The sequence below is a fragment of the Watersipora subatra genome, chromosome 1 (genome assembly GCF_963576615.1).
Source record: "Watersipora subatra chromosome 1, tzWatSuba1.1, whole genome shotgun sequence".
NCBI lineage: Eukaryota > Metazoa > Bryozoa > Gymnolaemata > Cheilostomatida > Watersiporidae > Watersipora > Watersipora subatra.
The window spans coordinates 20338430-20410518 of NC_088708.1; the positions used below are offsets into that span (position 1 = coordinate 20338430).

Consider the following 72089-nt stretch of genomic DNA (forward strand, 5'->3'; position numbering starts at 1 on the left):
TGTGGCTCGAGAGTTACAGGTTTCCTACCCCTGACTCTATATCAATGAACTTTCTTGCTAAGTTATGACAATGAACAGTCCACTTACATGTACGTATGTTGTAGACTGCTGACAATTTCGGCTGACTGCACAAGGCCACTTTTAATAATGAAGTAAAACCTGCTGCTCCAAAAAAAACTTTAAACTCATGGTTCAAAGATTGTAAATTTCATATTATTCCGACATTTTACAAACGTCTTTTCTGTGATTGGATAAATAAGATGAAGGTCAGCTAAACTGAAAACATAACTTGAATGTAAATCCATCAAGTCAATTTGAGCTGATGAAGAGTGACATGATTTGCTTCATGCTAGATAACAGCTCTATGGAAATAGACAAGATTCATTCTGATGCAATGAATATATCTCTGAAAAGAGATATATTTATCTCTTTTCAGAGATATTAATGCACAAAACTGATTTCTATTTAACATATACAACACTTACTATTTTAACTTTTAAACTTCATACCATGAAAAAAGTGGTTTTGTGCAGTTCAAATAAATTAAGAAAAAAGATAAACAATGAGTACATGAAATTATGTGTGTAACAAAGTTTACTGCTGCAGCAGAAACTCATATTCAAAGTTTTGATGAAGGATACTGATACCTCTAGAAATAGACAAGATTCATTCTGATGCCATGAATACCTCTCTGAAAAAGAGAAGTGGAGAGGAATTTAATACTATTAGCTGCAAGCCTGATAGCAGCCATAGAGACAGGCCTGTCATTGACCCTTGTGGCAAAGTTGATGTGCTGCCTACCATTGTGATTATTGATGACACGGAATGCATAGTTACAACAGCAGCTAATATTGAAGGCAGCAACCACACTGACAGCCACAGGACTGTTGAGAGCTCAGTCAATAAGCAGCTGATGATGAACAGAGACCAGGCAGCCCTGCATGTGAACAGCTCTGCTTTTGCTGCTCATCAGGAGTCTCTGCCTAACATGCTAGACCTCCCGTCACCTCTATATAAGACTCACACATTAATAGGCTCAGCTCTACAACCTTCAGAAACAGCAAGAAACAATTGGGTAAAAACTTTTACTGCAAATAGGGAGGATATTGCCGACAACCATAGAAAAAGAAAACGATCAAAAGCTAAAAAGATGAACCACTTTTAATGAAGATCACATTCACACCCACAGCAGTTGAATCTAACGTCTGAATAAGAGAAATTGAACTCCTGGAGAAATTTTGAAACATGGGGCACACCCAACCCGACACTGCTTTCTAAACACAGCCTGCCGCATGACAACCTCCACTTTAGTAACAAATGTAGTCTTTCTACCGAATAGTAAACTAAGTTTTGTGCTGACGCTGATTTGAACAAAGATGATCCGACTGGAACAGACAGCAAATTTGCAGATCCACTGAGTGACGCAGAAAATGATGAAGAAAAGAACCTGTGGAATAGACCATCCGAGTTTAAACTTCGGGGCCAGAACTTCGCCAAGCCATGCTAAAAGCGATAGAAAAAAAAGATTTCACTGCATAGGAATCGAAATTGGGTATCAAATTAAAAGGCAAGCGCACTACACTTTAGGGGATGGTTTTTCATATATGTACTGTACTGTCTCATGAAGATATCTCACGGTACACAGGCCTGGCAAGTGTACTAGTTACTATACTAGTTACTATAATCTTTACTATAATAAGAGCCACGTCTGTTTGTCCAAAGCCCTGCTCAGAGTGTTAGAGAACAAAATGCTTCGCACGGGTATTTAATTCAAGTATCAGAGTTTTGCAGTCAAGTGCACGATCAACTGCGGATCTCTCACTGGGGGTTGGACTCCCAGCGTACTAGTGTACTATTATACTAGAAATTCACTTGTCATACAGCCCGCGACCAAAGCGATATTGGAAAAAAGAAAGGGTGCTGCTGGTTGAGAAATGTAATATTATCAGTCAAATGGCACTGCAGTGCAATGGGAGAACTGCAATGGTAGCTGCAATGGTTTTTGTAATGTACAGAGTGTTATTATGAACAACAAAAAGCATTATTAAAAGGACAATATTATATGTCTCTATCTCTCCCCTGCAATAGGAGAAGTGCAATATTAGATGTAAAATGGCAAGCTGCTGTGTAATATACACAGTTTGAAAGTTGGTTGTGTTGAATGTAGAATGGTTTTGACAGCGATCTGTAACAGAAAGCAAAAATTAGCATTCATGTGTGTCTGGAGGTTTTTGCAAACTGGAGCAAAATGAAAAAATTGGTCATGATCACAGAAACCATGGTTAAGTCGGATGTGTGAGATTATGAGTTATCTACACTGGCAGAAGGAGAAAATTCTCAGTTATTTTGTGAAAAAAGTAATTGATTCCAGATTAGTTACAGCAGATTTTATGGTCAATAAACAGAATGCATGTTTACCATTATTGCAAAAACATAGTTCTGAGAAAACTGGTGTTAAAGTTTGAGCAACGAAAACCAATGAAATGTAAACAATTTTGTTTACATTTCAAAACGTCATAGCAACCAATATCAAGAAGTTGTGATATTTATTTAGATTTCTGAATTTAAATCCAAAGACTTATGCTGAATTTAACAATTTAAACATATTTTAGTTGGTTGTCATAGAAATAGCTGTATATTTATAAGAAAATGTAAGCCTATTACTTTATTTTGCAGATATTAAAAATGGCTTGTCAGTACCGCGATATTGGGCACAGCCGTAATATCATCAACAAAATCTTTAGAGAAATAATAACAGTAACATATTGCACACCATTGGTCACTATTTATTTTGGTCTTGTAAATTTGAATGATTATTCTTATAATTAAATCTTATAATATTCTTATAAAATCGAATGATGAAATCGAATAATAAAATCGGCAAAAAAGAAATGATTACCTTTCAGTACTTCTACGTTAATTACAGAAACCTTCGGCAATTGGACAATGTCATAGATTGGTGAAATGTGCACCCATTTTTCGTGAAATGCGCACGACTTAATGGCTCTACTCTCTGTCACACGGCTTTATTGGTGTTTCGTTGGCCGGTCTTAATTTTGATTACAAAAGGCTTGTCAAGTTTTAACGGCACTTTTAGGCCAAATTAATCTGTCTATTTATGTATAATCCAGTCAGATGGGTTAGTTTTAGGATATTGTCTACAAATTTCAAAGACTTGGCACCATATTTAAATAGGTTTATATGTGTTTTGTATCGTTATTATACTTAAACGACTCCATAGAAAAATGGTTAAATTTGTTGGTGAGATTTGGGCACAACGGTTTGGGACGGCCATTCATGAATAATTTTTGTGAGTTGTGTGCACATATGCAGTTATCATAAAGCTCCCAAACACTCGTTTCACTCGTGTTTGGTCGTGGGATAATGTACTATCATATTATTATATACATGTAATATCATAAAAACATAATATCATAGGTACAAAACATCTCTTAGCCAATAGTATGCCACAAAATACTCCGCAGGTAAATCACATATGTTTGTGTTACAGGTCTTTTAGACCCGGAGTCACATAGTCATGTCATCCTTGACCCCAAAGCCAATCACACTTTGATATGTAAAGACATTGGTTGTGGTCGACTTTATTAGTATTCTTCCACTAGACTATGTATTTCTCGGTTTGGACGACCAATCGTACTAAGCTGGGAGAGCCCTCAGAATTCTTCGACCTGCAAAGCTTCTACAACTCCTTTGGCTGCTATGCATTTCAAGGCTTGTACGCTATGTGAGACTCTGGAAGGAGATAAGAAGTGAATAACATTCGAAACCTAGTCCCATAATGAGGATCCTATTCAGAAGAGAGTTGTCTATTTTACCTGCAACATATTTTATATTGAGGAGTGTGTGTCGTGAATCACTTCACCAACTGTGGGATACAATTAAGTCTGTGGCTAGATCTGTGAGGAAGGAAAACTCCAATGTTACTGGTTGTGTTTGTTCTATTAATTCTGAGTTGTATTAATTGTATTGTATTAATTTTGTTCTACCAATCTTAATTAATTAAGAGTCTGTTCAGTAGGAGTAAACATATACCTTACAACATCAGTTTAATCTAATATAGCAGTAGAATTACCACATTTGTCAATAAGACTTATAAACTTGCTGTTACGGATGAAGGGGTCATTAGCAACGCCAAATCGACTTCTTCCAATATTCATTCCTATCTGGTGGGCCCATGAAATTTTGCCGGAAGATCAAAATGGCTTCATAAATAAGGCATTATGTAAAAGCTTGAAACTTGTCCAACAGTATGTATGAAGAAAAGTACACATTGCGCCTAGACGTACCTGCACGTACCTACACAGCCAATTAAATGTGTAGCAGCTTATGTAACTGTGTCTATGTATATGCCAACAGCAGACATGTAAAACCTTGTCAAGCCTATGACGTCTATAATAGATAATACATGCACCTAAGCATTTAAGCTTGTTTGTACAAGTTTAACTTTCAAATAAGTTTGTGTTGATTTGTATGAGGCTTAGCACACTTACACACGTGTTCTGCATATATTTATAACGGTTTATAGTTGTACATTCAACATATATATATCTATACATACATATATATATATATATAAATATATATATATATATATATATATATATATATATATATATATATATATATATATGTATGTATATCATGCTGAGCGTGTTGATACGTTGTGTTAAAGATTTAACACTGTTGCTTCGCTGTTACTCAAAGATCATAAAACTGTCTATTGTGACACCAAAGACTTTTGATTCGTGTGTATTCATGGTAAGGGGAGTGATTGTACCATTGAAGACCACAATTTCTGTTTTTGTATATATGATTTAATTTCCATTTCTCCAACCATCTGTAACTGATGGCAGTTTTTCAGCATTTTTACTGTAGCTCTTGGTCATTTTCTGCTAGTACAGTACAGTCATTCGCATATTGGACACCCATATTCCTTGATGCCAGAGAAATTCAAAATTCAACAGTATCCCCAATATGCTTATTTCTTGAAACTGTAGGAATCCAAAATACCTTCTAAATGTGGATCCTATGACATTTTTTTATAGCACTGCAAATTCTGTTGCTCATTCCCCATGACTTAGTATGCCCCGACATGTATTCCAGATTAAACATTAAACAGAATCAAAACCTAATCAATCGGCCTCTCTGCCCCACCCTCCAGCTTTAACTATTAAACAAGAAGCAAATGCTAAGCATAGCGGCTGTGCGCTTGATGTCACTCACCTTTCAAAGCAAGTTCAACATTCTGATAGTCTAATTCTAAAGCTCCCCTTCATACATACTTGTAAGTGCTTGTCATGTGATAATCAGTTAGTAGAATATTTATGAGGTTACTTTCTTATAGTCTAGTATATTTATATGAACTAAAAGTTCATCTGCTCATTAAATCAACTTTTACTTACAGATCAAGACTCTTTTTGCCACTAATCAGTGACTAGCAAACCTACTCTGGATTGCTGAGACAGCCATCACATGATGTAGCATGCGGAGAATCAAAGCCAATATTACCAGCAACTTTATGCAGTGGATTAAGGCTTTGCGAAGGTCTCCGATTTTAGTATTTTTATCTGATTTATATTTTCTTTACAATGTACATGTAGTTGCATTATATATTATACACAAGGTAATTCTTTTAGCGAACAAATTCTGAATTTTTCTCCAAGACCTAAGTTTGTTCTTTACCTTTGATTTAAGATGCAGGCGCTGTCTGAGTAAGGTTTACAGACTGTAGGATGTATGTATTGGTCTACAAGTAGCAGAAGGAAACGTACAGAAAAAGACAGCACACCGAATAGCAACAAGATGAAAATATGAATGTTTAACCACAGTTTTAGGTAATGTCATGATAATATTTTTTTAGCATATCATTACTGAGTAAGAAAGTTGATGTGTCAACATGACATTGAGGTACAAAGTTGTTAAGGGATACTGTGGAATCAGTTAAATGTCATATATTAAGTATGATGCAGATATGGCTTGTCTCATAGGAGAGCCTCTACTGTTATCAGTTCTTAAGAGTGGCTGACGGTAGACACACGACGGCCAAAGATGTCGAGGCCATTGCTGTTCCAATCGTTGATCTGAGCACCTCGCCGTCCAATAGAGGACATCAGGTCATCACCCATTGATGCTCTGTGTATGTTTGTATTGAACGGCTCAACCGGTTTGATTGTCGCTGGTTCAGAGATAGCTGTTGGCACTTTTCTTCTCCTTAGTAATACTACAACCGTGTCAAGTCCATCTTAATCATATATTGTAGAACAGCCAAAATTAGCTGTGCCAAAGCAGGCATCAGATAGTTTTTATATAAGCAAAAAGGAGAGCATGTCTTTTCACTGTCTTAAAGAGGGAAACTTTGACAGCATTGCCGTGAATGCAAATGAAATTAAAATAGTAATCGTTGTCCTTACAAACGCTTGACAAGCAAATCAACCAGAAAATAATAATATTTGTTGTATTAATTCTCTAAATTGTTACAAAAAGTAGCAAATTAAATAAAAAAAGCAAAAATTTATTTTTATTTTAAAGATGTGTTGTCTTCATGCACCAAGTTAATTTGGTATTAAATGATGTTATGGTTTTCACAGATGTTTTGTTAGATGATTAGCCAATATTTAGCCCAATTTAAATTAGTCATCATCCATTCTTTTCTTTTTTTCATAAACAAAAGTGAATACGCAATACACCAAATATTAAAAGCATAAAAGCACGGTAAGTCTTAAAAACCTGCTGGCAGAGCTTTTGAACACACCAATCATAACTTACATCCAGCACCAGCCAATGAAAGAACGCTAAGTGCTGCCAGAGCTGCTCCAAGACCTGCGGCTAATGTGGTGTATTTTTCATCATTTGGTGGTGGACAAGTAGGCTGCAAAGAATAGAAAGGTACTTACTGAAGCACTCTGACAAATGTGAGCATGTGTCTGTCTGGGAGGCCATGTTTTATGTATAAATAGTATATTTTATCTTTATATTTTTATGAATATGATATATATTATACTTTGTATTTAATGTATTAATAATATACACCGTAAAATCTCACTTGGAGCCCCATGGCACTGCATTTTTCAACCTGTACCCATAGTGTCATTCTATTGGAGGTGACATTCAAAGAGAGGGTGCGGTTTATTATCCGACTAGCTGATCCCAATTTTGATAAGAGAAATTTAACCCTTTTTACAGGCGAAGCGTTGTTAATGTTGTTTACATTTTGCACTTTCATTCGGGCAGAGCGTCATTACTACTGTCGACCACAGCACTTTTGCAAAACTGTAATTTATATAAGTGGAAGTATCCGACCGAGTTAAACAAAGGGCTACCTTGAGTAAAACTTAGTTGACGAATACAATTACAATGTTACTTATTTTGATAGTGTTGCTTTTAAAGTTTCAAGAAAAAACTGAAAAGCTTTGGAGTTAGAAATTAGACTTTGATACGCCGCAACAATGTCATACGATGCTTTAGAAGAATATTCTCATTTTTCATAAAAATTATTCAAGTTTTCAGATCAGGTTGTAAACCACCTTACGAACGAATATGAAGACATTGAACCAGTTCTAGATGTTTGTGATTTTGAACCAGAGTGTGGTTCTGATGATAGCGATGATCAATCTGCTCAGGCACACCGCCACTAAAACTATGGCAGCCACTACAGCAACAACAAAAAGTTAGTTGTTACTGATGTATCTGAGCCATTAATACTACCATTTACTGAACACTTTTTTACAGATCACTTTTTATTATGGGCTCATGAACACAAATAATGTCAAAGTGGTGGTATAATAGAGGTGACACTCAAATAAAGAGTGGCGCTGTATTTTTCAACCCTTCCTCTATTGTTGCTTCCTATTAGAGGAGGAATCCGTACAAAGGTGGCAGTCAAATAGAGGTTTTATAGTAATTAGTAAATTTTATCGACTTTCTGAAGATATTCTCAACAAATCAAGAGAAGAAATAGATGGGAGCCTTTTCAAGGCACCAAATTCTTCAAAAATAAGCAAACATGAGCCGAGAAAGCTGCCTTTAGAGTACATTTATATGATAACTTACTTGGGTAATGCAATGCATGTCACAGAATGTCTTAGATGAAATTGGACAATAGGAAGAAGGAGGCTGGTTGCTAAACACTCGAATACTGTAGGTCTGATTTCCAATAGGGCAGCTCTAAAACATAACTTATCAATAAACATATGACCAAGATTTTTCATCATTTAATGTTACAAAACAAAAACAAATACTGCTGGATGATTCTGGGTGGCTCACCGCCTGGGTGGTGGTTGTAGAAAGAGTGGTTGTAGTAATAGGAGAAGGGCAAGACTTAAGACATGTTCCTCCTTGAAATAAGTTACACCATTGGCACCCCCCTCCATTTGAAAGGCATGAACTCTGGTTAAGTCTGGAAATAGCGCATAGCCATACAATAAGATTGACAATGTGATGTCAAAAAAAAATTGACAGGATGCAATAGCGGCCCGAAAAACTAAAAAAATTATTTTAGTTGAGTTTATTCTTCATCCCAAAGCTGACTGGAATAATACAAAAACTGAACATGAACCGTTATTAAAAAAGGATCATTTTAAATTATCAAATCTTTAACTTTTTCATAAGCTCAGCAGTATAGCACTTACTTTTATTTATGACAAGAAGTAAAAACTTTATAACAACTAATTGAACTGTGCTGAAGTCTGGTCATAAATTTAACAAACAATCTATGAAAACTACAGTCATTTAATACCAAACTAACTCGGTGCATGAAAACTAAACATATATGTAAAAGAGTACTAAACTTTTGTTTTTACTTTTAGTTTTATTTGCTACATTTTGTGATAATTTAAACAGCTAATACAACAAATGTTATCTTTTTTCAGTAGTTTGCTTCTGAGGCTTTTGTATGGGTAGACAATTACTATCTAGGTTTTACCTGGATTTTTGGCGATGCTGTCCAAGTTGCCCTTCTTAAGGCAGTAAAGAGATATACTATGTTTCTTTCTAAAACTCTTCCACCAAGCATTTATATGATGAAAGAGCTCAAAGGATGCAAAGCGTTTTTCGATGCAATATTTGCAAATTCAAAAGTTTTTCAGAGAACTTTTCAGTAGATTTCAAACATTCTAGTTTTAATGTCAATACAACCTGTTTTATATTGGCAAAACTACCGCACAGCAAGTACTCTAATGTACCACTATACCTGATAGATTAGCCTCTCTGTCATCTCTACTCTGACATACTCTATTGTACCCCTATACCTGATAGATTAGCCTCCCTGTCATCTCTACCCTGACATACTCTAATGTACCACTACACCTGATAGATTAGCTTCCTTGTCATCTCTACCCTGACATACTCTAATGTACCACTACACCTGATAGGTTAGCCTCCTTCTCATCTCTACTCTGACATACTTTGATATACCTACACCTGATAGAATACTATCCCTGTTAACTCCACCCTAACATATACTTGAAGTAGGATATAGTTTTCCCCCGAGCACTTTATACACTGTATATACTAGTGTCATGGCAGTCTATTGTAACGGTACAAATTTTCAGGTTTGCAGATAAGGCACAGAGAATGACTATAAAATATTATTCTAAGTTGTTGGCAGATCGGTGCAGGTAGAGTATTGGTCTACAAAGGTGAATGTTACAAGCTCTAATGCAATTTATAGCAATCCTTGATATCAACCTTCAATCATTGCTGTGTACAGATGAAAGAATTGCCGGACACCGCTTTTCTATAGCAAAGATTTAAGAAAACAAAAAAAGGTTTTCCTGTTTGCTGAGCTCAAGAAATGGTACATTTTGGAATGTCTACATACAGAAGAGAAACAATCTTAGCACAGTTTGTTTAAATAATTCTCAATACACAAGGAGAGAAGTAAAATGCACTGAACTATATGGTCGTTTAATTTAGTCTCTTCGCTTTAAAAATTGGTTATCAGTTTCTATAAATATAAAAACTTAGGAAATAATCTAATAAACAATATACATCAATCAACAATAATAAATTGACCATTTTCTCCATGAGAACCTACCAAACCAAATTCTGACACTATCCTACTTTTTTAACCTTTAGAATGGAAACTATGATTTTTATTTTTAAGCATAAAAGGTTTTTGAATTTCTTTGTAAAATTCTAGGTCAACAATGATGTAGCAATATGTTTGGGTAGATTTTAGTATTCAGCATATTAAAACTCCAAAGTTTCTACTGGCTGTCCAGGAATTTCAAATTATTTCTATAGATAAGTGTTCTTGTCTATGTGTGCATTACTTTTTATAGATGTGTATGTCTATGTGTAGAAACATATGTTTATAAGTAACTATATAGATGCGTATGTCGATCGATATGAAGTTATTTCATAAATACATGCATACATACAAAAGTATGATGCAGATATATTGATATTTCTGTATATAAGACTGCATTGCTGTTGATGATTTGTTATCATATCTGTAATAAAAACCTTCTGAGAATGTGAAACTTAATAAGGTGTAAACTAGTACCTGTGATGACAGTCGAGTGGGCAAGGTGTCAATGTCATGTTCAATTTTGGTGACTTGGTTGGTTCCCATGGAGCTGAAATACATAATGATTAAAGTACAGATCAGAACGAGCTTAACCTTTTATTAGAGAGAGGAGGAAAGAGATGGAGAAAGAGAGAGAACTGGAGAGAGGGATGAGAGCGATGATGAGAAGGAGTAAGAGATGAAGAAGGATGGAGTTGGAGAAAGGGAGAAAACTAGGGATATGGAGGGAAACAGAGATGGAGAAAGAAATAGGAAAAGATAGGTAGGAAAAGATAACTAGGGATAGAGGTGGGGAAGGAGAGAGCTAGGGAGACAGAGGTGGAGAAAGAGAGATAGAGAGGGAGAGAGATGGGTAGAAAGAGAGAGATGGGTAGAAAGAGAGAGATGGGGTAAAGAGAGAGATGGGGTAAAGAGAGAGATGGAGTAAAGAGACATGGGTAAAAGAAAGAGAGAGAGAGAGAGGTGGGTAGGGGAAGAGGTAAAGAGAAAAAGGTGGGAAGAGAAAGGTAGGGGAAAGAGAGAGGTAGGGGAAAGAGGGAGGTAGGGGAAAGAGAAAGGTAGGTGGGAGGTAAAGAGAGAAAGGTAAAGGAAGGGAGAGGGAGAGAAAGGGAGAAGAAGAGGAAAGGAGAAGAAGTGGAAGGAAGAAAAAGGGAGAGAGAGGGAGAGGAAGGGAGAGAGAGAGGAAAGGCAAGGAGAGAAAGGGAGAAAGAAAGAAAGGGAAAGAGAGGTAGAGATAGGTAGAGAGGAAAGAGAGCGAGGAGGAGAGAGGAGGAGAGAGGGAGAAAGAGATGGAGGACAGGAGGCGGAAAGAGAGATGGAGAAAAAGGAGGGAAAGAGAGAAGAGCATAAATGATAACAATTTCAATTATCTTAAAGGTTGACTTGCAACAAAATTCATATTACAGTTATTTGGTATCAAAAGGTTCACTATGTCTTACTCTGCTGTGTTGCAAGTGCAAAGTATGTGGAAATGTGATTACAAGCTCTTAAAAACAAACAGTTAATTGCAGCCATCATAAAAATGCCATAGGTTGGAACCCCTTTATTTTGATGACGCACGCAACGCGACGTGGTTATTGTTTTGACACGTGATGTTATCGCACGAATTGAAAGGCCAATAAAAAGCTCGAAATAAAATGTCTCGTAGCACTAGTTTATGACAAACACTTCGGGTTCTACCGGAAAGCCTTTATCAAAAATAGATGCTCGCTCTTTTACAGTTTTATTTCAGCCTGGTCTAATCATCTAATGTGACCCATATTTTCTGCCAAATGGCGTGAACAATTTCTGCAGTATCTTTTGACTATCACAAGTGACCAACAGGCTCTTCATGTTTATCAGATGATGATATGCACTCCTTCGAGCTAAGGTTTTAAAATTAAACTTATTTTTAGGCTAGCTTTTGAGATAGCAGTGCTAAAAGTGACAGCATTACAATGATGATGAAATAGACGCATAAGGACAATAGACATGGTTTTATTGAACGTGTGAAGTATGTTTGTGAAAGTATTTCAACGAATGAGGTTGCATGAAAGTGTAAACAGAAGTACATCGTGTTCAACTATGTCACATTTGAGCCATTTTAGAAAGGGTTTCCAACCTACTGTGTTTTCGTGATGGCTGCGATTAACTGTTTGTCTTTTAACTTTTAAGAGCTTGTAATCACATTCCCACATATTTCACATTTACAACACAACAGAGTAAGACATGGTGAACCTTTTAATAACAAATAACTTTAATTTAAATTTTGTTGCAAGTCAACTTGTAAAATTCTGTAAAAACATTTAAGTCATTACTATCATAAAACTTGCTGAAATGCGTACAACATAACAATTTAAAAAAATAAACAATTGCAAATTAAGTTAAATACATTTCCAGCAAAGTGATGCAAAAAAGCCTTTTTTCTCTATAAAGGAATTTTGAGAAAGTGGTTTAAACTTTTTTCATGCTTTAAGATTGGTATGATTTTAGTAATACATTAAGTTATCAAGTAGATAGTAAGGTTACCATGGTAATTCTACAAGTTCTCAAAGTTTCTGCCTCCTACATCTCATAGATTGTTTGATCCTATTACTGGTGGATTGTCTGAACTAGGGCTGGGCACGGGTAATAAAACTCATTGAACTGGCGGGTTTATTCTCTCTCGAGTTTCAGGTAATAGAGATTTTGATCATTTCAGTCTTGCGGTTTCAGGTTTTAAATTGCGTGTTCGGATTTTGGTACACGTGCCCGTCGCTTAGAGTGGACGAAAACTCGGTCTATTGCGCCCTGCGATCTAAACTCTGTTTAACATCCCATCTGTTAACCCTTTGAACCCTGGCCGTTTTTGTCAATGTGTGTCAGTAATCCTGGGCAATCTGTCCAACAATCCAAAGTTTTAAAATTTATTATATACAGTATATCTAAACATGCTTATAATACAATGATATTTGATAAAACACTAGTAAAAAGGTCGGGCAACCAACAGCAAAAGTCATCAAACAGAAAAAAACAGCACCTTACCATTATTCGGGCTAAAACTATAAAAGTTTGTACGATTTAAAAAAAACTCGTAAAAACATTTACAATAGCATCATATCTATTATCATCATATCTAGCACATGTTCATCATTATTTTCTGACTCAAAATATACTGAAAAATTGTAATTAGTATTATAAAGTTCTTTATTTGCATCACAATCATTCATGACCTACCAACAGACGAGTTGTATCAATTTTTTCGCAATATCGTTCAAATAAAATTTGTTATTAAAACAAATAAGTAGGTAAAGATATTTTGAAACTGTTACAAATGAAAGTAAAGTTTCTGGTTTAATATCTGTGCAAGAATTAATTTGATCGGTGTACACTGTTACTTAGAAACAGCTTTTATAAACAAAGCCATGCGAATGCCGAAAAACTGACCGTTAGAGTTCAAACTTCAATGGGTTAAGGCTGCGAGCACGAATATCAGTCAATAGAAAATAGTAAAAAATAATAAATAAATTGAATAGAATTATAATTGCATTGTAAATTTTAAAATATGTATGATGTTTGGAAATTTTAGACATAAAACCCATATCAACAAACCCAATACCCGAAAAAACCATTGGCCAAGAAGTACTCGTGCCCAGCATTAGTCTGAACCTAAATCTGAGAATTGTTTGGACCTACATCAGGTGAACTGTCTGAGCTATATGGCAGGAAGGTATATAAAATGGTAAGTTATCTAAAGACACTTCTTCTGAATGATAATGCAAAACCTTAATACGGAATAATCTAGTGGTCTCTTGCAAGTATGAACCTACAGTGACAAATAAGTTTTATAAAGTCTAGAACAAGAAAGATTACAAATCACACCATGCAATGAATAAATGTTTCTCACCTGGGCAACTTATTGGTGGAAACTGTTTGCTATATCTGTTTGTACATGGGTCAACCCCAACCATACACTCACATGGGCACTAAAACATATATGGCTTGTTGACAATTCAGTGCTTTGAGTTGCTCTTCTGAAATAATACCATAAATGCACAGCTAGAGCTGGATCTCGAGAATAGTCTATGGATAAATCTATGATTATTGTTACACTGAATATTCATCACAGCTAAAGCTGATCGGCGGCTGCGTCTATGAGACCTTAGAGCTTATGCTCAAATGAGAAAGAAAATGATGTTATTTTCTAGTTTTTAGTAAGTCATTTCACGATGCAAATTTCCAGATTGTATTGCTCTTACCTGACACGTTACATTCACGTTAACACAGCTGGCACAGGTTTGGCTACACACACAGGAAGGGGTATTGGTGTTCTTATTGCAGCTTGAGATGTTACTGGCTGCAAGGCAGTGAAGGTTGGTGCCATTGATAGGGTGTAGTGTATAGTTGACGCAGCTAGAAGGGAGGCTAACAAGGGGAGTGTATGTTAGGCTGAAGTCGTAGAACATCTGTGACTGCTTTTTTGTGCCAGGCTGGAGGCACCACTTGGCCTGAAAACGCATGGATATCGTATAGTCGCACTATGTTATACATGTACATGTTACTCCACTTACACCCCACTTGCCATTTCTACTCAAATAGAATAAATTTAAACCATTTGGGTAGGAAGTTTTGGCTTTGGTTCTTTCTGTAATTCTGATAATTGATAGATAGTTGATGTTATAAAAGTCTTCCTGTATGACTTTTCACACTGATATGAACTTTGTTTTAAAACTTTCTTCGTGTGCATATTTTTTGTGTGACTCTTTCCTACTTTTATTTGCTTGAAATAAAATATTGTAACTAATTGCATTATAAACAATTCCATAATTCTTTTTATTCTTTGCAATTATTCATACAGTAACCTTAATTTGAATTTTGGTAATTATTCATTTGCTAGCTGTGTCAAAACATCTGGAGTTGTATCTTCTGGAGGTGCATCTTCGACAGCAAATATACATAGATACAATCAAAAAGTTCAAATCAAACTTATCTTCTGTCTGCATGCCTACTGACCTGCATTTCTACATACCAGCTGACCTACATACTAACTGGCCTACCTGTCTACATATCAACTAGTCCAAATATTTCAATGTCTGTGAGGTTAGCATAGGTTTTTCATTTAATTGGCTGTGTAGCCAATTAAAGGAATTACAGTCTTTTTAAGAGAATAAGCACATGATGGTTTTAACATACAAAGCTGATCTCAGAATGAACTAACCAATCGCATTTGGTGACCACATATATTGACCAATCGCATTTGGTGACTACACTTACTGACCAATAGCATTTGGTGACCAGACTTACTGACCAATCACATTAGATGACTACACTTACTGACCAATCGCATTTGGTGACCACATATACTGACCAATCGCATTTGGTGACTACGCATACTGATCAATTGCATTTGGTGACTACTCATACTGACCAATCGTATTTCTTAACGCGTCTCAAATGGTGGTTCAGCGAATGCATTGTGTCTGAATGAACAGCCTGGTGTACATCAGCAAGAAGTAACTGACGCATCTATGACTGCTCAATGATTGTGATTCCAATTCTATTTTAAACATTTTCAGTATAAACTGACCTTATTTGAGATTCTCTTTCAAAAGACTATGAAAGGGCTTCACACAAACAATTATTTATACATACACGTACACTTTGTATATGAAAAAAATAGTTTAACCTGAAATAGATGCAAAGGCCACTAGTGTCATTTGTTACTGCTCATGAAACTCAGGATAACTTTATGGCTGATGTTTGTTAAACAACTCAAACTCTTCTATTTGTAGTAGGCCTAATTCTCATCGTTGATGTGAGATTTCCTTTTGATCTAATTGCTGAAAAAAGCCATTGTCATTCCAAAGTGTTGATGATATATCATAGATAATTACCTTACAACACTTGATCAATCAGAATGGAAAATCCTACAAGGATGTCATGGCCTTCACATGACTGAGACCCATTCTCATTGGTTAATCTACTTGTTAATTTAATGAGCCTTTTACTGGTTTCAGCGGATGTAGATGCAGGAGATATTTACACACTGCTCTAAGGTTACAGCTGTGTTTACTTGAAGTACAAAACACAAGCATCATAATACAAGCAGTGGTTATAATGCAAGGCCAAGGAAGGTATGGGGGAGGCAATCAAAACAAAATGCGCATGAACAGAACCGAAGTTAACTGTGACGCTGGATTGCTCTGTTAAGATGTCAGGAAGTTACCTGCTCACAGCGAGCAAACTGAACAAACATTCCCTTTTTATATGCTAAAATCTTTTTAGGACTACTATGCATTAACTCCTAATCTAAAAACATATGCTGAGCCAAAATTCAAATACTGTGCTATGGTTGCAAACATCATTTTCAATCCAATTTGAAATGGAAACAAAATTAATCTGGATGCAGAGAGTGCCTACCTGGACGGCTGTGTGCCAGTTTTGAATATCAGCCATGATTTCTGGTTCTAACTCAGCTATGTGCTTGTGATATAACCGAGTTCCTGAACCAATGGGAGTTCCATACTCGGTTACCAAATACCTGAACAATAGAAGGAATATTTACCAACAGACACGATCTATAGTCACACTAGTCATCTCCTGATGATATTGACATGAGGAACAAAAGTGCTGACTCACCCACTGTGGTCCAGCAAGTAACACTTCATGTCTGGTAAAGTACAGGCAGGAATGGTTGTTTCTACTAGTGTTCTAAGATAAGTGACGGGTACATCGCCACCTACAGCACCAATCATTGCTCCTCTGCAAAAATGAGAGTGTTAAGCCGCTATTATAAACACTAGGTTAGCATAACAGTTGGAAAATTGAGCTCATGCTCGTTGGAGAGCACTAGATTAATATTACAATTGGACACGTGAGCTTATGCTCATTGGAGAGGAGAAAACAGACAGCCGGTTTGACATTGAAACCAAATGGGAAGCGCCCAGCTTTTTGTAATCCTTGGTTACACAACCCATCAAGACCATGCCATTTTTAGACAAAGGAACCCATAATGTTATTCCACTTTTATATTAATATATATGAATCCTGTCATAGAAGTATTATACGCCTCTTGCGGAACCATTCATACCCTTTTATTTAACCATTTTTGATATAATTAGAACACAGAACTCTGGACTCTTGGTAGCCTGACACACCGGTTTGTTATTCTAATTTTCTAGCACCTGCTAGTTCACTGCATAGCGTAAATGTTATTTGCTTATTTTTACTTAATCGCTTACTGTCTAAGAAGTTTTGCAGTGCCCAATCGCCTGAGATCTACGAATATGGCGATTGGCTGACATATGTCATAATGACTAGGCAAACATATATAAGCATGCGTAAATCAGAAACCATTTGAATTCCATATTTTACTCACGCTTTAGGTATTACTCCGCTCTTGTATCACTTCTTATATTTTTAGACTTGAGCAACTAGCATCAGCCATTCACTTAACTAGCTTTTATATGTTTTATGTTTTCTGCTATTGAAAGTTTGCATTTTTAATAAATATTATATGTTTTAAAGTCTACCAGCTAAAACAAACCTATGTAGTTTTCAACATTAAATCTACACCTAAAATGCAGTCCACCAATTCAGCATTTATAGTTAGTAGTCCTTAATCAGAGGACCATTACACAAATAAAGCTGCCATTTAGAACCATTTTTTACATTTTTAAACTATCATTTGGTTACAAATATGATGTAGCATAGGTGGATATGGGGGGCATATGGTTTGAATATACATAAATCAGAAATCATCTACTTGCATACATTAGTTCCAAACGTGAATTTTGGTTTGTGGTATTTCCCAGAAGCCCTCTTAAAATGATGAAGTTGCACCAAACTTTAGTAGATTTTATCTGAAAGTATTGATCCTTTTTTAGTGTTTACGATTGTTTTTGATGTTTGAAATGATCTGACATCGAGGTTATAATGCTCTGATCAAGCAAAAGTGCGATTATATTATAGTTTCAAACAGACCAACAGCATAGAGACGCATAACGCTGTAACTTGAACGCAATAGCTGATATCAACTAGGCCAACGATAGACGTTATTGTTTTCTGAGAATTTTAACGCCGGTCAAGTTTTGTCGATTTAATCTTGAAACATCCTGACAGTGAGTTCACCTCAAACATAAAAACAATCACAAATGTTACAAGATAGAAAAGAGTTTTTTATGTATGAGCCCTCTTTATAAAGCCTGAGCATATGAATCTTATATTGTTATATCACAAGGTATCGCAATAAGATGAAATTGCCAAGATAGACTGAGCATACGCCTTGCACTCAAGAACAAATAAATGCAAATTCTAAATTTAACCTATCCCTGTATATTAGGATGATCTGTTAGGACTATTAATTACTATGCTATGGATAAAATATGTGCCAACAACAAGCATAGACTAACTCTTAGCTAGGCATTTGGAAGACAATATACAATGTAGTTGACCTAGCATGAATTATAACATGAGGCGTGATGACCTAGGTAAAGTGTGCAGGTATAGTGCTTACTGAGGAGTGTGCAAAGCCTGACTAATGGAGGCCAATGTTTGATCTCCAGTAGGACTGTATCCCGGTCTCGTGATGACACACTTATCCTGGTAGAGAGAACTCTGACGAAACCACGGCTGATCTGTAGCGTCATAGCCTTGACCTAGCACCATTCCTGGAGTGATTCTAAACACACCGCCATTGGTAGCGAGGTATCGTGAAGTTAACACATTACTGCTTGGTAGCTGTTCAAACCCTTTTGTATATTTGATCTCTTCCATAGCTTCCGGCAGTAGAGCTGCAATAGGATCATCATAATAAGAATGAGGCTAAAGAACTAGAGATATTTTATCGTTAAATTTCATAGAGCGTCTAAAGTCAAGCCTTGACATACAGATGTAACTGCGGTAAAATAAAACAAATCAATGTATCTTGTTCAATTAGTTCCATGTCTCCCAAAACTTGAGAACTCATATTTCAGAAAACTTTATGTATTATTAAAACAAATGCCTTATATAAAAATATCATAAAGCTAAACTTCTCAAATGTACATAAAAACTATACTATTAGTAAAGAAACTTAGCTATATAAGTAATGATAAACAGAGGTGACATCTTTACTTTATTTTTACAGTAAATAAATGTGAACAGAGGCGGAGCCTTGGCAACATAGAAAACAGAGATATGAAGCTAGTCTACATGTATCTAACTTAGACTGCTTCAACATTATATTGATAAAACTTATACGTCTATTATTTGCATATTGATGCACTTTATTTTAAACTATTAACCTGACAGTTCTGTGCGCCGTGAAAAATCTTTAGGTGTAATAAATATATGCGCAATAATTCCAAACTGATCAGTGCAGGTGGTAGAGTTTGGTGTACCAAGCTGAAAGGCCTGAGTTCGAAACTCATTGAAACCATTTTTTTCCAGCCTCTACGTGTGGCTTCGGACATATGGGTCATGTCAAACCAATTCCATTCGTCTCAGGCTTGCTTTTCTTTGAACCACTTTCACATTATCCATTATGGTAATTGATACATATTAGCATGTATCTTTGTGTATTTATATATTCATGTTGTGAGTGATAGTTTATTAGCTGTGCAGTCATGCTTTCTTCTAGTAGTGTTTTAATTGCATAATTGTCAGAATACTTTACAGAATACTGTTACCTGTGTTGTTGTTCACTCCAGTCAGAATATTATTCAGGTCCTTTACATATTGAACAGTTTCCTTTTTGTTCAGGTAGTTATCTGGATCAATGAAAGCATTCGGAGAGAGCTGCAAGAAAAGCGATGTGTTGCTTTTGTGCCAGTATTTTTTAGCACATGTGCAGCATTATTTGTCGGATGCATGCTGGGTAAAAACAATGGTATCTGTATAAAAGTAAGGCGAGTTAAAAAGGAACTCTCCGTCTGTAGGGATGCCAACTAGAGACAAACTATTGGTTAGAATACATTAAAAAAACTGGTTGCAAAGTGTGCTGAGAGTAAACATTGTAATTTGTCTGTAGGATTGACAAAGTCCGACAAGTTATCTGGCAAATATTGTGCTAAAAGAAAAGAATGCTATACGCTAGCCACAATGTGGTTTGGCAACAGTTCTACATGGAAAAAGTATGCTGAATAGAGAATGTGTTATCTGTCAACAAGAATGCTGAGTAGAGAAAGTGTTATCTGTCAACAAGAATGATGAGTAGATAAAGTGTTATCTGTCAATAAGACTGCTGAGTAGAGAAAGTGTTATATGTCAACAAGTATGCTGAGTAGAGAAAGTGTTATCTGTCAACAAGAATGCTGAGTAGAGAAAGTGTTATCTGTCCACAAGAATGCTGAGTAGAAAAAGTGTTATCTGTCAACAAGAATGCTCAGTAAAGAAAGTGTTATCTGTCCACAAGAATGCTGAGTAGAAAAAGTGTTATCTGTCAACAAGAACGCTGAGTAGAGAAAGTTTTATCTGCTAACGAAAATGCTGAATAGAGAAAGTGTTATCTGTCAACAAGTATGCTGAGTAGAGAAAGTGTTATCTGTCAACAAGAATGCTGAGTAGAGAAAGTGTTATCTGTCCACAAGAATGCTGAGTAGAGAAAGTGTAATCTGTCAACAAGAATGCTGAATAGAGAAAGGGTTATCTGTCAACAAGTATGCTGAGTATCACAAAATATATTGAATAAAAATAAAGCTGCCGCTCTGTAAAAATGCAAAGCAAAAACAATACTGTCTACGCGGGGTAAAAAAAGTATTATATGACAGTAGAAATGGCAAACAAGGAGACTAATTTTAAACAATTCAAGAAGTTGTCATATGTTTAATATCACATCATAAAGACGCAAACTACAAATTATATACCTTGATAGTGGAGATAACTGAACTGGTGGCCTTGACAACGGAAAAAGGTGTTACACAAACTGACGGGTTGCTGGAGCTTGCTTGCGGTGGTAACAAGTCCAGTCTGTGGTAAATTGCAGAGTTACCTTGCGTGGCATTCTAGAAAATACATAGACATATAAGCTCATGTGTTGAAGTTTTAGAGAAAGCTGACACGCGTTGAATGGTGTCTGTACCTTCGAACATACTTTTAAAAAACTTGTCTACCTTGTGATTGTCGAGGTATTGCGTTTTGAGGTACTGACGGTCCTCATCAAAAATCACAACTACGACACTGTATTGGTCCTCAAATAACCTCACAGGCCTGTAGTAGTACGTGGCATTGAGCATCAGTTTGTAGCTACCATCCAATTGGCTGAGACCTCGCGATATAGATAAGGGCACCTGCAACCCAAAACAGTAAGAGTTACTCAATGTTTCCATGATGAGTTTAACCTGCAAGTTTGTGTCGTCTACAAGATGGAAACGGTTAAAACCAACGAGTCAAGCGAGTTCCATTGCTCGCCAATTTTTATCAAACGTTTTATGTTTGGGAAAAATGGAAACGCACCTGGGAAATGATGTGAGAAAAAATGCTGCACAAGCTTTACCGTTTTAAATATTTTTCACACTTCAAGAAATCATGCTTCTAAGCAAGACAGGAATGTCCCACTCTGACCTTTGGCGTAGAAGTCCTTATCGTTTATAACAAACCATTCATTTATTCATTTTTAACAAACCGGCCGAGTTAATTCGCAACATGCGAATGTCCAATTCAAAATCAGTATCACTTTCGCAATGGAAACATAGTCACTATGATATGGCGGTTTCTGTATTTTATGCATTTGTTTGTTTACTGCTGTAAAAATTCAAAAAAACATACTTGTGCTTTAAATGATCCTGTGCCTGCATTCTCTGTAATGTCCTTGATAGTGGCATTGTCCAGCACTGGCTCCGCCAAGTCCAACTCAACAAAGTTAATATCAGGGTGCTGTCGGCTTGGCTTGACAAAGTTACGATGGGACAATACTTTACCTAAACAAACCAGAGTAGTCATGTCTACGGCACCAAAAACTGGCTACACCAAATGACTTCTGCAGCAGTTGTTGCATAACAATAGTGTGTGCAAAAGAAATATATGCACTTCATTGACTTTTCTAATGGTGAGCAAACGCAGATTTTAATATTTCTAGAGGGCTGTATGCCGATATGTAAGAACTATATTACAAAATATCATTAATATTTTATGCAGCTAATAATTACCAAATAACATTCATTATACCATACTATACATATTATACCATACTATACATATTATACCATACTATACATATTATACCATACTATACATATTATACCATATTATACATATTATACCATACTATACATATTATACCATACTATACATATTATACCATACTATACATATTATACCATACTATACATATTATACCATACTATACATATTATACCATACTATACATATTATACCATACTATACATATTATACCATACTATACATATTATACCATACTATACATATTACACCATACTATACATATTATACCATACTATACATATTATACCATACTATACATATTATACCATACTATACATATTATACCATACTATACATATTATACCATACTATACATATTATACCATACAGTCCTGCGACATTATACTATACTATACACATTATACCATACAGTCATGCGACATTATACCATACTATACATATTATACCATACAGTCATACTATACATATTATACCATACAGTCATACTATACATATTATACCATACAGTCATACTATACATATTATACCATACTATACATATTATACCATACAGTCCTGCGACATACTATACATATTATACCATACAGTCCTGCGACATACTTTACATATTATACCATACAGTCCTGCGACATACTATACATATTATACCATACAATCCTGCGACATACTATACATATTATACCATACAGTCCTGCGACATACTATACATATTATACCATACAGTCCTGCGACATACTATACATATTATACCATACAGTCCTGCGACATACTATACATATTATACCATACAGTCCTGCGACAAATAAACTGGACTCCTTTGGCGAAGAGCTGAAATTTTCATTTACAACTTTTATATATATATATATATATATATATATATATATATATATATATATATATGTACTATATACTAGAAATTCTCCTGTCATACAGCCCACGACCAAAGTGATGTTGGAAAAAAGAAAGGGTACTGCTGGTTGAGGAATGCAATATTAGCAGTCAAATGGCACTGCGGTGCAATAGGAGAATTGCAATGGTAGCTGCAATGGCAGCTGTAATTTACTGGGTGTTATTATGTACAACAAACAGCAATAATGAAAGGAAAAGATCATGTTTTATATCTCTCCCTGCAATAGGAGAAATGCAATATTAGAAGTAAAATGGCAAGCTGCTGTGTAATATACACAGTTTGAAAGTTGGTTGTGTTGAATGTAGAATGGTTTTGACAGCGATCTGTAACCAAAGTGAAGAAATTGGTCATGATCACAGAAACTATGGCTAAGTCGGGTGTGGGAGATTTAGAGTTATCTACACTAGCAGAATGAGAATACTCTCAGTTATTTTGCAAAAAAAGTTGATTCCAGCAGATTTAATGGTCAATAAACTGATGCATGTTTACCATTAGTGCAAAAACACAGTTCTGCAAAAACAGGTGTTAAAGTTTAAGAAATGAGAACTAATGCACAATTTTTCTACATTTCAAAACATCATAGCAACCAATATTAAGTTGTGATACTTATCTAGATTTTTGTATTTATATGCAAAAGATTATGCAGAATTTAAAAATTTAAACAGATTTTAGTTGGTTGTCATAGAAATACCTGTATATCTATAAGAAAATGTAGGCCTATAACTTAATTTTGCAGATATTAGAAACGACTTGGCAGTTCCGCGATATTGGGCACAGTCGTAGTATCATCAACAAAATCTTTAGAAAAATAATAACAGTAACATATCGCACACCATCGGTCACTATATACTTTGATCTTATAAATTCGAATGATTATTCTGATAATTAAATCTTATAATAATCTTATAAAATCAAAGAGTTATTCTTATAATTAAATATTGTAATAATCTTATAAGAATCGTTAAAAAAATATCCTCGTCGTTTCCTTTACTTTCACTGCTTTGGACATCAGTTTGAATACCAAATTACTCATTATAAGTGTACAAAATGTCAGTTATCTTTAAAATCAGCAAAAAAAACTATTACTTTTCAGTACTTCTACGTTAATTACAGAAACCTTCGGCATTTGGACAGTGCCATAGACTGATGAAATCTGCACATTTTTCTCCTGAAATGTGCACGACTTAATGGTTCTACACTCTGTCGCATGGCTTTATCAGCGTTTCGTTGGCCGGTCTTAATTTGATTAAAAGAGGTTTGTCAAGTTTTAATGGCAATTTTAGGCCACATTAATTTGTCTATTTATGTATTATCCGATCAGATGGGTAAGTTTTAAGATATTGTCGAGAATTTTCAAAGATTTGGTAACATATTTAAATAGGTTTATATGTGTTTTGTATCGTAGTAATACTTAAACGACTCCATACAAAAATGGTTAAATTTTTTGATGAGATTTCGGTACAAGGGTTTGAGATGGCCGCTGATGAATAATTTTCGTGAGTTGTGTGCAAATATGCATTTATCATAAAGCTCCCGAACACGTGCTTCGCTCGTGTTTGGTCGTGGGACTAGATGAATGCTTAGCATTGCATAAGTATTAAACAACAGCTTATAAACATTACATTACCTACTACATTACCTTTACACTACATTAAATGCAACTGTTTGTAAGCCATTTTATTACGTGTGCAACGCTGGACATTCACCTAGTAAGGCCAGCCGGTAATAGTTACGTGTGAGGCAACATCGTTATACATATTTTAACTGATGTAATGAATAGCTTTACTGTAGTTGTGATCAATAATTGATGACAATGCTTCATTGAATGCCATAGTCTACTGGATACGCTAGATGCTTCCGGAACTGGAGGTTTCGAGATCAAATCCTCCGCAAAGTGAATATTTCACTGCTAGGTTTTAATCGCTATAAGTGGACAGATGAATAGTGAGATTTATGTTTATAACCAAATGAAAACCCAGGGTTGCCCGGGTAATAAAAAAGTCTTTGCACAGAAAATTTATTTTCATTTAACATATACAGTTTTTTTCCTATTTTAACTTTTAAACTTCATATCATGAAAAAAATGTTTTTGTGCAGTTCAAATAATTTAAGGGAAAACATAAACAGTGAGTACATAAATGTGTATGTATGAAAAAAGTTACTGCTGCAGCAGTATTTTGTTTTTCAACATCGTGTTTCATAGAATTAATAGAATTCATTGAGTTTCAGATAATACATAATTTAGCATTTGCATACGCTATACGCTATATGGTACATAATAATGTCTTTTATCATATGCCTTGTATAGCTCAGTGATAGAGCGTGTGGATTTAGAACTTGTGATTTCAAGATTTTAATAGTTATAGCCGGACACCGGGCAGACACACAAACTTTGAGAAATATATATATATAGACATGTTTATAATAGCTTTGCGCATTAGCTTACAAATTTCTCCTTCTAACCCAACAAATTAGTAATTCGTGATTTCACATTTTAGGACAAACATATAGTTACAGTTTTTAAGTTTAAACATGGTTAATTTTCCTATCACTGCTATCACTGTTATCACTGTTATTATCAATTAGTTGTTTCCAATGTTCTTTTATTATTAATTTATCTTATAAACATTTGTTTCACACAATGTTTTAATAAAATTTCAATTACAAAATACTTTCATACTCAGTTATAGCTTTTATTTTAATTTAGTTTATTAAATACATGTACTCTGAAAAGTTACACATAATCTAATGCCACCAAAGAAAAGAACCTGCAATCATTCACCTCTTAGGTGATGTGGTAATGACATATGTCTACAAATATTCAAATCTATAAATAAACAGTTTCATATAAAAATTAAAGTGCTAAATGTTGTAACTGTTAAATAAATTTATTTTTCTGTTAAAAAACCTTTTTATTACGGGGTATGGGTTTTATTATGGGTATGGGTTTTATTACGGGTATTATGGGTATTCACTTTGTAATAATATATATGTATCAACTTACTCTGTGGTTTAAATCTACTTTCTGGTAATATCCTTAATACAAATGGTTTTGGTAAACTTTTGGAGGTTCTCTATTGATTTTAAAGCATTTTATATTATTCTTTGTTAGTTTAGTTTCAAGTTTCATTTGTAATTTGAACTTTTTTATGTTATGTTGAAAGCATTGCGCATTCTGCATTGTCTCCAAAATGATGGGTTCAATGCAAAAACTAATCTCTAATTTTCAATTGTTCATTAGAGCTGTAAACCATTTAAGCAAAACTTAAATATGAGATTATCACCATACATGTATATTGTAATATTTGCATTCTTATGTAGTGCTGCTCAGTGATCCCATGTTTAAATACTGTTTGTTCTATACGCTGTATTCCTCTTGATCATGAGAAGTATTTTGGTCTATTTTAAAATTTAAGTTAGCCACAGTCAGGTTAACATAGCTCCGTCATTACAATATTAAATGATACAGCGAGACAGTGGTATGACAAAAAGCAGGAATTTAAACTATTTGACTTCGACATAATTTTACTAAACTGTATAAAACTTTATCGACATGTGCTCTATTTTGACAGTTACTTTTAAATAGATCTGCATTATTGCTTTATAAAGTACATCTATGTGTATGATGACATGAATGGCAGATGATCGATGTTTCTGTGCATTTAAGAAATAAGAGCTGATCAACGTGAACAAATATAACTTGTTATTGTTTTTTTTTTGTAGCCAGCTATTTTGGTAGGAATACTATAGAAGCTACAAATGTTAAGCTCTCAAAGATTATGAAACGATATGAGAATTTCAACGCAACTGGTGACTTCACAGTGTTGACCGAGAAGCTTGATCTTGTGGTTTAGCTTTATCGCTTGAAGTTCTATAGCAAGCCGAAGTTGTATAGCTCAGCGAAGAGCAGAAACAGATAGAGCATGGCAAAACTAGCAGCAGCAGCAAGTCATCTAGTTATTCGACAATCGCACTCGCAACACAGAAGTCAGAGAGGAAATGCTATAGCTGTATAAATATTAGCCATATTCTATGTCACTGCAGAAGCAAAGATAAGTTTAGGGTGAGCAACACAGTGCTCACCTAACCGCTGACAGCATCACAGAAGAGTTTGCATTTGCTATTCTCGATGAGGCATGACAAATCCTGACAAATTGTTGATTGATTCCGGAGGTTTTCAACACATGTCATTCAATTATGATGCTTTTGCAGAGTGTCTGCCATTGGAGCAACTAAAAAAGTTACCGTCATGAATGGTGACGCTGTTGATGCCGTGGGAGTAGGCATTATTACTGCCGTTAGATGTCTGATTAGGCAGAAATGCAGAACAGCGACGTTGCAGGATGTGCTGCATGTACCAGTGTTTACGAAAAACCTATTTTCCGTAAAAGCTGTGACCACACGCAACATGGTCATCTAGCTTGGCCACTCATGATGCTGAATTAAGCATTAAGCAGATGATGTGTGAAAAAGGAACTTTCTTAAGACCAACTTTACCATCTTGACTTGGAGTTACCTGACCATCATACGACAAACAGCAAAAAAATGAGTAGCAGCAGGCTCTGGCAAGATTGGCTTGCCCACCTACATACATCCAACAGCTATGAATCGTATATGTCGGGATGATCTGGTAAATGATGCTGATTTATCCGCTGCTTATGGAAGGTTTTGTGAGCCTTGTGTTTAAGGGGGAACGCCTAAAAAATCATTCAAGCTATTTGGTGGTATTAAAACTAAACCCGTTCTAGAGTTTATGGATACTGATGTTTGTGACCTTATGCAAACCGCTTCTGTCAGTGGTGGTAGGTATTTTGTTACTTTTCAGGTGGAATACAGCAGATACTGCCATGTGTATTTTGTAAAGGAAATATTTGATGTTTTTACAAAGCTTTGTGAGTTTGAGTCTTTTGTTTTGCAATAAGTACATCGCACCGTGACGGTGGTGGCAAGCATACCCCAGTTGCCTTTCAGCGCCACATCTGATTACGTGACATACACCATCAGTTTGCTACACGATGCGCACCTCAGCAAAAGTGCATCACTGAATGTTATAATCGGACACTGTGCGAAACTGTCCGATCAATGATTGCCCAAGCAGGTCTCTCCAAATGGCTGTAGGCAGAAGCAATCTCTACAGCCGTGCTCGTATAAAGTTGAGTGCCAACCGCAGCCCACAAAACTGCAACCATGTCGTTTACCGTCTGGACTGGTATTAAAACAGATGTGAGTCATCTTTGTGTTTTTAGCTGCTGGGCATATACCCACATATAAGATCAACTGCAAAAAAACACTGAATGACAAAGCTGAGCCAATGATCTTTGTAGGTTACAGCAATAGTGTAGAGTCTTATTGGCTGTTCAACTCAACTTCGAAAGAGGTTGTTGTGCACAGAGATGTTATCTTTGATGAATCTAAGTTGCGAGTAGCAATTCATTAACGTCCTATTTGCTGTGGCCGTAAATGACGTAGCAGATAGGACGACTGAAAGCTCTCGTTTAGTTCAAGTCAGCTCTGATTCACCAGTCCTGATCCTCTCGGACGACTCGCAGGCACCGAAAAGGTCAGCTCGCCAGCATGCACTACCTTTTCGATTTGTAATTGACCAACACATTGTATGCTTATCTACAGATGTTGTTGAAACACTCACCATGACAAGCTAGAAACCGCCTTCAGTCTGAGAAATGGCTAAAAGCCGCAAACGAGGAGTACGAGGCCCTTACCTAACAGATGGCCATTGGATATTACTTCATTCATGATCAGATCGACAACCAGCACATCACCGCCATCTACTGCGCCATTGAAACAAAGCTAGCGGACATATTTACTAAACCGCTATTATTTGTTCGATTCGTCATGCTTAAAGAAAATTTCAGCATCCACAGTTAGATACCTCAGTCTGGCTGGCAGAGACATCATTATATATTTATCCCACATTCAACCAAGTCGGAGTGTTGGTTATATAATTGTTTCTGTGTGCATGAGTCTGCGCGTTTTACTGTCTGCTTTTTTCCTTTGTCTTTTATATGCTTTTTCTAGTTGTACCTTCGGACCGAAAATAGTTGTGTGATTTTTATTTCCAATATGTTGCATAAGTGTTATATCACTTTCTGGCCGACTACAGCCAAGTCAGTTCAGTTTCAGTTATAAACCAGGCAAGTCCAGCTATCAAATTCAACAGTACATAACATCATTTTTATGATGGTTGTTCAGCAATATAAGCAGGCGGAATTTTATTTTAGATCTGTGATGAATTATGGCAAAAAATTGAATCTGAGTATCAGTTGCCATCCTGGTGCAGGTCTCACAATTTGCCAAAAAAATATGCGAAAATAGCACCGGTTGAGGGATCAGTGTGCTGTGGCAGGTCTGAAGGCAGCCTGTTCACAGTTATACATTGATAGAGAACTTTAAAAGTTTCAGATGGTACGATACAATGGTAGGACATATGGGAATTCAATTTCAAGATCATAGAGGATGATAGTGATAGTGCAGCATAAAATATGTAGCAACCAAGATCATGTCATGGCCTTAGTGTGGTGCTCTCATTAAATAGCGTAGCCGAAGCAAGTACTAACAGCTACATTGATGATATTGTTGATGAAGAGAAAGTGATTATTAAGCATGTTGATCATATATCTTGATACGGTGACAAACACCCTAGAGACTGAGAGATGCATGGGTCATAGGGTCAGGGTGACATGAGATGAGCTTGGTAAACTGCTGGGCTTGTGAGATTATGTGGTTGTCAATATTGATGAGAATATGGCTTAGAGGCAGTTGTTGTTTCTTTGCAAGAAGATAGTGGATCACCACCCTATAGGAAACCGATTGAGGATCATCTGCGGCTTTGTTAAAAGTGCAACATACAGTTGCGACTGATATGAGGGTCGAATGCTATTTTTTCAAACTATTATCTCTGAGATATTAAAAAGGAATCATTGTCATGATTCGGTAAAAAGAGTGTGGCTAGGACTTGAGATAGAAAAAGATAATGTATGGTGTGATGTGAGTAACTAAGCAGCTGATGTATTGATAGAGCTTGGTTGCTAGCAAGTGGAAGATGGTTTTGATTAAAGAACAATGGTAATCATATAAATATGGCAAAGCTGGATGCTGTAATTCAAGATATTAGTTGAGGCATGAATTGAGATCTTAGACTCGGCAACTGTCTATGATTGAGTCAAGTCAATCATCTTAAACATTAGCCATCCTAAAGTTGTAGATTTGACAAAATGCTTAATCGCCAATCTGTCCAGTGGCTCTCACATCTCCCATAATTAAAAGGCAGCTAGGCTAAACAAAAGATTAATCGCTGAGTTCCTATACGTCGGTGTGTGACCTCACTGCTGCCTTTCTTAAGTTTGTCAATCAAGTCTCAAGAAAGAGCAGGTACTTATCTAAAAGTCAAGTCTGAAGTTATGACTACTTTGTAGGTAAGTCTCACTCAACTTTTAAATCATCATTGGAAAGCGCAATTGCTGGGATAATTATCCTAACGAAGTCCTTCATCCGGGTTACAGCTGGCCTGACAGATTCCCTCCGTGAGTCAACATTCACCGAGGGAAATTTGTCACCGATGCGTTATATCAAACAATACATATATCACATCGAATGCAACAAACATCCCATTTTTATACGCTGAGACAATAACATTCAGCTCGATGCAGCATGTCAGTAATAATGGGCAGCAGATGTACAGCTGTCAGACCAACCTGCTAATTTTAGTATAGTATTAAAATCCATACACTAGATTTTTTTTACTTGCTGATGTCGACCTGTTACTGTGGGCAGCAAAACTAAGAATGCCAGTTTCTTTTGCCAGGTGACCTGAGTTATGATATGTTGGACTCAGCATAGGAAACTAATACTGAGTTAGCCATTTGACAGCAGTTTCCAGTACATCTGCTCTGTCATGCATAACTTTATTTAGCATTTTCCTTCTTAGAATTAAAGGTAGAAATGCATTGCACAGAAAGAGTTTACTCTCAGTTTACTGAGAAAGCATCGACAGCAAACCAATCAAAATCAGGAGTACCAAAATTCTTGCAAATAGATACAAAAAGCAGTATTTTTCAATGTACATTCAGTGATGTCATCAAGGTTTTTACATTTATTGTCTGCCAGGTATTTCTTTGCACCCACAACATACGAAGATATAAAAAAATTGTGCTGCTCTATACACCACATCGAGAAATCTCGAGCAAGGTCATCCAAGTCTTCAACTATACCACATATGTCATTAGTATAGAGATGACATGTAGATGTAGCCCATGTATTTGATAAATTACATAATCGACCAACTGCTTTCGACTCAAGCCAGCTCATGTGTTCACCCTTTTCCTAAAGCCTGGTTCCCATATACGCCGCAAACACTAGCGACAGCACCACAGGCTATCAGCGGTGAAATGTGAACCTATGCGCCGAGTAGTGCCGGTAGTTGCCGGCGGTCAACGCAGGAGTTTAGAATTGTTTAACTGTTCAAATTTCGTGAAAAGCCTCAAGCGAAACCTTCCCGAAATTCACTGTAAAGGTGAAGGTCAGCATTGTTGGAACGGCATGGCGAGTGAACATTTTTCATGCGATTATCAACAATGCAGCTTTATGTAAACAGAAGCCGCCGAGCCTAGCATCGCAAATGTTTTGCTGCACAAGATTACTGCCGGAGTCTCGCAATTGATATGGAAACCAGGGTTAAGGGCCCCGTTACCCTTCAGTTTTAGAGCTATCTGTACAAACTCTTCAGCCATACAAGCTGACATCTGAATGAATAACAAGTTGAAATTTTACTCCCATGAACAAAGCAGAAATAGTTTTTTCAAAATTTAAACCCCATCTCACATTGGTCAAAGCTTTTGGTGAAATGGTTGGCATCGAAATCACCACAAAGTTTTCAATGCGCGTTCTTTATTACGATCAAACCTTTTACAAAACAAACTTCACGACTTGGAGCCTTTGTAAAATGCAACCTTTGAAGCAATCGCAATACCTCTTCTTTTTTGTGTGTGGCTGGCGGTTTTTATGAAATTTTTCCAACATTCATTAATAGAATTGAGCTTTTCACTTGGTATAGGATGTTTCATTTCACGAGTATTCAAACATGGAGTAAAAATCGATTTTTTTCAGGTTAAAATTGACACAATGTTTCTCAACAAGATTGTCAACCAATTCTATGCTTATCTTCAGCTCTAGTTTTGAGCTTGTCGTGAGAATCATACCTCCGCAGTGGAAGACAACTCTAATGAAATGGGTGGCCTTCAAAAGGGCTGAGGCATGATATAGGGTATCGTAAGGAGGCGTTGTTTAGACTCGAAAGCATGGGAGAAGTGACCGCTGTATTGATGGTGCATGACAAAAAGAGACTTCGGTTGTACAGAGACTGTTTATTACATTCTATTTTTGGGTTGGATGTGCTAAATCTGAAGTTTGTTTACATTTTGTAGCTATTATGGGTCTTTTTCCTTATTTTGTAAAATATTATTATATTTCACACACTTACAACACGCACCAATAAGATCGCTAGAATTTAAACTAGCCCAAGACAAATTAAGTCGAACTAACCCCATCAACGGCAGATATTTAAAAAGGCAGATTTTTAGTGCCCAGCAGAACATGCTTGCCCTGCGTATTTTCATCATATTCTCACATAATAGGCTTGGATATTGGTTGGTTACAGTTGTCTTTCCTCCTAGGGAAACAACTGTAGACCTAAAGTACTAAAGATGGTAGAACCCTACCTATCAGTTCTCCCTCCAGCCTAAAGCGGTGTGCTTGCAGCACTCAACTATGTTTTGCCAAAAAAATGACCTCATCAGATAACAACTTGAGTGTTAACAGCGTCTTGAGTGTTTTTGATTTCAAAACCTGTTTCTTGCTTTTTTAATATCAAAATCATTGCTGTAAAACAAAATATCATGATCGTATTGCTACAAATATATCTAATTTTAAAATGTCAGTTAACCTTAAAAATATTCAGTCTTGGAGAACTATCTAAAAAACCTTTCGAATAGTTCAGTATTTACTGGCTACTTACCTTCTCTCGTTACAAGAAATGCATAACTGTAGGCTCCCACTTTATATCGGCTGACGTCAGTGAAAAGGGAGGTGAACCTCACATCTATTGCCGTTACACCAATCAATGTGTTTCCTAACATCAGGGGTACTGAAGCCGTGACTAGTAACTGACCTACAAATATTTAGTAGAGTAAACCACCTCATTCAGAACTATGTTTGTCTCACATTCACAACAGTTGTAAACACATTTATGCTAATCGAAATTTTTGAGAACTTCTGAGTACACGTAGCTTCTCAAGTTTACACTAGGTCACTTATGTTAAGAATAACACTTTATGTTGAGAATAATGGTACCCAACCTAAAACAGAATATTATAGATTTCTATATTTACGCGTAACCATGGTGACAATCCTAAAGATGAACTTGAACAGAGTTTTTGTAGATTTTATCAGAATGGATCGGCATTTTTCTATCATTTACAATTGTTTTTGATGTTTGGGATGTTCTGACTGTCAGGATGTTTCAAGATTAAAATCAATAAAACTTGATACTGAATAAAACAGTTCAATTGAAAGCGCGATTATAACATCTATAATTGCAAAGAGAACGACAGAAGGGAGACGAATAACACATCAACTTGAACGCGATTGCCGATATCAACTATCGCAATGATAACAACTAGTGATGTCGTTTTGCCCGTATTTGTCTACTGAGTGTTTCAATAAGTACCAAGTTTTATCGATTTAAATTTAGAAGCATCATGACTGTCAGATCCCCTCAAATATCAAAAACAATCGCAAATGATAGAAAAATACCGATACTTTCTGATAAAGTCTACAGAAATTTTGTTCTAATTTGTATTTTTGTCTTTGTGTTCATTTTATATTATCTTCTTCTGGCTTGTCTCTTTTAAACTCGCTTTCACATTCACTTTTAGCAAGTCTTCTTAAACACTTTTTGATCAGACGAGAAAGACCGATGCTGTTCTCATAAGTGGCCTCTCAAATACTTGGCCACCTAATGACCACATTAAGAATTGTCTTGTATGATCGTATTTCAAATTTGTGTCTTTCAGCACCCGTGCATTGAGAGTTATGACTGTACAGTCATACAGCTGTACAGTCAATAAATTAAAGGTTGACTTGGAATAAAATTCACATTACAGTTATTTGGCATCAAAAGGTTCACCATGTCTTACTCTGTGGTGTTGTACGTGGCAAATATGTGGAAATGTGATTACAAGCTCTTAAAAGCTCAAAAACGAGCAGTTAATCGCAGCCACACGAGACCGCCGTAGTTTGGATTCTCTTTCCAGAACGGCTCAAATGTGACGTAGCTGTGAGAGATGGTTTCTGTTTACACTTTCATGCAACCTTATTCATCAAAATAGTTTCACAAATATACTTCACGCATTCAATAAAACTATGTCTATTGTTCTTACGCGTCTGTTTTATCGTCATTGTAATGCTGTCACTTTTAGCAGTGATATCTTATAGCTTACAGTAAAAATTCATTTAATTTTTTAGCCTTACCTCGAAGGAGTACATATCATTGTCTGATAATCATGATGAGCCTGTTGGTCACCTGTGATAATCGAAAAGTGCTACAGAAATTATTTGCGAAGTATTGGGTCACATGATCAGATTATGACTTGCCAATTAGACCAGGCTGAAACAAAACTGTAAAGTAGCGAGCATCTATATTTGATACGGGGTCTTCGGTAAAACCCGAAGTGTTTGTCAGAAACTAGTGTTACGATAAGTTTTATATTGAGCTTTTTATTGGACTTTCAATTCATGTGAGAACATCACATGACAAGACAATAACCAAATTTCATGGCTACGTCATCGAAATAAAGAGATTCCAATCTACGGCGGCTTTTCGTTTTTGAGCTTTTAAGAGCTTGTAATCACATTTCCACATATTTTGAACCTACAACACGACAGAGTAAGACGTGTGGTGAATCTTTTGATACCAAATAACTGTAATGTGAATTTTTTGGCGAGTCAATCTTTAAAAAGTTAAGCCTACCTTTTCTTTTTTTAAGGGTTGAAGGGGTGATTTTGGGAAGATCTTTTAGCAGGTTAGGCAATTTACATGTACTTAACTGTTTGTATAATGTAATCCTTATTATAATGGAAACGTTCCCAGAATGAATTATTTACATTACGGGAGCGTCTACTGCACAATTGACATAATGTATATATTGTATAATTGACCACCAACCTGAATGTGGATCAACAGAAGGTAGTCTAAAAGAGGGTTTGCGTGAGAATGGAGGTTTGTACAACAGATAATATTTCCCCATTATCTGCCTGAGATCCTTAGCTTCAGAGGAATCAATTATTTCAAAATGACCTGGCTTTCCAACTGGTTTACTCTGACCCTACAAAACAAATTAGCCCAAATTCTCACATAGTAAAGGAAACACATGATTTATGTCACTTTTGTGTTTTTAAAATTTTAGACAGCTCCCTTTAAGCCATTTACTTCTAACAATTATACTAATAAAAACATGTACATAATAAATTGTGGTAAACCACTAGCTGATTGACAGCCATAAAATGCTAGTCAACAATAAATGACTGTTAATTAAATGTTATTATATTATGTTATTTCAGCTATTTGTGGCGCTGGTTAACATAAAATGAGTTAACAGAAAACAACACTGCATGCTATAGATGAAGTTAGGTAACACTATGTCATATTAGTTTACATTACTAGTTAACCCTAGATAGTGTTTGTTAACACTAGCCAGTGTTAACAAACATTGGTTAGTGTTTGTAACACTGGCTAGTGTTTGTTGATACTAGACTGTGTTTGTTAACACTGAGCAGTGTTTGTTAACATACAACAATAAAATCTCAGTGACAATTAAGCAAAGTGTGTAAAGGTGTGTTTACTGTCAGCCACATAAGCCTTCTTCTACATGAGGAAGTTATCAGTGCATTTTATAATGTGCTTACTTTCCATTTGTTTGGGTGTATTGTAAAAGATTGGCCAGTCGTTAGGTTTTTATACTGGTAATTCCGCAGGTTCATGTTGTTCTGGTCTGCCAAGGTCATAAGGTCATATTGTTTTGCAGATGTAAGTGTGCCAAAATCGTCTCCCAATCCATAGAAAAAGATTCTAACGGTGTGATTCTAGAGCACAGACAAGAATAGACAACATGAAAGGCAGAAGACGATACAGTTGTTCTGATATGCAGTGCAAGAAGTGCTGAGGTTGGTGGTTATTTATAGTAAACTTACCATCTTCTGGTTGTTTGCCTTTATCACATTTTGTATGTCACTGATCTTATCATTGGGTTGTCCATCCGTGAGAAACATGATCACATCTAATGAATTCTCAAACTGCTTCTGTAGCAATATTATTATTGTTTTAGAAAGTTTATCAATGTGTGTCATGGAAGAAATGTTTCAATAACGTACTAGCAGAAGGAGAAGAACAGCGTAACATGCGTTTAATAAACTTCCGTCATGTGTAAATTGGAAAACACATGTAGAAATTACACTTTCTGACTGTAGCAAAGAAATTTATTGCGGCATCATCTGTCTGTAGTGTAGGAGTGCAGTAGTGACACCATCGGTCAATAGTATAGGTGTGTAGTAGTGACACGATCTGTCAGTAGTATAAGAGTGCAGTAGTGACGCTATCTGTCAGTAGTATCGGTATGTAGTGGTGAAACTATCTGTCAGTAGTATAGGTGTGTAGTAGTGACACTATCTGTGAATAGTATAGGAGTGTAGTAGGGACAATATCTGTCTGCAGTTTAGGTATGTAGTGGTGACACTATCTGCCAGTAGTATACATGTAGGTATGTAATAGTGACAGTATTTGTCTGTAGTATAGGAGTGTAGTAGTGACACTATCTGTCAATAGTATAGGAGTATAGTAGTGACCCTATCTGTCTGTAGTATAGGAGTGTAGTAGTGACACCATCTGTCAATAGTATAGGAGTGTAGTAGTGACACCATCTGTCAATAGTATAGGAGTGTAGTAGTAACACTATCTGTCAGTAGCATAGGAATGTAGTAGTGACACTATCTGTCTGTAGTATAGGAGTGTAGTAGTGACACCATCTGTCAGTAGTATAGGAGTGTAGTAGTGACACCATCTGTCAATAGTATAGGAGTGTAGTAGTGACACCATCTGTCAATAGTATAGGAGTGTAGTAGTAACACTATCTGTCAGTAGCATAGGAATGTAGTAGTGACACTATCTGTCTGTAGTATAGGAGTGTAGTAGTGACACTATCTGTCAGTAGTATAGGTGTGTAGTAGTGACACTATCTGTGAATAGTATAGGAGTGTAGTAGGGACAATATCTGTCTGTAGTTTAGGTATGTAGTGGTGGCACTATCTGTCAGTAGTATACATGTAGGTATGTAATAGTGACAGTATTTGTCTGTAGTATAGGAGTGTAGCAGTAGCACTATATTACAGTAGTATAAGAGTGTAGCAGTAACACTATATTTCAGTAGTATAGGTATGCAATAGTGACACTATCTGTCAGAAGTCTATAAGTATAATAGCGATGGTATCTTTTTGTAGGATAGGTGAATAGTAGTGACACTCTTTGTTCATAGCGTAAGTTACCCATGCCTAAGCACATTTCTACTCTGAATAGAGGAACTAGTAGCTTTTACTAATTGTACACAGACACTCTTAACATGAGAAGGAGATGCTCACAAACATATTGGAGCTTTTGCAGCTCTACTAGCAAAAATATTCTGCTATACATGAAAAGAGATCTACAAAATGTTGAACTGCATTTACAAAACTATAGAAGGCTTACTGGCTTCTTTCTCAGCAAATGATAGGATGCTATAAACTCTTTCTACTGTCTGTTCAATAAACAGTATAGGTATAGCCATTATAGAACTACTATAGGTAACATGTTATTTGAACTTGTTGATAGGTTGTGACCAGTTACGAAAAAAGATCTTAACTCAGATTTTGTGATGACAAATACACTTATTTTGTCTTCCCGATTTATTCTTGCACCCCATGAACAACAACTCGCGGGCACAAACAATTATTGGTGCTCGTTCCCCTTGAGGGTGCAAGCACTGCCAAGTGGGAAGCCCCGGCATAGGCCTACTGCAATGAATCAATGCAATTTCGTATGGTACTAATTGAAGAGAGCTTGAAATAGGAGTCATTTAGCTCTGTCATGAAAATCATATGTTCTTGAAGACCATTCTCACTTACTCGTTGTACGTCAGAGCCAGAACTCCACAACATATTTTTCATATCTTAGTTTTACAGGGTTTGCTACAAGAAATAAATTACAGAGAAAGGAAAGAATAATTTTTTTCAAGTGTTAATAAATAAGTTCTGTTAACATGATGCTGAAGCAAACTCATTTTAGAGTGGGGTGGGGACAACTCTCACTTTTGGCATATTTATGATGCATTCTCGAGTTTGACCCAATAGGGCTCTGCTGAGACAAACAGAGTGGACTGGACCCAATGTTGCTGATGATGCAACCTGCTAAACCTAACAGGAGGGAGCTGAAACCAACTCACTCGTGCGCTGCTGAAACCAACAGAGTGCACTGAACCCAGGGCTCCCTACATTACAATCTGCTTGACCCAACATGAGGGGACCAAACTCTTTGTAAGAACAATAACTTTTTAGTTCTAATCATCATTGCAACCTTCTCTGACCTTGCTGTCAGTTATTTAACTGATGATCAGAAAGTGATAACATTTTTCTAACGAGTGGACAATTTCATTGATGTAATAGTGTGGTGAAAAATTAGCGTAGCCGACCCCAGGACTGACGACATGTTCGGACTGAGTCCTGTTTCGGCAGAAGACACAGTCGCCAATGAGTACCTGGTCAGCCAAAGAGACAACTGCTGAGGCTGACACAAAACGGTGAGACCGATGGGGAGAGCCAGCTTGAAACAAGGTGATATATAAGGAAGCCAGACAAGACCAAAGATTGCTGGCAGTCTCTAGAATGTTGTTCCTCATATGCGCACACACTGAACTACATGTATTCACATATATCATTGAAATATATATTTATGTTATTGCCTCACACTCAGTGGTTCTTTTTCTCGTGGAGCAGTAAAAGGGACACGACAGTTTTTTTACCATGGTGGCAGAAGTAGGATCGCTGATCCTGACTCCACAAGAAGGGGCGGAACTCTAGATGCTCTAGCCAAGGCTATCCTAGTGATAGCAAAGAGAGAGCACCAGAGAAAAGAGTACTTCGAGTTGAGACCACCTCCTGATCATGAAAAGCTATAACTGTCTAAGGGCAGCTTCCCTCCACTGATCTGTGGGGTACGTTCGTAAGAATTGGCAACAAGCTTAACACCAGAGGCACTCGGAGCGTGGATAGAGGTACTGATTGTTGTGCCGAGGTACTAGAAAAAGCTTTATTTTAAGCATAATTTCAGATGAACTCCTGCCTCTCCTTAGTCAAAGCTTGGATAGGTCTTGTGATGTTTGCCTGTCAAGGTAGATATTTAGCAAGACATTGAACCATCCTTAGGAATCGTCAAACAATGGTAGGGTTCGTTGGAAGTGACATGTCAGTAATGCACGAGATTTTCTCTCTATCAGCTTGAATTCCAGAATCAATGAGGATGGGCCATAGAATTTGACTTTGTTTGTTCTCAGTTGCGTGTTCTCCTCATTCAACATGAAACCTAGTTTTTTGCAGCACTCCAATAATGCCTGCAACCTCATATTGTGTTGTTGCAAAAGAAAGTAACAATATTGACTTTTTGTCTAGAGTTTTTAGCAAATCTCTCATAACATTTAAAATAAAATGCCAACAAAAATTTTCTATTGCTTATTACTTTATTTAGTTCTTTACATATATAGTAATATTGATATGCTTTTACATGATGTAATTGTTTTGATTTTATATGTATTTGCTTGAAGTATTGGTCGATAGGTTTCCTAGCTGCAAAATAGGTTACGTGTATGAAGTGTATTGTATTTCATAAGATTATTGCTTACATCATATGACAGCGTTAACTTACCAAGCAAATATTGGAATAATTTTGTATTTTTATGTTTGACTGTATAACAATTGACACAAGAAAACAAGCTTAAAAAACCCGCCAAACAAGAAGAGATATGAAAATGCCACAGATCTCAAAACTCTGCAGGAGATAATACAGCTATATAGAGACCAACTTGGATGGGCTCTAAGTTTTAGACCAAGGAGGTAATTAATAATTGGTTTGACCAGAAGCCTGATCTTGGAATTGTAAGACACAAATGTTTCGTCAAAATATTACAACCAACATTAATTTCTATGGAGACCCTCAAGACTAAACTTGTTAACAATTTACCATGGTCGGCAAATCATTTAAATAATAAGCTACTAGCCACGCAAAAATAGTGTCTGATGAGCTCAGTAAACTTAAGAGTTCTTACACTGAGACAACAAAGAGAAATCTTTGTGTCCAAAAGCAACAAAGAAGCAATCAAACAACACCACAGTGTTTTTAAAACTTAGAAAGTAAATCATACAACAATGAAAATACACTTTTGGCTTCAAATTTCACCCTAATGGATGCCCAATGTATTTCAGCTCCACCTAAACAACATCAAGCTGCTTTTATTGAAAACAACAACATTGTGATATCAATACGACCCAACTCCACTTTATGCAGATCATTTAACCAAGACCTTGTACAAAAAAACTATTAACAAGCAGTATGAATCAACTTTTATCAAATACATAATTCCTTACACTTTTAATTCTAGTTCAAATCATGGAGCATCTCAAAAACAGTTATGAAACTGTGAGACCACGATCTCTTCGATGGAACTGCAAGCAGGCTGTCTATGGCCTACGTCCTGAATCTCCTATAGAAAATGTTACTATTGTTAAAGGTATCCCACTTGATGTGGACTGATACATATTAGCATGTATCATTTGTATGTATATATATTCATGTTGTGAGTGATAGTTTATTAGCTGTGTAGTCACGCTTTCTTCTAGTAGAGTTTTAATTGCATAATAGTCTCATGACTGATAACTACGGACTTGCAGTACTAACTAGTGTCAGTTCCTTTATGTGATTCTCAGCTGGTAGCTGTGTTCTCTATAATCCATGGTGACAATAAACAGAATATATTGCTACTACGGTCAATGTGTACTAACCAGATAGAGTACAAATCACGCATCCACAGACAAAACAACAGTAACTACCAGATGTGTACTAACCAGATAGAGTACAAATCACGCATACACAGACAATACAACAGTAACTACCAGATGTGTACTAACCAGATAGAGTACAAATCACGCATACACAGACAATACAACATGGACAACACCAGCTTTATTCAGGACATCAAAAATACTGGTGTTGGTACTTCTATAGAAAAGTCGCTTAAAAAATGAAAGGCTGAGGTTCTGGAAGGTTGAGTTTTTCTCATCTCTCTTCTACTAAAATGCCATCTCACATGGAATAAGAATACAACCAACTCAGTGTTTATGTCATGCTGAACCACTTAAACGATGGATCTCTATAGAGGATTTTATGTTGCCCGTTTGAATATTAGATGTTTATTTTTTTAGGTGTTCTTTATAGTTTGCTGCATCAACCATCACTTCTAACTAAAGAAAAAAGATGATTCTAGTTTTACGTGTGCCTTTGATGTTGATTCAAAGTGCCTTCTTGTCTCATGTAATTTCTTTTTTATAATAAAGAGCTATTTGTATTCTTTGCGCTGTTTGAAAATTTCTCCGACACTCTATAGCTGCACAATGGGTAAAACAGAAAATCAACAATGATATTCCTCTGGTTGAAGTTTAGTTAAAGTTGTTAAGAGTAACATTTTCAATTTACAAGTTCAATATTTGGGAAATAAAATATATAGCGGAGTCCTACATTTCCAAACCAAACACTATATCATAAGCTAACAAAATATCTAGAAGAGTTTAAAAAACATTTAACACAATAAAAAAGCATTATTCAAACTTACTTCTGACATAAAGGAAAATCTCAAAATAATACTACGTCTTCACTCTAACTATGCTCTGTCTTCTGTTCACTATTCTACGAACTAAGAAGCTACCATCAGGAAGCGAATCATTGCTTATGTTCATGCTAATATATCTTCAAATAGAACATGCAAAGGAATACATGGATTTGGCTGTCAAGAGGAACAAATCGAAATTAAGCAGACCTTGAAAAAACAATTATCACTGGATTCACTGCTATGCAGTCTCAACGCATGCATTTTTATTTGAATTCTTACCGGTGAACAGAGTTTGGCCTCCAAAAGCAAATCAAAAGCTTTTTGTAAACCAACTTTGTACATTGTACCTCCTAAAATATGTCCATCACGCAACTTAAGTTTATCACATGAGTTGAGAATATTTGCTGACCTCAAAAAGTTGGTAGTTGCATCGAAGATGTCTGAATAATTAGGTACCTAAAAGCAAACTAAGTGTGGATATAGCGTTTACCGACTTTTCAACTTGGTTATACCGCTGCTGAAAGTGGAGCATAAGATAAAAACAATAGTTTCAGAGTTCTCTCAAACGTCAGAACTGGAGTTTGTGTGCCTAAAAATGCAGCCAACCTTTGAATTCCAAATATCTTAGCTTTTGAACAAACTGGATGATGAAGAAAAATTAGGAGACCTATTATCAGAGTGACAAACAAATATTCATAAATCCAGCATCTCGGCGATGAGCTAAGAAAGCCTGATGATGCGGCTTGGTTGACTGCTAATACTGTTGTATCTTTGCTAGTAACACAATACAAATAGCAAGACACTGAAATAATGCATATAAATGGAAATGTGCTGGTAAATGACCAGCAGTTGGCAGAAGTTGGCCTAACCCAGATGGTTGCCACAACCATTTTTCATTTCTACAACCCTTTGCAAGTTGAAGTGATCCCATAATTTGCAGGCTATTTGGCCAGTCAAACCCTTTCTCTACAGTAGGAACATGGTGATTGGGTGCATCATTGCTAAGTTGGTATACGATATTATTATTACTATAAATTAAACACTTTTTAAGGTATGAAGTAGCAAAGCTGAGGAGAACCACATGTCCCTGAAATGTATGAGTTTGCTCTTGAGTTTTAACTTATAGGATAGCTGCAACTATACACTTGGTATTGACAGCCAATCGTAGTGAAACAATTCAAAGCAATGGAAGGCTGACCATAGCATGAGCTAAAACAAGGTTGTAGCAACAGAAAACTTATATATGTACATATGCAGAAATGACAATAACACACTTAATAGACAAAAACCTAGCAATTCTAGCAGTAATTAGGACAGTAATAATAATATGAAGAATGGTCCAGGTGGCAGCAAAACCCAGAACAAATGTCATGATGAAGAACAAAATGAAAAAGGCAATGATGACGATTTTGACAAAGAGTAGTAATAAGAATTTTGCTGATATCATAAGAAGCAAGAAGATAATGTCAAAGGCGATGATAATGATGATGCAATGATGAAGGTAGTGATGATGGAGAACAGTGATAATGATGCTGAAATGTTGAAGGTGGTGATGATGGAGAACAGTGATGATGATGCTGAAATGTTGAAGGTGGTGATGATGGAGAACAGTAATAATAATGATGAAATGTTGAAGGTGGTGATGTTGGAGAACAGTGATAATGATGATGAAATGATGAAGGTGGTGATGATGGAGAACAGTGATAATGATGATGAAATGTTGAAGGTGATGATGGAGAACAGTGATAATAATGATGAAATGTTGAAGGTAGTGATGATGGAGAAAAGTGATAATGATGATGAAATGTTGAAGGTGGTGATGATGGAGAACAGTGATAATGATGATGAAATGATGAAGGTGGTGATGATGGAAAACAGTGATGATGATGCTGAAATGTTGAAGGTGGTGATGATGGAGAACAGTGATAATAATGATGAAATGTTGAAGGTGGTGATGTTGGAGAACAGTGATAATGATGATGAAATGTTGAAGGTGGTGATGATAGAGAACAGTGATAATGATGCTGAAATGTTGAAGGTGGTGATGATGGAGAACAGTGATAATGATGCTGAAATGTTGAAGGTGGTGATGATGGAGAACAGTGATGATGATGCTGAAATGTTGAAGGTGGTGATGATGGAGAACAGTGATAATAATGATGAAATGTTGAAGGTGGTGATGTTGGAGAACAGTGATAATGATGATGAAATGTTGAAGGTGGTGATGATAGAGAACAGTGATAATGATGCTGAAATGTTGAAGGTGGTGATGATGGAGAACAGTGATAATGATGCTGAAATGTTGAAGGTGGTGATGATGGAGAACAGTGATGATGATGCTGAAATGTTGAAGGTGGTGATGATGGAGAACAGTGATAATAATGATGAAATGTTGAAGGTGGTGATGTTGGAGAACTGTGATAATGATGATGAAATGTTGAAGGTGATGATGATGGAGAACAGTGATAATAATGATGAAATGTTGAAGGTAGTGATGATGGAGAACAGTGATAATGATGATGAAATGTTGAAGGTGGTGATGATGGAGAGCCGTGATAATGATGATGAAATGTTGAAGGTGGTGATGATAGAGAACAGTGATAATGATGATGAAATGTTGAAGGTGGTGATGATGGAGAACAATGATAATGATGATGAAATGTTGAAGGTGGTGATGATGGAGAACAGTGATAATGATGCTGAAATGTTGAAGGTGGTGGTGATGGAGAACAGCGATAATGATGGTGAAATGGTGAAGGTGGTGATGATGGAGAACAGTGATAATGATGCTGAAATGTTGAAGGTGGTGATGATGGAGAACAGTGATGATGATGCTGAAATGTTGAAGGTGGTGATGATGGAGAACAGTGATAATAATGATGAAATGTTGAAGGTGGTGATGTTGGAGAACAGTGATAATGATGATGAAATGTTGAAGGTGATGATGGAGAACAGTGATAAGGATGGTGAAATGGTGAAGGTGGTGATGATGGAGAACAGTGATAATGATGCTGAAATGTTGAAGGTGGTGATGATGGAGAACAGCGATAATGATGGTGAAATGGTGAAGGTGGTGATGATGGAGAAAAGTGATAATGATGATGAAATGTTGAAGGTGGTGATGATGGAAAACAGTGATGATGATGCTGAGATGTTGAAGGTGGTGATGATGGAGAACAGTGATAATAATGATGAAATGTTGAAGGTGGTGATGTTGGAGAACAGTGATAATGATGATGAAATGTTGAAGGTGGTGATGATAGAGAACAGTGATAATGATGCTGAAATGTTGAAGGTGATGATGGAGAACAGTGATAATAATGATGAAATGTTGAAGGTAGTGATGATGGAGAAAAGTGATAATGATGATGAAATGTTGAAGGTGGTGATGATGGAGAACAGTGATAATGATGATGAAATGATGAAGGTGGTGATGATGGAGAACAGTGATAATGATGATGAAATGATGAAGGTGGTGATGATGGAAAACAGTGATAATGATGATGAAATGTTGAAGGTGGTGATGATGGAGAACAGTGATCATGATGATGAAATGTTGAAGGTGATGATGATGGAGAACCATGATAATGATGATGAAATGTTGAAGGTGGTGATGATGGAGAACAGTGATGATGATGCTGAAATGTTAAAGGTGGTGATGATGGAGAACAGTGATAATAATGATGAAATGTTGAAGGTGGTGATGTTGGAGAACAGTGATAATGATGATGAAATGTTGAAGGTGATGATGGAGAACAGTGATAATAATGATGAAATGATGAAGGTGGTGATGATGGAGAACAGTGATAATGATGATGAAATGATGAAGGTGGTGATGATGGAAAACAGTGATAATGATGATGAAATGTTGAAGGTGGTGATGATGGAGAACAGTGATCATGATGATGAAATGTTGAAGGTGATGATGATGGAGAACCATGATAATGATGATGAAATGTTGAAGGTGATGATGGAGAACAGTGATAATGATGATGAAATGATGAAGGTGGTGATGATGGAAAACAGTGATAATGATGATGAAATGTTGAAGGTGGTGATGATGGAGAACAGTGATCATGATGATGAAATGTTGAAGGTGGTGATGATGGAGAACAGTGATAATGATGATGAAATGATGAAGGTGGTGATGATGGAGAACAGTGATCATGATGATGAAATGTTGAAGGTGGTGATGATGGAGAACAGTGATAATGATGATGAAATGTTGAAGGTGGTGATGATGGAGAACAGTGATGATGATGATGAAATGTTGAAGGTGGTGATGATGGAGAACCATGATAATGATGATGAAATGTTGAAGGTAGTGATGATGATGAAGAACAGTAATAATCAAAGTAATGCTCATGCCAGCAGTAAAGCTGATGACAGCCTTGGCTATGATGATGAAAACTCTGACGCTGATGAAAATAGAATAGTGAGGGCAATGGTAGTAAGGATTATAACAATAATAGTTGTTATAATCCTTGCTATTATATAGTTTAAAAATATTACAACTATATATTTATAGTTGTTATATTTTTATAACAACTATAAATATCATAGTTTTTATAAAAATGGGTTTGAAAGTGATTATAGGAATAATAATAATAAAATGGAAATAGTATACATGTACTGGAATTGACTTGCCGGTTTGTTTGATTTTGCTTTAGTCATCATTTTGAAGGCTAAATTCAAGCTAGAGGAGTAGTTGGTTCTACCTAAAAAATTGAATATCTGAATACAAGACCTTTCTCAAAGCTGTTACATGACAAACACAAGCTGTAACCTGTTAAAGCTGTCGCATTTTACATGTATATCCAGATAAAGACGCACGGGGTAGGTAACACTGCAAAACACATATGTAAGATGCATTGTATCCCCTATGAGATAACCACTCCTCTTCTCTCCAACCAAATACACTGTATCATGAATCTTTGGTTTTCAGAGTTGTCCACAAAATGCTTATTTAATAAAAAGAAAAGTTCACCAAAACAAAAGCTTCCGAAAAGTGAGAGTTTTTTTAGCTCACATTTATTCATGTATTGCTTTTTTTACTCACTTCCAAGTTAGCCAAAGTAACAAAGTTAGACTTTAAGACATTAAAAGTTTTAAAAATAACTAAAATAACTAACAGCAGCTTTTTGAAATAAAAAAAAATAATACATTTTTTGTGGCACCATAAAATAGCTGTTTGGAGATGTTTTAGCAAAAGCCTGAGACACTCATTAACTCAATAACTAACTTAAGGCTACTTAACTTGAGACAGCTAAACCTGAGACAAATTAACTTGAGGCAACTTTACTTGACGTAAATTAACTAGAGGTACCGTAACTAGAAGAGGTAACTTAACCTGAGGAAACTTAACTTGAAACATCTTTGCCTGAGGTAACCTAACTTAAAGCAACTTAATTTGAGGCAACTTAGTTTGAGGCAATGTGAAAGCTGAAACTGAGCAAACCATAAATTAGTATGAAATCAAACACTAAAGCCTAAACAAAGAAAAACAATGACAAAGATTGGTTTTCATATTACCATGAAATAGATCGTTTTTCTTTGATTTTTATCTAAAAGTTATTGTTTTTACTGCTGTGCGTAATAACGACCATCCTGCTGAATTAACGCCTAATATTAATAATGGCAATGAACAAAAAAGGTATTTTTATAACATTTAGTTCTTATGAATATTTAAAGTTTAAAAAAATTAAAAATTTATGAACAAAATTTTCAGTCAAACTTCTTGCCAAGGCTAATCAATGTTTATGAAAAACTGAATCTGCAGATGTTGTTGAGTAAAAATTAAACCAATTTGTAATACACTGCAAATAAACTAATCTTTACAAAAAATATCTTTACAGAGAATGGCTGTGAAGTGGCATTAATCTGCATCTGTAATTAATTACTTACTTGTAGGTTGGATTTTAGAGACAAATTTCATGAATATATCTCGATTCATACTGTTAGCTTGTGCGATCTGGCTACCAAAACATCCTGCAGGTCCATGCGCTTTGTCGTTAAACTGCACTACACCAACCTGTATAAATAAGAAGGTAGAAAGTAATGTTTACTAATATTACCTTTACATGCTTTTGGTGACCCTTAAGCCAATCAGTACCGTTTAGTTAAATTAACAACCGCAAACATGTTTCTGTACCTTTCATCTGGTGCGCCCAATGCAATTTGCTTAGCATGCATGATGTTATTTGCTTAACATGCATGATGCCATTTGCTTAACATGCATGATGCCATTTGCTCAGCATGCATGATGCCATTTGCTCAGCATGCATGATGCCATTTGCTTAACATGTATGATGTCATTTGCTTAACATGCATGATGCAATTTGCTTAACGTGCATGATGCCATTTGCTCAGCAAGCGCGATGCCATTTGCTTAACATGTATGATGTCATTTGCTTAACTTGCATGATGCCATTTGCTCAGCATGCATGATGCCATTTGCTCAGCATGCATGATGCCATTTGCTTAACATGTATGATATCATTTGCTTAACATGCATGATGCCATTTGCTCAGCATGCATGATGCCATTTGCTTAACATGTATGATGTCATTTGCTTAACATGCATGATACCATTTACTTAGCATGTATGATGCCATTTGCTCAGCATGCAAGATGCCATTTGCTTAACATGCATGACGCCATTTGCTCAGCATGCATGATGCCATTTGCTCAGCATGCATGATGCCATTTGCTTAGCATGCATGATGTCATTTGCTTAACATGCATGATGCAATTTGCTTAACATGCATGATGCCATTTGCTCAGCATGCACGATGCCATTTGCTTAACATGTATGATGTCATTTGCTTAACATGCATGATGCCATTTGCTCAGCATGCATGATGCCATTTGCTCAGCATGCATGATGCCATTTGCTTAACATGTATGATGTCATTTGCTTAACATGCATGATACCATTTACTTAGCATGTATGATGCCATTTGCTCAGCATGCAAGATGCCATTTGCTTAACATGCATGACGCCATTTGCTCAGCATGCATGATGCCATTTGCTCAGCATGCATGATGCCATTTGCTTAGCATGCACGATGCCATTTGCTTAGCATGCATGATGTCATTTGCTTAACATGCATGATGCAATTTGCTTAACATGCATGATGCCATTTGCTCAGCATGCACGATGCCATTTGCTTAACATGTATGATGTCATTTGCTTAACATGCATGATGCCATTTGCTCAGCATGCATGATGCCATTTGCTCAGCATGCATGATGCCATTTGCTTAACATGTATGATGTCATTTGCTTAACATACATGATGCCATTTGCTTAACATGCATGATGCCATTTGCTCAGCATGCATGATGCCATTTGCTCAGCATGCATGATGCCATTTGCTTAACATGTATGATGTCATTTGCTTAACATGCATGATACCATTTACTTAGCATGTATGATGCCATTTGCTCAGCATGCAAGATGCCAATATCTTAACATGCATGATATCATTTGCTCAGCATGCATGATGCCATTTGCTCAGCATGCATGATGCCATTTGCTTAACATGTATGATGTCATTTGCTTAGCATGTATGATGTCATTTGCTTAACATGCATGATACCATTTACTTAGCATGTATGATGCCATTTGCTCAGCATGCAAGTTGCCATTTGCTTAACATGCATGACGCCATTTGCTCAGCATGCATGATGCCATTTGCTCAGCATGCATGATGCCATTTGCTTAACATGTATGATGTCATTTGCTTAGCATGTATGATGTCATTTGCTTAGTATGCATGATGCCATTTGCTTAGCATGCATGATGCCATTTGCTTAGCATGCAAGATGCCATTTTCTCAGCATGCATGATGCCATTTGCTTAACATGTATGATGTCATTTGCTGAACATGCATGATGCCATTTGCTTAGCATGCATGATACCATTTACTTAGCATGTATGATGCCATTTGCTTAGCATGTATGATGTCATTTGCTTAACATGCATGACGCCATTTGCTCAGCATGCATGATGCCATTTGCTCAGCATGCATGATGCCATTTGCTTAACATGCATGATGCCATTTGCTTAGCATGCATGATGCAATTTGCTTAGCATGCACGATGCCATTTGCTTAACATGCATGATGTCATTTGCTTAACATGCATGATACCATTTACTCAGCATACATGATGCCATTTGCTTAGCACACATGATGCCATTTGCTTAACATGCATGCTGCCATTTGCTTAGCATACATGATACCATTTACTTAGCACGCATGTTACCATTTGCTCAGCGTGCATGATGCCATTTGCTCAGCATGCATGATGCCATTGCTTAACATGTATGATGTCATTTGCTTAGCATGCATGATAACATTTACTTAGCATGTATGATGCCATTTGCTTAGCATGTATGATGTCATTTGCTTAGCATGCATGATGCAATTTGCTTAGCATGCACGATGCCATTTGCTTAGCATGCATGATGTCATTTGCTTTAACATGCATGATACCATTTGCTTAGCATACATAATACCATTTGCTTAGCATGTATGATGCCATTTGCTTAGCGTGTATGATGTCATTTGCTTAGCATGCATGATGCAATTTGCTTAGCATGCACGATGCCATTTGCTTAACATGCATGATACCATTTGCTTAGCATACATGATACCATTCGCTTAGCATGTATGATGCCATTTGCTTAGCGTGTATGATGACATTTGCTTAGCATGCATGATGCAATTTGCTTAGCATGCACGATGCCATTTGCTTAACAAGCATGATGCCATTTGCTAAGCATACATGATACCATTTACTTAGCATGTATGAGGCCATTTGCTCAGCATGCAAGATGCCATTTGCTTAACATGCATGACGCCATTTGCTCAGCATGCATGATGCCATTTGCTTAGCATGCATGATGCCATTTGCTTAGCATGCATGATGCCATTTGCTTAGCATGCATGATGCCATTTGCTCAGCATGCATGATGCCATTTGCTTAGCATGCATGATACCATTTGCTTAGCATGCATGATGCCAATTGCTTAGCATACATGATGCCATTTGCTTAATATGTATGATGTCATTTGTTTAGCATGCATGATGTCATTTGCTTAGCAAGCATAATGCCATTTGCTCAGCATGCATGATGCCATTTGCTTAGCATGCATGATGTCATTTGCTCAGCGCGCATGATGTCATTTGCTTAGCAAAAAAAATTCACTTGTTTAGCAGACAAATATCATATAATCAGAACTTACATAGTCTTCAGTATTGAATGTTTCCAGAACTGTCGTTGCTGCATCCTTGGCAATTGTCATTCTGTCCAGGTGAGAACCATTGTTTAGGAACACCGGTGCGGCCATACTAACACTATGGTCAATGACAATGACTATGTTCTTTTTTTTGTAACTTGCAGCCTTGGCAAACCAATTCCTAAAAATTTCACATACATGTACGTTACAATATTTAGTTTTTTGAAAGCATCAGCCTTTACCAAGACCTAGCTTCACTAATTGTGTTGCCTTACTTGTATAAGAAGTCATTGTACTCCGGTGGTTTTTGATCACAGGCTTGTGGGCCTCCTGCTGGGTACTGGTAGTAAGTACCCCAAAGGTCTCCTGCATATTGCCGTACTATATCGGCATGAAGTTTCGTGTTCTTCTTTAGCATCTGTGAAGTCATCACTGGGTGCAGCCTATCAGCGGCAGCCCCCTTTAATACTTTGTAATGACTCGTACAAATGGAGCTATCATCAACTTGCTTCCATGTGCTGTAAACAGTCAGAGATCAAACTTAAAAGGTTGTTTCACATGGGTTACCAGAAGGAGAAGCTGTTCACTGGAGTAATTAACGGAGGAGTGTCTACCTGTTTGGGGCTGGTGGGTAACAACACTTGTTAACCTGGTTATATGTCTTTCTTCCAAATGTGGGATTGTACGCCATCTCTATAAAATCTCTGTTTACTTTCACAGCAGCCGAGATTGTGTCTAACTTGGCACTGACCTGATCAGCTAAAACTTTCACTTCGATGTTCCCTGCAAGTTAAACATTCAAGATGGGCATTATCATTATCATTATTTTGATAATAATAAACCGTGAGCCAAACTGCATGAACCTGTGCATATTCTAACAATTTGCTACAATATTATTTATTAGTATCAACAATTTTAATTTGCATCCAATAAATAATTTGACCCAATCTCAGTTGATTTTGTTTGAGAATTGGACATCAAGTTACTTTGCAAAAAACAGACAACTCCGCAACTGGTTGTGAATAACCACTTCATTACAGTAATTATCATAGGATGAAGCTGATATGATATTGTTTATTAGTATCAACAATTTTAATTTGCATTCAACAGATACATGTAATTTACATTCAATAAATATTATTATAGTCGATTTTGTTTTTCGAATTAGACATTGAGTCTCTTTGCAAAGAACAGACAACTCCGCAACTGGTTGTGAATAACCACTTCATCATAGTAATTATCATATGATAAAGCTGATGATATGATATCATGTTATATGGTATCATATGATACCAAAAGCCTAAATATGTAGTCACTCAGTTTCCATTATATCAGGTTAAAAAGTTTTAAAAATCTGAAACATCTTTATGGTTATCTTTAGAGCTTTTGGGATGATAAAGCAAAACTTTATACTTGTGGCAGCACACTCAAATGCTAGCAGGGTGATGAAGCACGAGCTGATGTTTATTTCAAAACAAAAGCAATCTTTCAGGGCAAAAACACGCAATATCTGTTGTGTTACACATATGTAATGTTCACTCATTGATAGCTGTTAGTTATAGCTGTTTTCTCAAATATCAATCTACAACCAATTGTATATTTAAATGTAAAATGGGTAGAAAGTATTGACATTTTTTGCTCCCTTATATATGCAACATGTACCACATGAATTCACATTTTCGTGGCCAATGTGAAACAAGCATTCTGTAAATGGTACTACATATAATTATCTATAAGGTACATTAAGTAGCCAAAGAGAACACAAAATATAAATGAGACGAAATTAATATACAATATGTCACAGTAAATCACATATTAATATCCAATATGTCACAGTAAATCACATATTAATATCCAATATGCCACAGAAAATCACATATTAATATCCAATATGTCACAATAAACCACATATTAATATTCAATTTGCCACAGTAAATTACGTATTAATATCCAATATGTCACAGTAAATCACATATTAATATCTAATATGTCACAATAAATCACACATTAATATCCATTATGCCACAGTAAATCACATATTTATACACAATATGCCACAATAAATCACACATTAACATCCAATAAGCCACGGTACATCACATATTAGTATCCAATATGCCGCAGTAAATCACATATCAATACCTAATATGCCACAGTATATTATATATTAATATATCTAATATGCCACAGTAAATCACACATTAATATCCAATATGCCACAGTAAATTACACATTAACATCCAATACGCCACAGTAAATCACACATTAATATCCAATAAGCCACAGTAAATCATACATTAACATCCAATATGCCTCAGTAAATCACATATTAATATCCAATAAGCCACAGTAAACCACATAACAATAGACAATATGCCACAGTAGATCACATTGTCGCACGGAAGTTTTATTTGACTTACATCGAGACTATTCAACATAACCATAATTACACTACAAATTATTTAAATTGCATATCTCAAAAAGAAGGGAAGGGATTTTGTAAGGTTATATATATATCAAGGCTACATCCGAAGGTCAAAGTCAGACGACACGAGGAGCAACCGCCGAACATGACACTTTAACAACCAGCTGATGATAAACCACCAAACCCAACTAGGGTGAGTTCCTTATATCCGACATTCAAATCGCAGCTCTACAAACAAGTGCACATAACCACTAAGCTAAGCTGTTCATTACTAATGTTCATACATCTATACATAATTATAAATCTCAATGTTTATACGACTGTCCGTCCGTTCATTAATATGTCCAGCGATAAAATGTTAAAAATGAGAAACCCGCTGCATACTGGATTTGAACTCACAACCTTCAGTTCTGCGAACAGCCATTTATTCTATACACTGCCTAACTGGCTATACCATGGAATAAAACTTCCACATACTTGAAATACATGCCAATCTTTCATGGTTACACATTAAACATTGCAGCTAGCATTATGCGTAAAGCCTTGTCAACAAAAACTTTGTGAAGTCATACCAGAAGAAAAATGCATGCCAATACGTGAGAAAAATGATTAAACTCATATAGCCAACAAGCAGGGTTGGAAAAAACCACTGTTTTTATGAAAAAACTGACAAAACCAGGTTTGTTTGGTTTAAACCGGTTTTTATGGTTTAAACCGGTTTTTGTGTTTTTTTATAATTTTAACAAGGTTTTTGCAATTTTAAGTATAATTAACATCACTAACTATAGCTTCATGATTGGGTATTGAACATACATAAGTGGAATCATCTGTTAAAGATGGTACTGTGGGAGTTGTTATGGGAAAAAAGAGAGAAAACATACAGAAATTTCAGAATAGGTCTTTAATCAAACATCATTGATGAAATACAGAGCAGAAATCTTATCACATAAAGTGAATATTTTACATACAGCTCTATGTATAAGTAGGAACTTTAATCCAACTGATTAGTCATGTGGTAGTGTAGAGCAGAGCATAATGCAGATGCATTGCTAGTGTTTGGAGCAGTGGCAGATGACTCAACTTCTATCACCTGAATACTAGCATCAGTGTCTAAATTGGTGTTTTCAGTTTGACATTTTGCTACGTGAGCTTTAAGCTTATCTGCGTGACTTCGCATTATGACAGCACACCTATTACATTTTGTCTTAAAACCTTTGCCTTTTGCAGTTCGAGCGAAAAACTGCCAAACAAGATCCTGTTTGCGAGGCGTGTTGGAAAGTTGAGGCACAACTTTAACTTTTCAAAACACAAAAAACTTGATAAACTGAATTCTAACAATCCAACTACTTTGGCTTACCACAATAAATGAAATATTAGTTTGCAAACTTGAAGCTTTTGCCCAGAAGGATTTTATTGTTTTAATTTCTAATTATAAGTAATTCTTTCTCACTGGCCAGACTTGTGAAAGTATTCATTCATTATTACAGACAATGATTGGATTAGTATAATTATTTCACATGGCTTTTATATTTCATCATTAACGAAATCCTTATATCATTCGATAAAAGCAATTGAAAATGAAATTCACTATGTGGGATATTATGTAAACATCCGAGGCTTTTCAGTGATTAACCAGTAATGCAAGGACTGGCTATCTTGGGAAGCCAGGGCTATTAAAAAGCTGGCTTTTCACGAAAAAAGCCATCTTTAAGCAAGGAAAAGCCGGGTGGGGGGGGGACTAACAGGTCTCGCTATATAAGCAGGCGTTAAACAGATGCTTGGCAGAAGGCTCAGTGGAGAGCAAGTGAGCTGATCATCTGTATTGCCGTGCTTCTACTGATAAGCAATTTGCGTTGTGGAGATCGGACTCGAGAGTCCATTGGGTAGCAATGAGGCTGCTGATTTGATTTGCCTACGGGTTGGCAGTAAGGACTGCCGTGAGATCGGTGACAGCATTCTGCTGCGGGCATGTATCGCCGTGGTGGTGAAGGCTGGTGGCAAAGGATAGGTCGGTGTGTCATCGTAGCAGCTTGGTGTTGCGCAGCAATATCTTCGTTATATTGCTAACACACTAATTCTTTGTTGTGCTAGGATTTCATGTAGTTTCAACTTGAGCTCTGTCATCACTTTACTACTGTGTCCTAAATAAACTTCCATATCGGATAATTACATAGAATTGCGTTTCTATCTTACATGAATTACTAGGAGCTTAAAATATTATGTTTTTCACAAAAAATAATGAAAAAAACCATGAAAACCGGGGTTTTTCAGCTGGTATCAACCAGGTCTAAACCGCTCGATTTAACCCATCGGTTTAAACCGAGCTAACCCTGCCAACAAGACTATGGCAATCAGTAAGTATCTGCATTAGGCACTGCTGCTGGTACATTATGAATTACACAAAAATAGCACAGTACACAGAAATAAGCAAACACCATCATCTAACAGTTAGAATGGTAAATGTTGCACGTGTTGATTAAAAGTAATTTTCCAAAAACTACCAACTAACCTAATTTTCCAAAAATGTACCAAACACTTTTTTATTACCCGTGCAACACGGGCATTCATTAGTATAGGTATATTCTAATCACGATTGCACACACTAAACATGCACATATTATTATTAATGATTAATAAGCGCTCTACCTTTTAGTAATTTTAATCTTTAGAAAAACAATTTTAAAGTGTAGTCTTTTACCCTTACCTATCTTTTTAATTAGTAATTTTCAAATGTGCTGTTTTAATTTCAAATATGCCGTTACGCTACCATTTTCAGTTTCAGTTAATCCTAAAGCCGAATAAATACTTTTTACAGTAGGTGGACAAACGTATTATCGAGAGTAGGAATTGTCTCTATATTCTCTCTCCATTTGGTCAGACAAAGTATCCGAACAAGTCAGTTCGATATTCAATTTTTACGTTTGTACTAGTATCGAGAGGTACCAGTATCCTCCATCAAAACTTTGAATACAATTAGCTTCTGCTGCAACAGTAAACTTTTTTATACACTCCATTTCATGTACTCATTGTTTATTTTTTCTTAATTTATTTGAACTGCACAAACACGGTTCTCTCATGATATTAAGTTTAAAAGTGAGAATGGTAAATGTTGTATATATTAAATAAAAATAAGTTATCAGCGTAAAGACTTGGTTATTACCTGGGCAACACCGAGCGTTCATCTAGTTTATATTAGAAAATAACTATTGGACCTTGTGATAGGATTATTGCTCTAATATGGCCTGATTGACTTAAGTGATTGAATTAGACAACGCTGGCCTGTAGTGCTAATTCTGTGTCACAATAATCAACTTTGTGTCTTTGTCTTGTTTTATGGGCCAAGCGTTAGCTGTTGTAATGGGAGTCAGTGTTTAGCAAGAGAATAATACCGGTGTCAAAAATGTCCTTTTCTTGACCTATGCTAATATATTCGTAAACAGTACATATTGCACAAGGCACATTTAAAACTACATACTTAGGTATTTATATAAGTGATATACAAGTATTAGAAAACAGGTGTTAGATTTATCTTTGGTGATATATAAGTGTTAGAAAACAGGTGTTAGATTTATAATCGATAGTATTCTAGACATTACATATTAGATGTTATGTAATAGATATTAGACAACAACTGTTAGATAACACATTGTAGATCATACGCTTTAGACATCAAACTACCTCTTTTATTTGCTTATAATAATCATTCAAAAGCTCAAAGAGAATTTTGCCTTTGTAACATGAAAATGTTTTTCATCAATTTTTTTTCATTTTTGTAACAAACAAAAAATTTTTGTCAAATATTTGCTAGAATCTTTCATCTAAAATGGCATACTGCATCAATATTTACTTAATCAACTACAACATAGCCTAAGTGAAGCTGAGGAAAGAGAAATGCTCTGAATGGTTTATATAAGGCTGATCACCTGTTGAAGGTCAGGTTCATGAGAAGCGATTAGATAGTTCCTAATGAAATAATTCATTTCATATTAAATATAATGAATGCTTTTGTCAAAAACAACATTCTTCTTGGCAACAAGTATAATGTAGAATTTTACGTATAGTAGTAAATCCAGGTGCTCTTGTTGAAGACTTTGGAGTACTGTACTTCCTAAGGGTGACAGCTCGAGTATTGGTGAAAAGGTATGCATAGTTATGTTGGCTAACTGACAAAATACTCATCTATAGATTTTCAATTTTGTAACATTGCAGATAATATTGATGTTTTGTAATCAGCAGTTTGATATCATTGTACTTACAACTACAGAGTATAAATACACTATAAATATAATCGACTACCTCCTTCACCGATTTAAAAACAGAATCCTGCTAAATATTCTGTTTTAATGCTGTCATGAAGTTGAGTAATAAAAATCTGAGGCTACGTAGGTTCACAGAAGGACCATAGGCTAAGTTCCGACTCTAGGGCCTCAATAATAAGCTTTACATACACCCTTGAGATTTGGAGCTAAAATTAATCTCTATTCAACACCATGTTTGCACATATTAATTATTTTCACTTGAGAGAAAAGACAGCTCAATGACACGCGAGATCACATTATGCCTGAGAAACGGCCGCATACTGGAAGATAGCTGTTGTAGTCAACCCTCAAAGTGTGATCAGTTCAGCTTATGAATATCGTGAAAGGATATGTAAAATTTAGGCCAAGTACTTGCTGCAACATTTTTGGAAATTCGTAAAACAAGGCAAATTGTAAATCGGTACACGTGTATGCAGTTTTCCTTTACATTCCTTGGTTTGAAGAAGTTTAAACAGTGTCAAGCAGTGCTACATACCGTCCTTTGTCGGTTTTAACATTATGGTCACCGAGAAAGCTAGTATGAGCAGAAACAATAGTGAAAAAAAGCTGTGCTTCTAACACTTAAAGGAAATAATACAAAAAACATCTTCGGATCAATTCTTTGAAGACTCTCTGAAGTCTAGTACTGATCATAATGAAGAATACATAAAAGTGGTGCATAAAAGCGAAAGACTAAAGCTGGGAAAAATAAAAAGGTTGGCTGTAATATTTAAAGATATGCAAAAAATGTCTACATTCAAAACAACATAAAACAAAAATAAGTTTTTTCAGCTTAAAGCTCACCCAGTCTATATTAGACTAGGTGAGTGTCTCTATACCTCGACCTGCATAACATCCATCTCAAGTATTGTGAATACTGCATCTCAACTCAAGTGTCTTTAATTTTAAGGTAAAGTAAAAATAAAAACCTTTTTTTAATTTTTTACAAAATATAATTTAAGTTTTCACATTTAGTTTTTTTACAAAGTTATATAACATATTTGCTTTAATGCCACAAATAATTACTGGAAATAATTATGGTTAAATTTTGAGCTGTTAAATGATTTAAACACAATATAATGTAATAGATATCATATGAAAATTTGCTCTAACGTGTGAGAATTTTAACATCCGATTTTGAGTACCGGAATAGATCAACTTCAAATATCCAGTTTAGACTGTACTTGTCTCGAATGCATGTTTATTAAGATGTGTCCACTAAGAGTTTAGTATTCCATATTGCAGACAGCATCAAACTGCTTAGAAAGCATTCATTAAAAAATAAAATCAACTTTTTTACAGTAGGTCTGTAATTTTAATCTCATTGATTGCGTAAGCAATGAGCTGAACAGTATTTTTCAAATACAAATGACAAGGTGTTAAAATTGTTATCCGCATGCTTTGCGTACATAAGTTAAGCGGCAGCGAATTTCAAGTCTCTAAAGAGCAGCAGAACCTAAAGCAATGAGACTAGTAGGTACTGACAAGTAAGGTAAGAGTTACGAAACTGAATGATTCGCCGAGCTGAGTTATGCACAACGGGCTTGTTGATAAGATAGCTTGATGTATGCGCTTGATTCTGTCTCATCTTAGATTGGTTCTTATGCTATAAGGTTAAATATGTATGTAGCGACCTCTTGTTAACCTTGTATCCCTTTGGAGGCTACTGTATCTCACACCTACAGTTACTGTATCTCACACATACAGTTACTGTATCTCACACATACAGTTACTGTATCTCATACCTACAGTTACTGTATCTCACACCTATACAGCTACTGTATCTCCCACCTACAGTTACTGTATTCTACAGCCTCGCACTTACAGCAGCTGTATCTCACTCATACAGTTACTGTATCTCATACCTACAGTTACTGTATCTCATATCTACAGTTACTGTCTCTCACACATACAGTTACTGTATCTCACACATACAGTTACTGTATCTCACACCTACAGTTACTGTATCTCACACCTACAGTTACTGTATCTCACACATACAGTTACTGTATCTCACACCTACAGTTACTGTATCTCATACCTACAGTTACTGTATCTCATACCTACAGTTACTGTATTCTACGGCCTCGCACTTACAGCAGCTGTATTTCTCAAGTAAATTATTTTTACACTATGAGCATTTCTGCAGCTGTCCGCAGAGGACTGCATCAATTTCTTACAGTTTAAAATTCTAGAGATCAAAGGGGTAAAACGAGAAAGATTTGTATCTCTGTCACTATGGGATTTCTCAGAAAGGTCCGATTGGGTTGCGTTCAGCTAGGATGTTGATTGTTTGAATACTATGCAAACCCTATATTATGTTACTAATCTCTAAACAGGTTATACACTGTTACGCAGCCATTTATAGCCTCTGTCCTTCTTTTGTTTTATTTGATTTTGACAGCGTGCAGTGGCTTATCTCTATAGGACTGTGACTATGCAGCATTTTTACAATCTAATAATAAAAACAAATACAAACAAAAACCTGAATGATCAGCACAGTGTAGGGAATTCTGTACAAGTGCAAACAATTCTTTCAACACTAATTTTCTATCATTACATATAATATTTATTTTACATGAAATTTTATGCATTTATATTCCTCAAGCCTATGCAGCAGTAATTGACACCACTGACTAAGCGGTAGATATAATTGTTATTATTGCTACCTATTACTGTAAGTATTTAACTCTATGGTTGAATGTTCATTTAAACTTAAAAGAAAAAACTTTCAAGTGCTGAGCCAGAAGCATTAATATTGGTGTTGATTTTCATGCAGTTTAAATGTGCCTAACAATAGCATTTTATAATTCCTCACCTTTAACGCTTAGTATATTCCTATAAATAATTACGGCTATGAAACCCGAAATCTTCCTCACCTTCACCCAGTTGTCTTTCCTACCACATAGGGAATACAATTCCCAAGTGCTTAATTAATGCAAGCAAACGTTGCTTCGCCTTTTCATTGAATTTCTCTTTCCAGCCTTTTCTGTAACATATTTTCTTCCATGGAAATGTTCTAAAATGTTTCTACCTCCTTAATCTGTTCTAGAATAATCTACACCGCTATAACACAAAGCATACCGCTAACTTCTGTGAGTTTTCAGAGTTGATGTTTCACTAGACATCAAACTACCAATAGAGTTGGTAAACTTATTGCTGAGTAAAAATAGAGTTACTCACCGTCTATATTAGTATTAATGTATTGAACAGAAGTATTGCTGAGCAAAGAGCTAAGTTGACGAAACTGCAGGTCCTGGGAGCAGAGGCTCTTCAATCTTTGGCTCAAAACGTTGAAATCTGATGACGCTAACGACTCCGTGTGTTCAACACTGATGACAATCAGAAAGAATACACAGAGTGAGCGAGCATATTTTTGAAAACGCATTTTTCTTTTACGATGAAAAATCTTGTTCTCGCATCACTGTCAAGTGGTTATCGAATGCTTGGATCAGGTACTGCCAGTTAATATTTTGGGAGTGGATACATTATGGGTTTTTTTAGCTCAGCTGACCTAACCAGCGTCAAACAAACACTGCAATTAATTCGATAGTGGTTACACCATTGTCTTTGAACAAGCATTTGTTGGTTGTTAGAAGAGAAGATTATAAAATATATGTGGCTGTTTGGCCTGAGATTAGCTGCCTAGTTAATGATTTGTTTGTCTCTACTGAACACTGCGAGTCATTAAATGAACAAACAATTGAATTTATGTTCTATAATAGCAAAAACCTCTACTGATACTCACATCAGAACATTGATTTCTGTTTGTCCTTGGCATAATGGTTGCTTATTTGATTATGAGCTGCATACGTAATAGCCTGTTATAAGAGTCCAGTGCTCGGCATAGCTTGTCTTTTGATTCAAAGGTCTATTTACTCTTGTGTCGCTTAGATCAGCCGCTCAGCTATCCATTTTAAGTACTCGAGAAGTAAACTTGGCACAACACTGATCGATTTGGAATTAGAATTGTACAGCGCAAGACAGAAAACATTGTCATAGTTTCAAACAAATTGATTTTTTTGACAGCGCTGGTTGTAAAGAAAATTAAACTACAGACAATAATTTTAAAAAATCATTGTTTCTACCTCTTATGGAACCTGTGTAGCACCTGTATAGCACCCGTATAGCACCTGTATAACATCTGCATAGCACCTGTGTAGCACCCATATAGCACCTGTATAGCACCTGTATAGCACCTGTGTAGCACCTGTGTAGCACCTGTATAGCACTTGTATAGCACCTGTATAGCACCTGTATAGCACCTGTATAGCACCTGTATAGCACCTGTATAGCACCTGTATAGCACCTGTATAGCACCTGTATAGCACCTGTATAGCACCTGTATAGCACCTGTATAGCACCTGTATAGCACCTGTATAGCACCTGTATAGCACCTGTATAGCACCTGTACCACTTGTCTGTTTATATTGGTAGACTGGGGTCCAACAGAGTACATGGAGGAAATCTCAATATTGAGATTTTCAGTTTTTTTATAAGATTTCCTGAACTAATGTCAATATTGTTACAAGCTAGTGACATTCAATAAAAGCCGTCAATTATTTACTCTTGTTAAGCATTTGCTGCAGAATATTTCATTATGCCCGCAATCCAACCTAACTCCATAGCCAACTCTCAACATTGATAATCAAGTTTCTTGACTTTCATTGATGAAAGCTGGAGTGTCTGATCAGTAGAGGTCACTGTCTTATATTTCGATGTTTATGGACAGGTATTTGAGTGTAATGATGCAGATAATTTGAGTCTAATATAATTTCTAGTCAGCCAATGCGGGAACACTGGACGGACAGTCGCCGCTACTATTAGTTGCACCATTGACTTATTCTTTTTGCTAGTTCATCCATATCAGGAGTCGGAAACATTTGGACTGAGAGAGCCACAAAACCCTCATGTTGCAAAATTTAATTCTAGGAGAACCATGGGTATATTTTGAATCTCAAAAACATAAAATGGAAAAGGAAGACCAACAAACAGTATATTTGAGCAATTTTAGAGTATAAGAAAACTGGATTTATTTTGAACAACAATTTTATAACAAAGATATTATGAAAAGTACTTCTTACTATTAATGCAACTTCTGAAGCTGCATGCTTTTGCTGATGGCTTGTAGTTCAGTTGATACGTGGTGAGGTTCAGCTCTATGCAGGCTTTTAGGGTTATATTCTTCATGTGTGAGGATGACTGCTCGCACGCATATGTAGAGCCAAACATGGTCAAAACGTACAGCTAAGTACAAAAAGCACTAGAAAATTTTTGCTGTGCGCCACATCAAAACTTGCAAATGAAAATATATTTTTATTAAATGGACATTATTTTTTATTTTGTTTATTGTTACTATAACTTTAGCATTATTTTATTATTATGGTAATTAAATTACCAGAAAAATTATGGGTTATTTTTCCACCGATTTATCAAAGAGCCAGATGAAATCATCAAAAGAGCCACATGTGGCTCGAGAGTTACAGGTTTCCTACCCCTGACTCTATATCAATGAACTTTCTTGCTAAGTTATGACAATGAACAGTCCACTTACATGTACGTATGTTGTAGACTGCTGACAATTTTGGCTGACTGCACAAGGCCACTTTTAATAATGAAGTAAAACCTGCTGCTCCAAAAAAAACTTTAAACTCATGGTTCAAAGATTGTAAATTTCATATTATTCCGACATTTTACAAACGTCTCTTCTGTGATTGGATAAATAAGATGAAGGTCAGCTAAACTGAAAACATAACTTGAATGTAAATCCATCAAGTCAATTTGAGCTGATGAAGAGTGACATGATTTGCTTCATGCTAGATAACAGCTCTATGGAAATAGACAAGATTCATTCTGATGCAATGAATATATCTCTGAAAAGAGATATATTTATCTCTTTTCAGAGATATTATTGCACAAAACTGATTTCTATTTAACATATACAACACTTACTATTTTAACTTTTAAACTTCATACCATGAAAAAAGTGGTTTTGTGCAGTTCAAATAAATTAAGAAAAAAGATAAACAATGAGTACATAAAATTATGTGTGTAACAAAGTTTACTGCTGCAGCAGAAACTCATATTCAAAGTTTTGATGAAGGATACTGATACCTCTAGAAATAGACAAGATTCATTCTGATGCCATGAATACCTCTCTGAAAAAGAGAAGTGGAGAGGAATTTAATACTATTAGCTGCAAGCCTGATAGCAGCCATAGAGACAGGCCTGTCATTGACCCTTGTGGCAAAGTTGATGCGCTGCCTACCATTGTGATTATTGATGACACGGAATGCATAGTTACAACAGCAGCTAATATTGAAGGCAGCAACCACACTGACAGCCACAGGACTGTTGAGAGCTCAGTCAATAAGCAGCTGATGATGAACAGAGACCAGGCAGCCCTGCATGTGAACAGCTCTGCTTTTGCTGCTCATCAGGAGTCTCTGCCTAACATGCTAGACCTCCCGTCACCTCCATATAAGACTCACACACTAATAGGCTCAGCTCTACCACCTTCAGAAACAGGAAGAAACAATTGGGTAAAAACTTTTACTGCAAATAGGGAGGATATTGCTGACAACCATAGAAAAAGAAAACGATCAAAAACTAAAAAGATGAACCACTTTTAATGAAGATCACATTCACACCCACAGCAGTTGAATCTAACGTCTGAATAAGAGAAATTGAACTCCTGGAGAAATTTTGGAACATGGGGCACACCCAACCCGACACTGCTTTCTAAACACAGCCTGCCGCATGACAACCTCCACTTTAGTAACAAATGTAGTCTTTCTACCGAAGAGTAAACTAAGTTTTGTGCTGATGTTGATTTGAACAAAGATGATCCGACTGGAGCAGACAGCAAATTTGCAGATCCACTGAGTGACGCAGAAAATGATGAAGAAAAGAACCTATGGAATAGGCCATCCGAGTTTAAACTCCGGGGCCAGAACTTCGCCAAGCCATGCTAAAAGCGATAGAAAAAAAAGATTTTACTGCATAGGAATCAAACTCGGGTATCAAATTAAAAAGCAAGCGCACTACACTTTAGGGGATGGTTTTTCATATATGTACTGTACTGTCTCATGAAGATATCTCACGGTACACAGGCCTGGCAAGTGTACTAGTTACTATACTAGTTACTATAATCTTTACTATAATAAGAGCCATGTCTGTTTGTCCAAAGTCCCGCTCAGAGTGTTAGAGAACAAAATGCTTCGCACGGGTATTTAATTCAAGTATCAGAGTTTTGCAGTCAAGTGCACGATCAACTGCGGATCTCTTACTAGGCTTTGGACTCTCAGCGTACTAGTGTACTATTATGCTAGAAATTCCCCTGTCATACAGCCCGCGACCAAAGCGAAATTGGAAAAAAGAAAGGGTGCTGCTGGTTGAGAAATGTAATATTATCAGTCAAATGGCACTGCAGTGCAATGGGAGAACTGCAATGGTAGCTGCAATGGTTTTTGTAATGTACAGAGTGTTATTATGAACAACAAAAAGCATTATTAAAAGGACAATATTATATGTCTCTATCTCTCCCCTGCAATAGGAGAAGTGCAATATTAGATGTAAAATGGCAAGCTGCTGTGTAATATACACAGTTTGAAAGTTGGTTGTGTTGAATGTAGAATGGTTTTGACAGCGATCTGTAACAGAAAGCAAAAATTAGCATTCATGTGTGTCTGGAGGTTTTTGCAAACTGGAGCAAAATGAAAAAATTGGTCATGATCACAGAAACCATGGTTAAGTCGGATGTGTGAGATTATGAGTTATCTACACTGGCAGAAGGAGAAAATTCTCAGTTATTTTGTGAAAAAAGTAATTGATTCCAGATTAGTTACAGCAGATTTTATGGTCAATAAACAGAATGCATGTTTACCATTATTGCAAAAACATAGTTCTGAGAAAACTGGTGTTAAAGTTTGAGCAACGAAAACCAATGAAATGTAAACAATTTTGTTTACATTTCAAAACGTCATAGCAACCAATATCAAGAAGTTGTGATATTTATTTAGATTTCTGAATTTAAATCCAAAAACTTATGCTGAATTTAACAATTTAAACATATTTTAGTTGGTTGTCATAGAAATAGCTGTATATCTATAAGAAAATGTAAGCCTATTACTTTATTTTGCAGATATTAAAAATGGCTTGTCAGTACCGCGATATTGGGCACAGCCGTAATATCATCAACAAAATCTTTAGAGAAATAATAACAGTAACATATTGCACACCATTGGTCACTATTTATTTTGGTCTGGTAAATTTGAATGATTATTCTTATAATTAAATCTTATAATATTCTTATAAAATCGAATGATGAAATCGAATAATAAAATCGGCAAAAAAGAAATGATTACCTTTCAGTACTTCTACGTTAATTACAGAAACCTTCGGCAATTGGGCAATGTTATAGACTGGTGAAATGTGCACCCATTTTTCGTGAAATGCGCACGACTTAATGGCTCTACTCTCTGTCACACGGCTTTATTGGTGTTTCGTTGGCCGGTCTTAATTTTGATTACAAAAGGCTTGTCAAGTTTTAACGGCACTTTTAGGCCAAATTAATCTGTCTATTTATGTATAATCCAGTCAGATGGGTTAGTTTTAGGATATTGTCTACAAATTTCAAAGACTTGGCACCATATTTAAATAGGTTTATATGTGTTTTGTATCGTTATTATACTTAAACGACTCCATAGAAAAATGGTTAAATTTGTTGGTGAGATTTGGGCACAACGGTTTGGGACGGCCATTCATGAATAATTTTTGTGAGTTGTGTGCACATATGCAGTTATCATAAAGCTCCCAAACACTCGTTTCACTCGTGTTTGGTCGTGGGATAATGTACTATCATATTATTATATACATGTAATATCATAAAAACATAATATCATAGGTACAAAACATCTCTTAGCCAATAGTATGCCACAAAATACTCCGCAGGTAAATCACATATGTTTGTGTTACAGGTCTTTTAGACCCGGAGTCACATAGTCATGTCATCCTTGACCCCAAAGCCAATCACACTTTGATATGTAAAGACATGGTTGTGGTCGACTTTATTAGTATTCTTCCACTAGACTATGTATTTCTCGGTTTGGACGACCAATCGTACTAAGCTGGGAGAGCCCTCAGAATTCTTCGACCTGCAAAGCTTCTACAACTCCTTTGGCTGCTATGCATTTCAAGGCTTGTACGCTATGTGAGACTCTGGAAGGAGATAAGAAGTGAATAACATTCGAAACCTAGTCCCATAATGAGGATCCTATTCAGAAGAGAGTTGTCTATTTTACCTGCAACATATTTTATATTGAGGAGTGTGTGTCGTGAATCACTTCACCAACTGTGGGATACAATTAAGTCTGTGGCTAGATCTGTGAGGAAGGAAAACTCCAATGTTACTGGTTGTGTTTGTTCTATTAATTCTGAGTTGTATTAATTGTATTGTATTAATTTTGTTCTACCAATCTTAATTAATTAAGAGTCTGTTCAGTAGGAGTAAACATATACCTTACAACATCAGTTTAATCTAATATAGCAGTAGAATTACCACATTTGTCAATAAGACTTATAAACTTGCTGTTACGGATGAAGGGGTCATTAGCAACGCCAAATCGACTTCTTCCAATATTCATTCCTATCTGGTGGGCCCATGAAATTTTGCCGGAAGATCAAAATGGCTTCATAAATAAGGCATTATGTAAAAGCTTGAAACTTGCCCAACAGTATGTATGAAGAAAAGTACACATTGCGCCTAGACGTACCTGCACGTACCTACACAGCCAATTAAATGTGTAGCAGCTTATATAACTGTGTCTATGTATATGCCAACAGCAGACATGTAAAACCTTGTCAAGCCTATGACGTCTATAATAGATAATACATGCACCTAAGCGTTTAAGCTTGTTTGTACAAGTTTAACTTTCGAATAAGTTTGTGTTGATTTATATGAGGCTTAGCACACTTACACACGTGTTCTGCATATATTTATAACGGTTTATAGTTGTACATTCAACATATATATATCTATACATAAATATATATATATATATATATATATATATATATATATATATATATATATATATATATATGTATGTATATCATGCTGAGCGTGTTGATACGTTGTGTTAAAGATTTAACACTGTTGCTTCGCTGTTACTCAAAGATCATAAAACTGTCTATTGTGACACCAAAGACTTTTGATTCGTGTGTATTCATGGTAAGGGGAGTGATTGTACCATTGAAGACCACAATTTCTGTTTTTGTATATATGATTTAATTTCCATTTCTCCAACCATCTGTAACTGATGGCAGTTTTTCAGCATTTTTACTGTAGCTCTTGGTCATTTTCTGCTAGTACAGTACAGTCATTCGCATATTGGACACCCATATTCCTTGATGCCAGAGAAATTCAAAATTCAACAGTATCCCCAATATGCTTATTTCTTGAAACTGTAGGAATCCAAAATACCTTCTAAATGTGGATCCTATGACGTTTTTTTATAGCACTGCAAATTCTGTTGCTCATTCCCATGACTTAGTATGCCCCAACATGTATTCCAGATTAAACATTAAACAGAATCAAAACCTAATCAATCGGCCTCTCTGCCCCACCCTCCAGCTTTGACTATTAAACAAGAAGCAAATGCTAAGCATAGCGTCTGTGCACTTGATGTCACTCACCTTTCAAAGCAAGTTCAACATTCTGATAGTCTAATTCTAAAGCTCCCCTTCATACATACTTGTAAGTGCCTGTCATGTGATAATCAGTTAGTAGAATATTTATGAGGTTACTTTCTTATAGTCTAGTATATTTATATGAACTAAAAGTTCATCTGCTCATTAAATCAACTTTTACTTACAGATCAAGACTCTTTTTGCCACTAATCAGTGACTAGCAAACCTACTCTGGATTGCTGAGACAGCCATCACATGATGTAGCATGCGGAGAATCAAAGCCAATATTACCAGCAACTTTATGCAGTGGATTAAGGCTTTGCGAAGGTCTCCGATTTTAGTATTTTTATCTGATTTATATTTTCTTTACAATGTACATGTAGTTGCATTATATATTATACACAAGGTAATTCTTTTAGCGAACAAATTCTGAATTTTTCTCCAAGACCTAAGTTTGTTCTTTACCTTTGATTTAAGATGCAGGCGCTGTCTGAGTAAGGTTTACAGACTGTAGGATGTATGTATTGGTCTACAAGTAGCAGAAGGAAACGTACAGAAAAAGACAGCACACCGAATAGCAACAAGATGAAAATATGAATGTTTAACCACAGTTTTAGGTAATGTCATGATAATATTTTTTTAGCATATCATTACTGAGTAAGAAAGTTGATGTGTCAACATGACATTGAGGTACAAAGTTGTTAAGGGATACTGTGGAATCAGTTAAATGTCATATATTAAGTATGATGCAGATATGGCTTGTCTCATAGGAGAGCCTCTACTGTTATCAGTTCTTAAGAGTGGCTGACGGTAGACACACGACGGCCAAAGATGTCGAGGCCATTGCTGTTCCAATCGTTGATCTGAGCACCTCGCCGTCCAATAGAGGACATCAGGTCATCACCCATTGATGCTCTGTGTATGTTTGTATTGAACGGCTCAACCGGTTTGATTGTCGCTGGTTCAGAGATAGCTGTTGGCACTTTTCTTCTCCTTAGTAATACTACAACCGTGTCAAGTCCATCTTAATCATATATTGTAGAACAGCCAAAATTAGCTGTGCCAAAGCAGGCATCAGATAGTTTTTATATAAGCAAAAAGGAGAGCATGTCTTTTCACTGTCTTAAAGAGGGAAACTTTGACAGCATTGCCGTGAATGCAAATGAAATTAAAATAGTAATCGTTGTCCTTACAAACGCTTGACAAGCAAATCAACCAGAAAATAATAATATTTGTTGTATTAATTCTCTAAATTGTTACAAAAAGTAGCAAATTAAATAAAAAAAGCAAAAATTTATTTTAATTTTAAATATGTGTTGTCTTCATGCACCAAGTTAATTTGGTATTAAATGATGTTATGGTTTTCACAGATGTTTTGTTAGATGATTAGCCAATATTTAGCCCAATTTAAATTAGTCATCATCCATTCTTTTCTTTTTTTCATAAACAAAAGTGAATACGCAATACACCAAATATTAAAAGCATAAAAGCACGGTAAGTCTTAAAAACCTGCTGGCAGAGCTTTTGAACACACCAATCATAACTTACATCCAGCAAAAGCCAATGAAAGAACGCTAAGTGCTGCCAGAGCTGCTCCAAGACCTGCGGCTAATGTGGTGTATTTTTCATCATTTGGTGGTGGACAAGTAGGCTGCAAAGAATAGAAAGGTACTTACTGAAGCACTCTGACAAATGTGAGCATGTGTCTGTCTGAGAGGCCATGTTTTATGTATAAATAGTATATTTTATCTTTATATTTTTATGAATATGATATATATTATACTTTGTATTTAATGTATTAATAATATACACCGTAAAATCTCACTTGGAGCCCCATGGCACTGCATTTTTCAACCTGTACCCATAGTGTCATTCTATTGGAGGTGACATTCAAAGAGAGGGTGCGGTTTATTATCCGACTAGCTGATCCCAATTTTGATAAGAGAAATTTAACCCTTTTTACAGGCGAAGCGTTGTTAATGTTGTTTACATTTTGCACTTTCATTCGGGCAAAGCGTCATTACTACTGTCGGCCACAGCACTTTTGCAAAACTGTAATTTATATAAGTGGAAGTATCCGACCGAGTTAAACAAAGGGCTACCTTGAGTAAAACTTAGTTGACGAATACAATTACAATATTACTTATTTCGATAGTGTTGCTTTTAAAGTTTCAAGGAAAAACTGAAAAGCTTTGGAGTTAGAAAATAGACTTTGATACGCCGCAACAATGTCATACGATGCTTTAGAAGAATATTCTCATTTTTCATAAAAATTATTCAAGTTTTCAGATCAGGTTGTAAACCACCTTACGAACGAATATGAAGACATTGAACCAGTTCTAGATGTTTGTGATTTTGAACCAGAGTGTGGTTCTGATGATAGCGATGATCAATCTGCTCAGGTACACCGCCACTAAAACTATGGCAGCCACTACAGCAACAACAAAAAGTTAGTTGTCACTGATGTATCTGAGCCATTAATACTACCATTTACTGGACACTTTTCTACAGATCACTTTTTATTATGGGCTCATGAACACAAATAATGTCAAAGTGGCGGTATAATAGAGGTGACATTCAAATAAAGAGTGGCGCTGTATTTTCCAACCGTTCCTCTATCGCTGCTTCCTATTAGAGGTGGAATTTGTACAAAGGTGGCAGTCAAATAGAGGTTTTTTTAGTAATTAGTAAATTCTATCGACTTTCTGAAGATATTCTCAACAAATCAAGAGAAGAAATAGATGGGAGCCTTTTTGAGGCACTAAATGCTTCAAAAATAAGCAAACATGAGCCGAGAAAGCTGCCTTTAGAGTACATTTATATGATAACTTACTTGGGTAATGCAATGCATGTCACAGAATGTCTTAGATGAAATTGGACAATAGGAAGAAGGAGGCTGGTTGCTAAACACTCGAATACTGTAGGTCTGATTTCCAATAGGGCAGCTCTAAAACATAACTTATCAATAAACATATGACCAAGATTTTTCATCATTTAATGTTACAAAACAAAAACAAATACTGCTGGATAATTCTGGGTGGCTCACCGCCTGGGTGGTGGTTGTAGAAAGAGTGGTTGTAGTAATAGGAGAAGGGCAAGACTTAAGACATGTTCCTCCTTGAAATAAGTTACACCATTGGCACCCCCCTCCATTTGAAAGGCATGAACTCTGGTTAAGTCTGGAAATAGCGCATAGCCATACAATAAGATTGACAATGTGATGTCAAAAAAAAATTGACAGGATGCAATAGCGGCCCGAAAAACTAAAAAAATTATTTTAGTCGAGTTTATTCTTCATCCCAAAGCTGACTGGAATAATACAAAAACTGAACATGAACCGTTATTAAAAAAGGATCATTTTAAATTATCAAATCTTTAACTT

At 36.0% G+C, this 72089-nt stretch overlaps 2 protein-coding genes and 1 non-coding gene across 3 annotated transcripts; 2 read left to right on the top strand and 1 right to left on the bottom strand.

The window, feature by feature from the left end:
• Positions 1–6032: 6032 nt before the first annotated feature.
• On the bottom strand, positions 6033–39073 carry LOC137409593 (VWFA and cache domain-containing protein 1-like). Its single transcript, XM_068095578.1, has 19 exons — positions 38933–39073; positions 36342–36449; positions 36057–36233; positions 35317–35476; positions 33109–33261; positions 21752–21903; positions 21097–21273; positions 20851–20988; positions 19675–19783; positions 18522–18798; positions 16646–16768; positions 16427–16547; positions 14266–14514; positions 13914–13992; positions 10526–10598; positions 8284–8416; positions 8071–8184; positions 6787–6889; positions 6033–6241 (listed from the first exon to the last, which is right to left on the bottom strand). The coding sequence occupies exons 1-19, from the start codon at positions 39071–39073 to the stop codon at positions 6033–6035; spliced, it is 2796 nt and encodes a 931-aa protein (XP_067951679.1).
• LOC137386131 (small nucleolar RNA snR65) lies at positions 17830–17920 on the top strand. The gene has a single exon (XR_010977828.1). It is a non-coding gene; the product is annotated as a small nucleolar RNA snR65 (small nucleolar RNA).
• Positions 39074–40836: 1763 nt separating the features above from the next.
• LOC137409750 (suppressor of Mek1-like) lies at positions 40837–46760 on the top strand. The gene is made up of 9 exons (XM_068095591.1): positions 40837–40957; positions 43525–43691; positions 43866–44003; positions 44091–44228; positions 44316–44540; positions 44721–45260; positions 45615–45752; positions 46329–46499; positions 46737–46760. The coding sequence occupies exons 1-9, from the start codon at positions 40837–40839 to the stop codon at positions 46758–46760; spliced, it is 1662 nt and encodes a 553-aa protein (XP_067951692.1).
• Positions 46761–72089: the final 25329 nt, after the last annotated feature.

Bases quoted from the DNA above. Each gene is read 5' to 3' on its own strand.
- LOC137409593 (XM_068095578.1), bottom strand. From the start codon at position 39,073: ATGAGGAACAACATTCTAGAGACTGCCAGCAATCTTTGGTCTTGTCTG. The intron at 36,450-38,932 runs GTACTCATTGGC...ATATTGCTACAG, and splicing joins TTGTCTCTTTGGCTGACCAG to AAGCAGTTTGAGAATTCATT. The intron at 18,799-19,674 runs GTAACAGTATTC...ATCCTATTGCAG, and splicing joins TGGAGTGAACAACAACACAG to CTCTACTGCCGGAAGCTATG.
- LOC137409750 (XM_068095591.1), top strand. From the start codon at position 40,837: ATGGAGCATCTCAAAAACAGTTATGAAACTGTGAGACCACGATCTCTT. The intron at 40,958-43,524 runs GTATCCCACTTG...ATAATGTCAAAG, and splicing joins AAATGTTACTATTGTTAAAG to GCGATGATAATGATGATGCA. The intron at 46,500-46,736 runs GTAGTAAGGATT...ATCATTTTGAAG, and splicing joins ATAGAATAGTGAGGGCAATG to GCTAAATTCAAGCTAGAGGA.